The sequence below is a fragment of the Octopus sinensis genome, linkage group LG3 (assembly GCF_006345805.1).
Source record: "Octopus sinensis linkage group LG3, ASM634580v1, whole genome shotgun sequence".
In the NCBI taxonomy this organism is placed as follows: Eukaryota; Metazoa; Mollusca; class Cephalopoda; order Octopoda; family Octopodidae; genus Octopus; species Octopus sinensis.
Window position 1 is genome coordinate 77,492,314 of NC_042999.1, and position 60,948 is coordinate 77,553,261.

At 36.7% G+C, this 60,948-nt stretch overlaps 2 protein-coding genes across 2 annotated transcripts in view; one reads left to right on the top strand and one right to left on the bottom strand.

Moving 5' to 3' along the window:
* LOC115209809 overlaps nt 1–9,959 on the top strand; it is an 11,337-nt gene extending 1,378 nt beyond the window's left edge. Inside the window, exons 2-5 of the mRNA XM_029778362.2 lie at nt 6,023–6,136; nt 7,215–7,366; nt 8,486–8,562; nt 9,784–9,959. Of these exons, the coding sequence (XP_029634222.1) occupies nt 6,043–6,136; nt 7,215–7,366; nt 8,486–8,562; nt 9,784–9,886 (426 nt within the window). The 5' untranslated portion in view covers nt 6,023–6,042 and the 3' untranslated portion in view covers nt 9,887–9,959. The remainder of the gene's footprint in view (nt 1–6,022; nt 6,137–7,214; nt 7,367–8,485; nt 8,563–9,783) is intronic.
* A 15,513-nt stretch (nt 9,960–25,472) lies between these two features.
* Nucleotides 25,473–47,378, bottom strand: LOC115209201. Its single transcript, XM_029777451.2, has 7 exons — nt 47,163–47,378; nt 42,636–42,890; nt 32,773–32,876; nt 30,674–30,730; nt 27,694–27,804; nt 26,749–26,925; nt 25,473–25,559 (listed from the first exon to the last, which is right to left on the bottom strand). The coding sequence occupies exons 2-7, from the start codon at nt 42,850–42,852 to the stop codon at nt 25,491–25,493; spliced, it is 735 nt and encodes a 244-aa protein (XP_029633311.1). The 5' UTR covers nt 42,853–42,890; nt 47,163–47,378; the 3' UTR covers nt 25,473–25,490.
* Nucleotides 47,379–60,948: the final 13,570 nt, after the last annotated feature.

The following is a 60,948-nucleotide window of genomic DNA, read 5'->3' on the forward strand; positions in this document are numbered from 1 at the left end:
ACGTAGGACATGGACACGGAGCGCAGAATCAAGGTATTCTGTTATCTTGTGCACAAGGCATAAAACAGATTTGCTGACAAGAACAGCTTGCTACAGCGAAGCCTGTTACTGACATGTATCTTGCCATGACAGCCTTCCAACAACATTAAGGACCAAATAAGTCTCAACACTGCAACCTTTCTGTGTGTGATGGAGGACAGGTATCAGTGGTACAAGGCCAGAATTATGAGGGGAGGGCATTGTCAATTACGTAGGTCACAATACTTGACTGGTGCTTTTGTTTCGTCAACCTTGAAAGGTTAAGTTGGCCTCAGCAGGATTTAAACCCAGAATATAATGCCTGTTTGCAAACAGTCGTGCTATATGGTAGTGAAACATGGACTGTGACAGAAAGGACATGTGAAGGCTTGAAAGAAATGAAGCTAGAATACTTTACTGGGTGTGCAATGTCAGTGTGCATGTACAACAGAGTGTAAGTGTCTTGAGAGAAAAGTTGGGCATAAGAGACATCAGATGTGTGCAAGTGAGATGACTGCACTGGATGTGTATGGATGTGGATATAAAGAAGTGCTGATCTCTTACTGTGGAGGGAACCTGTGGAAGAGGTAGACCTAGGAAGACATGGGATGAGGTAACGAAGTATGATCTTCGAATATTAGGTCTCGTGGAGGTAATGACAAGTGATTGTGACCCTTGGCAATATACCTTGCTTGAGAAAACTTGTCAGGCCAAGTGCAATCATAGTTGTGGCCAGTGTTGGTAACACATGAAAGCATCTGTGCCAGTAACACATAAAAGGCACCCGCTACAATCTCAGAGTGGTTAGCATTAGGAAGAGCATCCAGCTGTAGAAGCCAAGCCAAAATCAGACTGGAACCTGGTGTAGCTCTCCAGCTTACAAGTTCCAGTCAAACCACCTAACCCATGCTAAAATGGAAAGCGGATGCTAAATTATAATGATGATGATGATATATGTATATATAAGGTCTGGTCAATAAATATCCGGACTGTTGCCAAAGTAACGAAGCTAAAGCATGCAGAGTTAAGCTGCTTGGCACAGATTGACCTTGAACTCTGTTCTACATGCACAGTAAGTTTTAACATTCCAGCTCACTTCCACTGTTTACAGTAGTGCTTGGAAGGAAGGTGTGTAGCATGTGGTTGTTGCATTGACTATGACAGAGTAAGTTATGGTAATACCTGTTCAGAGGCCTATGCAAAGTTGCAGAAAGTGTATGGAGAGGAGTGTATGAGCCACACACAAGTGTACAAGAGATTCAGATATTTCCAAGATGGCTGAAGAAATGTCGATATTGACAAACATTCTGGGAGAGCTGCAACCAGCAGAACTGAGAAAAACATTGCAGATGTGCATGCAGCTGTGAGGGGAAATTGTCGAATCACTATCCATAAGTTATGAGAGGATGTGCAGATTAGTTACGGTTCAGTTCAGTCCATTATCACTGAAGATTTGGGTATGAGACACGTGTCTGCCAAGTTTGTGCCAAAACTGCTTTCAGCTGATCAAAATGACACTCTGGTTTCAGTTGCCCAAGATCTCCTTGATTGTGTCAAGAATGATGAAAACTTTGCATAGGTCTCTGAACAGGTATTGCCAAGCTTTTGGCAAAATTTGATGCAGATTCTCTGCTCAACTTTATCATGGTCAATGCAACAATTACACACTACACACATTCCTTCCAAGCACTGCTGTAAACAATGGAAGTGAGCTAGAACGTTAAAACTTAGTGCCTTTGCACAGCAGAGTTCAAGGTCAATCCAAGCCAAGTGGCTTCACTCTCTGTGCTTTAGCTTCCTTAATATAGCAACAGTCTAGATACATATTGATTAGACCATGTGTGTGTGTATATACATATATACGCACACACGCATGCATACATACATACATACATACATACATATCTCAGGTCATCCCATAAGTTCTGTCTGAATTTTGAATAAAGAAAATAAGTGATCAAATGTTATATTTAATTGAAATTTAATCATCAATGTACTTTCCCTGATTATCTATGACTTCCTTCCATCTATTTATAAGCTTTTTAATCCCATCAATGTAAAACTCTTTTGGTTTAAAAGCGAAGAACTCTGAAATGTCAGTTTCGACCTCCTCCTGGCTTGCGAAAGTTATGTCCCGCAAATGATTCTGTAAACTATGAAACAAATGGTAGTCTGAAGGAGCAAGGTCGGAAGAATAAGGTGGATGAGGAATTTTTTCTCAACCAAGCTCTTCGATCTTCTGTGATGTAATCTTTGCAGTGTGGGGTCGTGCATTATCCTGATGAAACATCACTCCTTTTCGATTCACTAAAGTGGGTCTTTTTTTCTTCAAAGCTTGGTTCAAACGCTTTAATTGCTGGCAGTAGACTTGAGCATTGATTGTTGCATTAGGTGGTAACAATTCAAAGTGAATTACTCCTTTGCAATCCCACCTGATAGAAAGAAGAACCTTTTTTCCATGAAGTTCCCTTCTCAGTTGTGGTTGAGCTTTTTCCCTTTATCCAAGCCACTGTTTACGACATTTAACATTTCGATAGAAGATCCATTTTCTGTCACCAGTCACAAGTCTATTCAAAAAGGGTGAAATGAGTTCATGAGAATAGAGAGAAGAGCAGATGTCAACTTGGAATTTGCGGTTGCTTTCGGACAATTCACGAGGACCCCATTTTCCAAGTTTAGGAAACTTTCCAAGTTGTTGAAGATGACGATGAACAGTTGTGTAGTTTTAACTAAGCTTTATTGCCAATTCTTCAACTGATAATGGATTTTCTTCAAGTAATGCCTCAAGGAACTTATCATCAAACTCAACTGGACGTCCTGTTCAATCTTCATCTTCAAGGCTAAATTCTCCACTTCTGAATTGTGAAAACCATCTTCTGCAAGTTCTTCCATTTCACCATTTCTTTCCTATAAACTGAATGTATGTTTCAAGTTGCTTTGGCTGCAGAGTTTCTTTTTTTGTACTCAAAAAGCATTATGTGCCGCAAATGCTCTTTGGATACTTCCATGTTAGAAAGGGTTTTAATCAAAGAAATTTTAATTCTATTATTCTGTAAAATAATATTTAATTAGTTTAAATGTACACAAATGCAGAAAAATAATTTTTAATTCCATTAGACATTCTAAAATACTATTAAATTTCATTCAATTTTAAAAAAGGTAAAATTGGACAGAACTTATGGGATGACCAGATATGTGTGTGTGCGTGTGTTTGGAATAAATCATAAAAAACATTGGTTTTCTTAATCTTTCATTGTTCGACTTACAACAAATCACCAAGTACACTAAATATAGGTCCATACACTCTATATCATGTAGAATAAAGACTGATATGGTGTTATGTAACTGCGATAAGATTAAAGGAGAAGGTCACACATACACACCAATGCAGATGAAAGCATGCAGTTCCATGTGGTTGGTACACTACTTTAAATATGTCGTTTCTTTCTGAATTGACCGTATGCAATGGCAAATATAGTAATAAAGCAAAGGTGGTGAGCTGGCAGAAACGTTAGCACTCCGGGTGAAATACTTAGTGGTATTTTGTCTGTCATTACATTTTGAGTTCAAATTCCATCGAGGTTTACTCTGCCTTTCATCCTTTCGGGCTTGATAAATTAAATACCAGTTGCATACTGGAGTCAATCTAATCAACTGCACCCTCCCCCATTCCCCAGAAATTTCAGGCCTTGTGCCTAGAGTAGAAAAGAATATAGTGATAATGCAATAACTACAATGATATAGCTGGAAAATACTCATATAATGATAAGTAATAATTACAATTAAAAAAAAGAAATTGTAAAACATAATTAACTTATGGCTTAAAATAATGTTCATACCTGTAAAATAGTGATGAGGAGGGAAAAATGCCTCTGAATCTGGTTATATTGGCTTTGATTGTAGTGTTTCTAGATGCCTTTAAAAATGAACAACTGGCTAACATGGTTACTATTTGGACTGATACTAATTGCCCTCTTAAGGCAGGAAGCTGACAGAATTGTTAGCATGTTGGATGGAAGCTTGGCAGTATTTTGCCCATTGCTATATTCTGAGTTCAAATTCCACTGAGGTTGACTTTGCCTTTTGTCCTTTTGGGGTTGATAAATTAAGTACCAGTTGAGTACTGGGGTTGATATAATTGACTTAACCCCTTCCTCCAAATTTTAGGCCTTGTGCCTATAGTAGAAAAGATATTAATTGCCCTTTTCAAACATTGACACCATTAGGTCTACATAAACAGGAGTGGCATGCTAATGATATTTTTTGAGCACTTTTCAATTCTTGCTGAATCTCTATGTGGTTACTTGATCTGCTAGAAATTGGAGCCAAATTGCCTTAAAATTATGCTTTACCATCTTTAAAAAAAGGCATATTTGATAATGTCAGTACACTAGGACTGGAAAAAAAGTGAATAAAATGATCAAAGCTTAAAGTTTTTATCAGAGGTCTGCTCAATCAAGGTTCAACTGGGGTTAAATGACAACAATGAACACAGAAATAAGTGTTATCAATCTGAAGATGGCTGAAGAATCAACATGGCCTCATGAATATGCATTGATGTGAAAAATCAGCTTAATTATCAAATTTCTGTGAAGATCTCTGGCACCTGTAAAACATGATGTTCATATAAGACTGACTCTGCTTGTACAGCATTATACCTTGTAATAACATAGCAATAAATTATATATATAAACAGACAACAAGTCTTTTGTCATAACCTTGTTACAGTTCCTTCTGAATAGTTGCAAGTTGATGGACAGGAAAGGAATTTCAGAGAGATAATGATCTGGAGTGAAGCAATAAGTTTAGTAATTAGTATGAGCCTGAGCTATGTGGTGGTAGTGTTGGTAGTGGAGAAGAACACTAATGGGGGATAAAAGTAAGGGAGGGTTACAGAGGTATCTTGAAAAGCCTTGTGTTCTTGATATCTAGGGTAGGTCAGCATGGTGGAATTCATCCCTCTACAAGCTATACTGACAGAAGGATTTGAAATTAATAAGCTAATGTAACAATTTTTTTCTGTGCTCATATTAGTAAATTATGCAAATGGATGAGGATAGTTGTGTGAAAAAGTACCATACCCTAGCAGTTGAGGGAACCCGTGGAAGAGGTAGACCCAGGAAGACCTGGGATGAGGTGGTGAAGTACGACCTTCGAACATTAGGCATCACCGAGGCAATGACTAGTGACCAGGACCTTTGGAAATATGCTGTGCTTGAGAAGACTTGGCAAGCCCAAGTGAGACCATAACCTCGTGGCCTATGCCAGGGGTGTAACCAGCCCACTTATGCATACCTTTCCTTCATTGGACACTAAACTCTGCTTGCGAAGACCTGTTGAGGCAAGTGAAATCGAAATCAAATTTGATGACTGGCATCCATGCTAGTGGAGTGCTAAGAGCACCATACGAGTGTGATCGTTGCCAGAGCGGGTAACTGGCTTCTGTGCTGGTGGCACGTAAAAAGCACCATTTGAGCGTGATTGTTACTAGCATTGCCTTACTGGCACTTGTGCCAGTGACATGTGAAAAAACATTCGAGTGAGGTCATTGCCAGTGCCGCTGAACTGTCTCCTGTGCAGGTGGCTCTTAAAAAACACCATTTGAGCGTGGCTGTTGCCAGTACCGCCTGACTGGCCCTCGTGCCAGTGGCACATAAAAGTACCCACTACACTCTCGGAGTGGTTGGTGTTAGGAAGAGCATCCAGCTGTAGAAACTCTGCCAGATCAAGATTGGAGCCTGGTGCAGCCATCTGGTTCGCCAGTCCTCAGTCAAATCATCCAACCCATGCTAGCATGGAAAGCGGACATTAAATGATGATGATGATGCCATCATAATGAGTCCATTGATAACTAAGTTGAGCTGTTTAGAGTTATGTCCTGGCCATAAATATAATATAGCATTGTTGTTGTTGTTAGCATATTCATCAACATTTTGATTCTGAGGGTTCCTTGACCATCACAAGCATAACATAATTTGTAAAACACTTGTTTGTATGTTTTCAGCTTTGACTAAAAAAAGAGCCATGCCTATCCCATTCCATGTTCTACGGAACATTGCTATTGTTGGAGGGTTCATTTCCATTGGAGGTGCTGGAATTTTTACGACGAAGTTAAAATGTAAGTTCATTTTGATAGAAATATTTCTCCTAAACTATTTATTATGCAATGTTGTAATCATAAATTAAGTATTTTCATAATCCTCTTGTCTTTCTTTCTTTCTTTCTTTCTTTCCTTCATTACCTATCTCTTTTCTTATGCTGTGTTCGCTGATTTCCCCGACCCTTCTTTGTAGTGAGAATATCTGACAACATGTCTCTTCTCTCATGATACTGTTTATTTATTAATCAGTTCAAAAATAACAATTAAAAGCTCTCTACATCATTACCTCCATCAGTCTCTTCTTTTTCTTGTTCAATCCCTCTTGTAAATTTGCAAGGTAATTTTGTTGTAACATAGTAATGGTAGAAATTACATACAAAATAAAGCACCTCCAAAAAACTAAGAACTTTATTAAATGCACTGAAAATAGGTTCCATTCTTTAGTTACAGATATTGTGGTGCCTTGACTCTGCTATTCTTTTATTCTTTTACTTGTTTCAGTCATATGACTGTGGTCATGCTGGAGCACCTCCTTGAAGGGTTTTAGTCAAATAAATTGATCCCAGAACTTTTTGATAGCCTAGTACTTATTCTATCGATCTCTTTTGCTGAACTGCTTAGTTACAGAGACATAAACACACCAACACCAGATGTCAAGCAGTGATGGAGAGATAAACACAGATGTAAAGACACACACACATAGATGCTCCACTAATGAGTACATCCTTTATTAGATAAATGTCTGCTACAGCCTCAAGCCTAATCCTCTTTCAAGGGCTAGAAATTAGCTCTCATTTCAAAACAAAACAGATAAATGATACCTTTTTTTCTGGATATGATACCAGTCTATTGTTGGGAGTAACGTTTCTGGATAATCTGTTACCTGACAACTAGGTGGATGCAGGTGATGTAGAATAAAGTGTTCTGCTCAAAAACAATGAAATACTTGCAACAGGTTTGATTTAAACTTGATCAATTATCAATATTGACTCAAACAGCACTACACAAATAGGTGATTTTTAAAAGTCAAAATCAAATATAATCTTATTTGCTTGATTTTGTTTCTTCTATTAAGCTAATTATTTATTAATTGTAGATAAATTCAAACAAGCAGACTATTTCATTGAATCAGTGTCTCTTCTACGCAACTATACTCCAATTGAAAAATATCTTGGTCAACCAATTGTAGTGAAAAGCATTGATCTTGGTGACACTGAGAACAATGTTGTTGGTGCCCTGGGTGCAAAGGTTTGTAAATAATATTAATGATAAACTTTTTTTTTTGTTTTCTTTTTTAACAATAGTTATAGCCAAAAGAGTTACTTTCTGGTCTGATCCCACTGTGTGACATGTTGAACTCTTTAACTATATTCCCAGGTTGAGCCAAAGCATTGCAAGTAAAATTAGGTGTTCAGAAACTGCATGAAATCCCATGCCATATGTATATGTGTATATACACACACACACACACATACATCTACATCAACATATTTGTAGTGGCTGGTATTAGTAAGAGTATCAAGCCATAGAAACCAAGCGAAAAATGAAACTGTCTTCCAAGCTGTCCGGGTGAGCAGCACTCCAGAATGCTGACTTTAATGATGGTAACCCATCCAACCCATGATAGTATGGAAAGTGGACATAAAATAGTGATGATGATGTTGATGATAGCTTGGATAAACAAAAATCAATGTCGCAATTTATATCCTCTTATGCTCGGCCACAGTTGCCTTTCTCCCATAATGAGATTGATAAAGTATTAGACCAGTGGTTCTGAAAGTGGGTGGCATTGTGCCCCCCCCCCCCCCGGGCAGTGGAAAGTTCCAAGGGGATGTTGAAGAAAAGTGGGGGTGATAATGGGGTAGCCATTCATGCAAAAAACAACAAAATAATGGGTTCATTAGGTTGAGTTTTATTTGTTAAATTCAGTTGCTTTGAATTTGCTTCAGAAAGAGGTTTATGTTTGTGATGATTAGTTGGGGTGGGGGTGCTAGGAATGTGACCTGGGTGTCAAAGGGGTGGCAGCCCAAAAAAGTTTTGGAACTACTGTATTAGACAAGATACTGAGGTTGGTGCCTTTCCTTCCCATGAGTCCTGAGTTGTAGGGGGTGTATCATGTGGCATTGTAAGAGTGTATCGTGTGAACTAAGGCATTTAGATTTACATGTACTACCAATATAATATATATAATGAAATGCCAACTGTAGATTTGCACACAAGAGCTATGGGTTTGACGATGATAAGGCTAACATGAAAAATGAAAGTAAAATACCAATGATAATATATGTAAACAAATGTGTTAAAAAAACTTTTAAAGAAATGTGTTGGCAAAACATTTTATCCTTTTTTTTTCATCTACTGAATTAGATTGCAATTCCTGTATGTGGTCCTAAAGACAAAGGAATTCTTTATTGCTGGGCTACTCGTGAAAATACAGATGAAAGGTAAATTAGAAATAAGAAACTTTTTAATTTATGTATAATATGGATAACTTTACAGCTATTTATTTGAAAACCTTTAGCTGTGGAGATTTAAATGATGTGAAAACATCCTATTGTATTCTAAGTAAATAGAAAAATAATTGAGTCTTTTCAGATTTGTGCCACTTTTCAGATAAATAATTGTTAGAGTTATCCACATTAAAAACATTTCAGGTATTCTGAATTATGCTATGTTCCATAGAAATGTGTATTATTTAATTTATTATATGGCCAACTAATGTTTGAAATGCAAATCTGAACTGTTGTTAATGCTAAGCCCTGATAAGCTACTGCTATATATTACAATTCAGATTCAATGTTCTCTGGCTGGGTGAGGATTAGTGTTACATCTTTCCTAAAGATGATAACTATCTTGAAACAGATCTGTAAGAATATTTGCAATTATATTCCTGTTTATTTAGAGAACAATAGAACATTTTCATGTCATCTTAATCTCCAGCTAAAAGTTAGCAAATAACTGTAGTTATCTACATATATATTTCAGGTATTACTTTGTGTTATATATAAATATATATATTATCTTTTAATTTGATTTGTTTTATTTTAAAATTACTGTATTTCTTCAGTTATTTTACTTTCTTGTATAAAGTATTGAATTCTAAATTTCACAGAAGGCGTTAACTTTGTAAGGGAAGTGGTATAGTCAATTGAATCATTCTCAGTAAATTTAAGTGGAACCTATTCTTATCAATCTTAGAAGGAGGAAAATGAAGGTCAACTCTAGTGGGATTTGAAATCAGGATGCCAATAGATTTCACTAGATATTGTAAGGCATTTACTGTAGCACTCTGCCATTTCTGCTTCTCTACGTCACCTTCCTGTAGAATGATGTTTGTATGAGGGAGGTTTGTGTAAATGTTTGGTGCAATAAATATAGATGGTTTAACCTTTCAAAAACACAAAAACCAGAAATATTCCTAATTACTGCCTCTATTATAAGCATTTTTAATATTGATCAGAAGTTCATCCTTTCAGGTATTTAAAATTCACAACTAAATTAAAAAAGTGCTGGCCATGTTACTTTGAGACTTAGTACAGTGCACCATGTCCAAAAACAACATAGGTGGGCTGCAGTTCAGTGTAGTTTAGGGAAAGAAAATAGTTGGTGTGAAATATATGGTGTTTGATTCTGATTTTTATTTGTTTTATTTGTCTATTTTTTAGATGGCTGGTTGACAAACTTGAAATTGAAATAAAGAAAACAAAGCAGCGATGGACATTTTATGAACGACCAATAACAAAAGAAAATGAAGAGAAAAAGTTATGACAATAGGAGACTGTTAATTATTTTAAACCAAATTTTCAAAATTAAAGAAAGAATATTGTTGATATATTGTTAACAGTTTATTGTGATTGTCTTTCTTATGGTTTTAAAAACTAAAAACTGCTTTTTTTAACTGGGACAGAAAGATCAAAATAATGAATACAACAAAAAAAGGAAAAAGCAAGAAATAATATTTCTCATTTAGACTTTTGAATTAACTAAACATTAGTGACAAGTGACTGAGGCCTTTGGCAATATACTGTGCTTGAGAAGACCTATCAAGCTAAGTGAGATTGTAGTCATGGCCGGTGGCACATAAAAAGCAACCACTACACTCTTGGAGTGGTTGGCATTAGGAAGGGCATCCAGCTGTAAAAACCATGCCAAATCTGATTGAAACCTGGTGCAACTCCCCAGCTTACCAGTTTTCAGTCAAACTGTCCAACCCATGCTAGCTTGGAAAACAAACTTTAAATGATGATGATGATAAGAAATATAGAAACTTGTCATCTATACTTCACCAATGGTGTGTTTATTTATACCATTCTATAAATATTTCGTTTATGGATTTGGTTTGCTAAATTCTTTATGTGAGTTCTGACTCTCCCCAGAGTCAACAGAACATTCTATAAATATGTTTCTTGGAATTTACTTATTATTTTTCTAGATTTGTAAATTAATTAACTTTTACAAGTTAATTCAATTATGTAAATAAAATTGCCTCTCAACATACCCTAAAAGGTTTTTGATCTTTGAAATTCTCAACACCTTTTCAGGTATACAAATGATAAATTAATCATCAGTTTCCTTGCATTACAAAATATGGCTCTTTTTTTTAAAGAAATAGCTAACTTGTTGCAGAATCTCAGAAGGTAAGTGAAGTAATGAATGAACAATTCAAAAGTATTTTCATTACCTTGATAAGATACATGCAAAGAAAGCTTGAATAATTCTCCAACACAACTCTTATTAAGGAGGTGATAACCTTCAATATATATAAGAAGATGTAACATCACACACATAAAACATAAATAAAACAAACCTTAAACTAAGCAATCAAATGTCAAATATTTTTGCAGTCAAAGTATACTTTGACTGCAAAAATATTTGGCAAACTTGATCCTGTCACAAGCTATCTGGCCTCATCTTTATTGGAGAAACTAAAAGAGCAGCAGTATGACTTTTCTAGAATTAGCAATGGTCTTCTTTAAAAAGAAATCAATGAGTCTCTCAGGTATACAAACAGCTACCCTCACTAGCTAGCTATGCTGACAATAAGATCACTTAGAAGTCCTAATTATGCTAAATATCTCCAAAATCACTTAAATATGTACTGTCAGACTGCAAATCATGAATGTAATTTAATGCAACTAGGATACACAGAAGCAGCGGGGATTGCAGTCCCATAGCCACAATCATTGTTATCTACAACTTAGAATAAATTACTGAGCTGGCAACAAAGGAATTCTGAAACCATATTGAACAAGAGAAAAAGTCTTGAGCCAAAGTCACATAATTTGTGGTATATTATCCTACAATTAAATTTTGTAAGGTCATGGTGTACTGCAATTATTTTATCTCTAGCAGCTATTACCGTAAATCCTTGAGTATAATATGCAGGGGATTTTTAGGGGGCTGTACCTCTGAAAAACCTAAACCTTGAGTCAAGGAGGTCTATATAACGTCCTTGGTTTGTAAAAATGTATACAGTAACGTCTTTTATTATTATTGTATACTAGCAGTATCGCCCGGCGTTGCTCAGCTTTGTAAGGGAAATAACTATAAAGCATTTTTAGAGAGTTATAGCCAAAAAATAGCAAAAAAAATGGGAAAAAAATTATGGTAATTTTTTTTTTGAGAGTTAAAAAGGTCGAGTTGTGTCCCCTAGACAGTCTGTGGTTTGTGTTTCTGATTCTCGACCCCATGTCGAATTTATCGATTTTTTTCAGAACTGAGGAAACTTTTTAAAATTTTCGCTGCGTTAGTTTTGAATTATGACATTGGGCTATGTGTGTGTCAAGTTTCATCAGAATCGGTTGAAAGCAGTGGTCAGGGTGAGGGTACGAGAAAACAGACACACAGAAACACATACAGACAAACTGCCGTTTATATATAGAGAGATATAACATAATGCAAACGTGTAGCTTTTTTGTGCATTTTACTCTTTTACTTGTTTCAGTCATTTGACTGTGGCCATGCTGGAGCACCGCCTTTAGTCGAGTAAATTGACCCCAGGACTTGTTCTTTGTAAGCCTAGTCTGTTTTGCTGATCCGCTAAGTGACGGGGACGTAAACACACCAGCATCGGTTGTCAAGCGATGTTGGGAGGACAAACACAGACACACAAACTTATACGTGCACACACACACACATATCATCATCATCATCATCATCATCATCAATTAACGTCCGCTTTCCATGCTAGCATGGGTTGGACGGTTCAACTGGGGTCTGGGGAGCCCGAAAGCTGCACCAGTCCAGTCAGATCTGGCAGTGTTTCTACAGCTGGATGCCCTTCCTAACGCCAACCACTCCGAGAGTGTAGTGGGTGATTTTATGTGCCACCGACACAGGTGCCAGACGAGGCTGGCAGACGGCCACGCTCGGATGGTGTTTTTTATGTGCCACCGACACAGGTGCCAGACGAGGCTGGCAGACGGCCACGCTCGGATGGTGTTTTTATGTGCCACCGACACAGGTGCCAGACGAGGCTGGCAGACGGCCACGCTCGGATGGTGTTTTTATGAGGCTGGCAAACGGCCACGATCGGATGGTGCTTGTTACGTGCCCACAGCACGGAGGCCAGTCGATGCGGTACTGGCTACGGCCACGTTCGGATGGTTTTCTTGTGTGCCACAGGCACTGGTACCACAAAGGTACAAATTCCATTGATGTTCATCTATTTTGATTGATTTTCACTTGCCTCAGCAGGTCTTCACAAGTGTCACAAGAAGGAAGGTATGCACAGGTGGATCGACTACGTCCCAGGTAGGGGCCACGGGATATGGCCTGACTAGTCCTGCCGGGTCCTCTCATGCACAGCACACTTCCATAGGACTCGGTCTTCAGTCATTTCCTTGGTGAGACCTAAAGTTCGAAGGTCGTGCTTCACCACCTCGTCCCAGGTTTTCCTGGGTCTACCTCTTCCACAGGTTCCCTCAACTGCTAGGGTGTAGCACTTTTGCACACAACTATCTTCAGCCATTCTCGTCACATGACCATACCAGCGCAGCCGTCTCTCTTGCACACCACAACTGGCACTTCTTAGGTTCAACTTTTCTCTCAAAGTACTTACACTCTGACGATTATGAACACTGACATTACACATCCATCGGAGCATACTGGCTTCATTTCTTGCAAGCTTACGCATATCCTCAGCTGTCACGGCCCATGTTTCACTACCATGTAGCATGGCTGTACGTACACACGCATCATATAGTCTGCCTTTTACTCTTAGCGAGAGACCTTTTGTCACCAGCAGGGGTAAGAGCTCTCTAAACTTTGCCCAGGCTATTCTTACTCTAGCAGTTACGCTTTCAGCACACCCACCCCCGCTACTGACTTGGTCTCCTAGGTAGCGGAAGCTATCAACTACTTCTAGTTTGTCTCCCTGGAACGTGGTAGAAGTTGGACTCTGCACATTTCCAGTGTTTATTTCTCCTGAGCATCTGCCACAGACAAAAACTATTTTCTTAGTTAGCCTTCCCTTGACATTGCTGCACCTCTTATGTGTCCATAGCTTACACTTGGTGCACCTTATAGAGTTTCTACCTACACCTTTTTTACAGATCGAGCAGGGCCATCTACCTGAAGTCGTTTGTGGTTGGTCCACCTTCCTACTTATTAGGACTTTGGTTTTGGCTAGGTTGATTCTAAGGCCCTTCGATTCTAATCCTTGTTTCCACACCTGAAACTTCTCCTCCAGTTCTGATAGTGACTCAGCAATTAGAGCAAGGTCATCAGCATAGAGGAGCTCCCAGGGGCATCCTGTCTTAAATTCTTCCGTTATTGCCTGGAGGACTATGATAAATAGGAGGGGGCTGAGGACTGAACCTTGGTGGACCCCAACCTCTACCCGGAATTCTTCACTGTACTTGTTGCCAACCCTCACCTTACTAGCTGCGTCTCTGTACATGGCTCGCACAGCTCTCACTAACCATTCATCTATCCCTAGTTTCCTCATTGACCACCAGATAAGGGATCGGGGGACCCTGTCAAAGGCTTTCTCTAAGTCAACAAAAGCCAGGTACAAGGGCTTACCTTTGGCTAGGTATTTCTCCTGCAGCTGTCTTACCAGGAATATAGCATCAGTAGTACTTTTCCCTGGCACGAACCCAAACTGCATATCATCTAAGCTAACTCTCTCTCTAATTAACTGGGCTATAACCCTCTCCGTAACCTTCATTACCTGATCCAACAGCTTGATGCCTCTGTAGTTATTTGTATCTAGGGCATCGCCTTTACCTTTGTAGCAGTTGACTATTATGCTGCTACACCAGTCCTTGGGTATGACTCCTTCGTGTATCACCTGGTTAACTATACGGGAGACTATGCTATAGCCGACACTACCAGATATTTTGAGCATCTCTGCAGTAATTCCTGATGGGCCTGGGGCTTTCCCTGTCTTCATGCTTCTAATTGCCTTAGCTACCACGGAACTATCAACTCGGATAGCTGGTCCCTCTGTTGGGTCAACATTCGGCAGACTCTCTTTATCCCATTCATTTTCCTCATTCAGCAACCTTTCATAGTGGCGTCTCCAAGCTTCTCTCTTTGCATCCTCATTTAACGCAAGTGAACCATCCTCCATGCGAACACATTTCTCTCCTACCACATCTCGATTTTCTCTCACACACTGTCTTGCAACACGAAATACCTCAAGTCTTTCATCCTCACGGCGCAGGACATTGGCAAATTTTCTTTTATCTGCTTCCCCTCTGGCTAGATAGACCTGTCTCCTAGCTTCCCTTCTGGCAGTCTGATACATTTCCCTGCTACCACCGTTCTTCCAGGCCTTCCAAGCCTGTTTCTTTTGTCTAATAGCCCTATCAACAATATTGTTCCACCACCATGTTATTTTGGGTCTTAAGGGGACTTTGCACCAGCCACAGATCTGGTCAGCGGCTTTCAGCAGGTTGTCCCTCAGAAACGTCCAGTTGTCTTCTACCCCATGTGTAGCTATACCCCCTTCCACTTCGTCAAAGGCTTCAAGTAACATATCTCTAAATCTCTGTCCATTCGCAGGGTCTTTAAGCTTCCAGACCCTTCTTCTCCATGTTGGTCGTCTTCTAGTCGACCTCTTAGTCCTGATCCTAAAGTCACTAACTACCAGTCTATGTTGTGGGGTGCATTCTTCGCCCGGGAAGGTTTTGGCATTTATAAGCAGCCATCTTCCCTTTTTCTGGCGAGGATGTAGTCGATTTGGCTAGCATGCCGGCCCGATCGGTAGGTGACCAGGTGGCTTGTTGGTTTCCTGAAGTTAGTGTTGCAGATCATAAGACTATTCGCATCGCAGAACTCCAGCAGCCTGGTTCCCTCCTCGTTGCGGGAACCATAACCGTAGCCTCCATGCACGCCATGGAAGCCCCCAGCATGTCGTCCAACATGCCCATTGAAATCACCAGCCACAAAGAGAAGGTCCCTGTCGTTCGTCAATGAGGTGGTCTGCAGTAGGGTGTCATAGAAACTGTCTTTCTGTCCATCGGGTAACCCTGGCTGAGGGGCATAGGCCGATATAATGGTTGCTAATCTATGATGAAGCACTATTCTAATCTTAAGTATTCTGTCACTTACTCTGATTACCTCAATTACTCTATCTATCCATTTCTCAGCGATAAGTATACCCACGCCACCAACCCCGTCAGTGTTCCCTGCCCAGAAAATCTTGTACCTGTGTTCCTTGCCTGTGAGGAACCTAGCAGATCCTCCTCTCCACCTTATTTCTTGCATACAACATACGTCAACACGTCTCCGTTCAAGCATCTCGACTATCTCGCCAGACCTACCTTTCAGTGTGCCAGCGTTGAGGGTGCCCACCCTGAGGGGGTGGAAGGAATTGACCCGAGAGGCCCAGGGACGGGGAGCAGTGCCGTCATGTACCTGAAAAGAAGAAGAAAACTCGCATTTGGCAGAATTCATAAGCAAAGCAATGAACTTAAGTTCAACCTGTTACACTGCACTAACATGTTTTTGCGCCGTATGGTCACCACCATATATAGAAGGGGTGGTATTGGTTTAAGGCCTTTAGGTGTTCATGGAAGAAAAGCAAAGGAAGGCAAGGTGAGATAAGGACTTCCGGTACTGGTGGTGGGGGCGGGAGGGCGGGCGCACTGCGCACTGGGAGAAGACGAGATTTAGGCGGCAGTAAGAAAGGCAAGATTTGAGATGGAAAGGTTTGCGGTCGTGTGCATAATTTTCTATGAGTGTAAGTTGGGAAAGATGGGTTAGAGAATTAAGCGACAGAGAGACCAGATTTGAGACGAGATGTTTTTTTGCGGTCGTGTGAATAAGTTTTTGTGAGCGAAAGTTTATATGCTTCAGCTAGCATTTGAGACGAAGGATAACGTTAATATATGGGGGACACAATAATAAGGCTTGATGGTGATAATAATACTTGCAAAAACAATGAAAGAGGGACAGGTCGTGAACTTAAATATGACTTAGCTGATATTATTCATCGTCCTGCGGTTCGAAGTTCGTGTGTTTATAGCCAGGAGGAAAGCAGTATAAGGGCGGTCAAGCCTCGTGCGTAGGGTTTTATAGGGGAGGGGGAGCGGAGGTGTGGGTAGAAGCCTGTGGCAGCGAGTGAAAGTGAATATATATATATATATAGAGAGAGAGAGACAGCGATGTGCGTAGGGTTCTCTCTCTCTCTATATATTATATATTTCACTTTCACTCGCTGCCACAGGCTTCTACCCACACCTCCGCTCCCCCTCCCCCATATATATATGTATATATATATACATATATATGACAGGCTTCTTTCAGTTTCTGTCTACCAAATCCACTCGCAAGGCTTTGGTTGGCCCGAGGCTATAGTAGAAGACACTTGCCCAAGGTGCCACTGAACCCAGAACCATGTGGTTAGTAAGCAAGCTACTTACCACACAGCCACTCCTACGCCTAATGTTTGCAGAAAATAAAGAAATAACAGTAATAACACTAATAACGTTTAATAAATGTTGCTTACTGCAAGTTATGGAGGACTCTTTTATGACTTCATTGCTTTCAGGTTTAGCTTAAGGTATTTTCGCGCCCAACATCACAAAATGCGTCTGAATAAACATTGCGGACAGCAAATAGAGACTCGGACATTGTTTAGAATATATTTTTCATTTTTAACCTCGTATATAGTACGCAGTAGGGATTTTGACCTTTAAATTTTTGGAAAAAAATGCAGATTATACTCGAGGATTTATGGTATGTCAGTTTATTTTGTTTTGATGTAATTGATGGTTGCCACTTTTCTATATAAAATTATAGAATCCTGTTGGTTCAGCTTATTTCCATATGCACTAAATTAAAATACAATTAAATTGTTTGTTAATCTATTTTACTTACCTTGTGAGAGTCTGCAGTGAGTGATCCACTTCATTCAATGTTTGTGTTGTCATGCATGGAGTCTTTCTTTTACAAATCTTGTCAAAAGTTTGTTGGTTTTTGTTTCCATTTCTCTATAATTCTGGTAGGAGTATTTTGTTTTTAGTGTTACAGAGTAACATCTTTAATTGCTTACTTTCTTTTTCAATTGTTTATTTAACTGATTTAAGAACTTTGTTCTTTGGCTCAAGAAATTTTCAGTTACTGAGCATATTTCATTGAACATCATTGGCCTTCATTATTGGGAGATGTTTAATGCACATAACTTACATTATGCCATTGTTCCCTGCACACAGAGGGTTTCAGGCCAGTTTATCTCTTTCTCACTTAATATCCATTGAGTTTTGTAGAAATTCAGGTACCTATGCTTTATTATTGGGTACTGGGCTATGTGTTCTGGATTATTCATTTATAATTCTAAAATGTAAGAAAGTTTCTTGAAATCACATTTACATTGTGGATGATTGACCCATAGTGTAACAGAGATCTAGTAAATTGCTATTGTTTAGCCCCAGCTTATCTGATAAAAAAAATTCATCTGAAAATGAAACATTTTCACTAAAAAAGTCATTAGGGTAGGGGATAAGCCCTTCAAGGTAATGTCTTTGCATGGCTGTTATCCAATGACTGAAACAAGTAAAAGATAAAATTCACTAATATTTATGTCAATTATGCTGTGATATGTCTCTGAGCAAATATTTTACTTTCCCACAAGTTGAACCAATAAAAAAACGAAAAAAAAACTAATGTACTTATCTCTGAGTGTGTGATCTTGAGATTAAGTTGTTACAACAACTATGCTGTGAATGTTCCTAGGTTTGGAGTCCAAATTCATTCCTTTCTTTTGTAACTTGAATCTAACAATTTTTTTTTCTAACTCATTCTATTTGTTTGGTTTGAAACAGTGAAGTTTCTAAATCTATTGGTTTGAAATTATAAGTCTTTCACAATCACATTTTCAAATTAAACTGTTATAACATATAATCTATGTATCTATGTATATAATATATTTTCTTACATGTGGTATATCTGTGTATTTAATTTAGGTTTGTATTTTACTATTAGTATTTAGAATTCTATATTAAACTGTAGTGTTTTTCTATCCAGTTATATTCTGTGTACTGTATTATGAGTTGCAATGGCTCTTCATGGTAAATGTATGGTCAAATTATGAATGTTGTGCCTATTTGTGTGAGCATGTTTACATTTATATGTATGAAATACATGTATTTGAATATTTATATGATTTAAAGCAAAAAGGAAAAACGTTACAATTATGCAGAAATTCAATAAAATTTATTTATTATCATTGTATATACATATGTAAAAATCAAAAACAACAACAAAACAATTATCAACTAAAAGATTTGTTGTTTGAAACCAACCTGTCTTCAGTTGATCATTTTCACTGCTAAGCGATGTTCAAAGATATTCAAGTGCTCTATGAATGAAGACTGCTTGCTTTGTATTTTGAAATTTTAGAATCAAGTCTTAGACTTCATATTTTTACTTTTTCTTTCTTTAAGAATTAACTTGAAATGCCAACTGATGGATTAATATAACCCTTTTTTTAAATCAATAAATAAATTTATTATTTTATAAATAGCAAATATATATTTTATTGTACTGTCTTTCCAACACAACATTTCATTCACAGTTGTGTGGTCTTCTCTACCTAATCTATTGCTACAACTTCTATTCTTTGAACTGGTTAGTTGCATACCACCTCTACGCACCCATCCAACACCTGCCTTTTTGTTTCTTATCAGCCCTATTATGTTTCATCTCCTAGAACCTGCACTTATTGCTATACTTTCACTGAGCATCAGACTTCTGGAATTCACTACCCAACTACATTTTTTGTTCTTGCTTCCATATCTGGAACTGCTGTAGCTGTACACACAAATATCCTAGACCATATCCAAACTCACTCATAGACACACTCCACCCTCTGCCTCATATGTGAGCTGTCTCTTTTCATAGTCTTGTCTACTGTTAGAATAATGGCCCCTGCACCTAGTTGGGCCCCTCCACTCGGATTTCTAGCCCATCAATTTTCTTCCTATCAACACCCTCATTGTGTCCAACTCCACACAGACCTCACACTAACCACTATGTCCATAGTCCTTCCTTCCCAGAATGTTATCTCTCTGGAATTCTTCCTACACATGTCATTCCCACAAGTGTTGATTTGCAATGGTTCAAGAGAAACATTAATAGCATCAGTCTCACCGGTCTTAAAGGCCATAGGCATTGTGCCCACTCCAGACTCAACAAATGTAATTAAAAAAAAAACAAATTAACTTACAGATGTTCAAGCTAAATATCATCTGTAGTGATAGTCAAGGTCATGGACATTTCCCCTTGCTACAGAATTAACCCACAAAATATGAATAAAAAGAAATTAAGCATTATAGAAACAAAAAGCTGTCTGTTAAAGATGCTCACTTGCTAGTAAACTGATGTCTGGCTCTAAGTTTAGTTTTGAAGACAAAACTACAAAGTGAAGAGTTGTAAGAATTTTCTCAATGCAGTATTCACGTGTTCAAAAATCATCAAGCATTCAGTAAGCAGTGGCCACTTAAAAGTATCATATAACCTTATTACCTGGTTATCCAAGTTGAATAAATTACAGTTTGAGTGGAAAGTATTGTTGTCATCATCACTTTTAATGTCCACTTTTCCATGTTTACATGAGTCAATCAGAGTTTGTTGAGGCAGATTTTCTATAGTTGGATGACCTTCCTGTCACCAACACTCAACTCACCTGTTTCCAAGCAAGGTAATATTTCGCCATGGTCTCAGACATGTTCTCGCAGCATATTGGAAATGAATGATACTGCTTATATGAGAGTGACTCTCATTTACAATTATGTGATATCAAGACAAGAAGACACAAACATACATATATGATGAGCTTCTTTCTATCTACCAAATCCATTCATAAGGCTTTGGTTGACCTAAGGCTATTGTAGAAGATACTTGCTCAAGGTGTGATACAGTAGAACTGAGTCCAAAACCATGTGACTGAGAAGCAAACTTCTTAATCACATAGTCACATGACAGTTGAAAGACATTTGAAATGAAACTGGGAGTTGATCTCTTGAGGGGAAAAGGAAAATTAATCCTTTAGATAAACCATTTGTAAGTATCTGGTTTGATATGCTTAGGAAATCACACCTAGCATAATGTTTCACTTATTGCAGAGAATTTAGTTAAACAGAGGTACTGTCTTCACTAATAAAATACCATACCATTCCCAATGTATATAAAAACAGCATGAATGAATAACTGAAACTGCATCTGCCTTAAGCCAGCTGAAAGATATTCTAGCCTATCAAGGAATGTGGCCCTGAATAATGATTGTGAACTATCAAAAGAGAGCTAAGTTAATAAAAGAATTTAGAACTAACAATAGGAATTGTGTATTTACTTCAGGAATCATCAAACCAAAGTGTAGCTCCAAACCTATGTATACTATGATGTGAGAGTGGCTGTTGGTTAAGTATCAAGTACTCTTAGTTTTTCTGGTGATTCTTCATTATTACCCCTCATTGCAATTAACTTTCTTCATTAGCCCTATAGACAAGACAAAATGTAGAATGAAACATCATTCCAATTTATACTAAACAGAGAATTCATAGAAAATTTATGGATAATGACCTTATATTAGAATTTTCAGAGAAAATCAAATTGTTGTTTTGCCATTGAGAATGTGATGCACATGATCATGAAATGTGTGAATCAAGGCAAAATCATGGAGGGGATGAGTAAACATTAATAAGGTCATTGCAAAGATTGTTGAGAAAAAAAATTATTAGAACGAATATATTGTTTGAGAACTGTAAATTAAATTAGAAGAAATAACTGAGATTGTGTAGTCATTCAAATTCATGATTTTTTCCCCAACACAATTTGGAATGAGAGGTCATAATGAAAAGGCACTGTTCTTTTTAGATATTATATAAGTCATCTCTGCTACGGATATGAATTACTTCCAGCATTGAATTTCCCTGTTACTAGTGCATTCTTACTGTATATCTGATATTCTTATTTGGCCATATATAGTCAGAAAAAGATTACAAAATCTCCTCTTCTATTGGCTTAAACCCTTAGCAAATAGTTGGAGGAGTACATCAAGCTGTACCTTCAGTATTTCAATGGGAGAGAATTTGTTATATTCCTCTGCTATTTTAAAATACAATTAAGTAGTTATGAATTGTTGTATGTTATACTTTCGCAAAACCTAAAATGAATTACAAGTGAAATTTCGGAATCATCATCATCATTGTTTAACATCCGCTTTCCATGCTGGCATGGGTTGGACGGTTTGACTGAGGATTGGCAAGCCAGATGGCTGCACCAGGCTCCAATCTGATCTGGCAGAGTTTCTGGATGCTCTTCCTAACGCCAATTTCAGTAAATAGTTTAATCTTGTAATTTTTTTCAGACTAAACTAACAATGTACATGAGGTAAGGAATAGTAGGTTTGAGAGGAAATTACATGATTAAAGGAAAAGGCAGTTTAAAGTTAGAGAATGTTATGGTACATATAATATTATTGCTCCAAATTCATGGGAATCTCATACTTTTTTATTAAGATCAATTGCCTCAAAGCTTACAGGAGATATCAACTGAAAGCTTTCAGAGTTTATTCTATTTACATATAGTAAACATGCACAAATGAACTCATCCCAAAATATTCGATTGGTCAATTGTGCCTGCAAATGATGACATCTGAGGAAGCAAATGGACTATAGGATTATTATAATTACATACTTCCATATATTACGGTATATATTACATAACATTGTATGAAATGTATAACATGTACGAGATATGGAATAAAAATATAGTGTTTATGGAAACAAATTGTAATGTCAATTTGACTTCTCCTTTCCTCATTTAAATTATTACTTTTATTATTCACTCTGTGGGGCTTATGTTAAGCCTACTGGCTCTTAACTTGGAGCTGTGTAGTGATTCCCTTTATATCAATTAAAATTCAACACATCTTTTGATTTTGGAACACTAAGATAGCCAGGATAATGCATGATGTACTAATGAGGCAATAGCTAGGGTTATAAGTACCCCCTTAATCTGTGTGTATGTATCACCATCATCATTTAACATCTTCCATGCTAGCATGGGCTGCCCAGTTTGACAGGATCCATCAAGTTGTAGGACTATGTTGAGTTCCAATGCCTGTTTTGACATAGTTTCAACTGCTTGAATGCCCTACCTGAGGCCAACCACTTTATGGAGTATACTGGCTGCTTTTTACATGGCACACACACATACATGCACAGACACACACATACAAGCACAAACACACACACATATATAGTCTGTGCTGTAAATGCATGTGTGTGTATTTTGATAGCTGGAAAGAAAGATAAAAATACTATAAGTAGAAATGTTTTGGAGGAAAATTACCCTTTTTAAAAGGACTATTTTTGTTAATTTTTTTACAGTTATTTTCTTTTCTAGCAAAATTTATAACAAACATTAGAAGTAATAAAATAAAAGTTTATGGAAATTATAATTCAGAAATTCTACAGAAAATATATTTTTTTCAAAGATCTAAAAAGTATTCCATAATGGAGAGAACATGGCTTGGGTAACAATTTCTGCAAGAGAGGACACATGACTTCTTTGTTTTATTTTTTCTGGGGTAAGATTTTCAGAAAGTGCGTCAACTATACGCAACAAATAACAGATGGATGTAAAATGCACAATCAAAAGCTTGCAGTAGATTTATGCTTAAAAACGTAATAACTGTCACAGTTCAGTGAGATACCTAATTCTCCATTTCATTTCAAATAAAAATTAGATTTGCTGCAAACTACAAAATGTTTACAATTAAAGGTTTAAAAAACAGAAGAGGCAAAAGAAAAAGAAAGAAAATGAAAGAAAAGAAAAGAAAAGGAAAAATTGCAAAATCTGTTTATAATTGCATCAAAACTACAAAAAGATCTAAAATATTCATATTTTAATTGAGCGATGTAATATAGGAAAGCTGAAAGACATAATATGTACAGAAATATAGGATTTAGTGACAAATCAATACACATGTCAACTATAATTGATAGTTACTAAAATAGTTTTCATTATATTTTTTACATGGAAAAGGCTTTTTGCCTTTAGTAGAAAGTATAGTTTGTACATCGAAATACAATAAAATTTTCAATAAAAGAATGTAACAGTAATACATAAAATTATATATGTATATGCACATTCAGACACAAAAAAGAATGCATATACACACACACACACATGAACATTTATATACACAAAAACACAAGCGCAAGCTTGGCTATGTAATCACAAAGTTCAATTTGCAACTACACAGCTTCAGGCTCGGTCCTATTGTATTGCACCTTCTACTATAGCCCTGGGTTAGCCTTGTGGTAGAGAGAAACTGAACCGAAGCTCATCATATGTGCATGTGTGTATATGTGGATATATGTGTGTGTGTATGTATATATATATGTATGTATGTATGTATGTATGTATGTACACACACACACAAGAAGTCCATAAGCAAGCACTGAAATATTCAGGCTGAGTACTCCCAATGCCAGTATATCCTGCTGGCAGTATAGACTGCAAGCATTCAATGAACGATATAATATACATGCACAAATGACAAATGAACACACATACCCACACATATTAATATACATGCACACACAATTTTTAGTACAAGCTGTATTTTCATAAGTTGCTACTCTGAGTTTTGTGATGCTAATTTTGTAAGGTAATGAAGCAAGTTGCTAGAACAAAATGTCATATTCATGATATAGTGATAATTACACAAAAGAATGAATATATCAATTAATACTCTCTCTCTCTTTTACTTGTTTCAGTGATTTGACTGCGGCCATGCTGGAGCACAACCTTTAGTCGAGCAAATCGACCCTAGGATTTATTCTTTGTAAGCCTAGTACTTATTCTAACGGCCTCTTTTGTCGAACTGCTAAGTTATAAGGACATAAACACACCAGCATCGGTTGTCAAGCAATGTTGGGGGGGACGAACACAAACACACAGAGACATATATATATATATATATATATATATATATATATATATATATAATATATATATATATATATATATATATATATATATACATATATACATATATTTGACAGGCTTCTTTTAGTTTCTGTCTACCAAATCTACTCACAAGGCTTTGGTTGGCCTGAGGCTATAGTAGAAGACACTTGCCCAAAGTGCCACGCAGTGGGACTGAACCCGGAACCATGTGGCTGGTAAGCAAGCTATTTACCACACAGCCACTCCTGCGCCATTAATGAATATTTGAATGATAATTATCAGCTGTGTAAAGAGGAAACTATTGGGTGACAATGGCTATCGTTTTTGATTGGTTGATTATCTTTGATGGTGTGACATAGAGAAGTAGATGTTAAAGCAATCAGATAGCAAAAGGATAAGGGTGGGGTTTGTGGTGTATGAGGTTAGGAAGCAGTGGGCGTTGGAGGTGCTTACATGTATGGAGTGGATGATACTGTTTATGAAATCAATAATTGCCATTTATTTATTGACTTATGCAAGTAGTGCATAACTTGTGACATGAATTTAACTCAAATTTATAGATGATAGTGGCTATGTGATACTTGGAGTAGCAACATGTGAAGTTACAGCTTTGACTAACAATTATTCCACTTCACAAACTGTACTGATCACTCTTCCACTTAATTGTATGCATTAACATATAATTTATAATAATTATAATTTGCTGTAGCCATGTTAGTAAATTGCTATTACTGCTGCCACTACTTCTACAGCCTTTCTATCATACATACATACATACACATCACACACACACACACCACACACACACACACTACAACAAATTATAGATATATACTCTCTCTCTCTCTCTCTCTCTCTCTCTCTCTCTCTCTCTCTCTCACACACACACACACACACACATTTATGCAAAATAAAATGACAGGAAAAAAACCATTATCTTTAATCACAGATGTTTTAATTCTGGATCATTTGCATCTTCCGGATTCAGTTTCAGATCGAAATACTTGAAATTCTGCAAGGTGAAAACAAAATATAAATGAAACAAGAATCTCATAGAGGTCAGGATAGGTACTAGGACATGATAGGATAGCAAGAAGGATACACCATAGTAAGAGAGAGTGAGTGAGTGAATGAGGAATAGTAACAGAGATAGGTGATAGTGAAAGTAGTAGTTAACTTGGAACATGGATGAAAGAGAATGCTAATAGTAAAGTGTGATAGAAGGTATTGAATGTGGAGAAATTTGATGCCACAGCTCATTAGACAGGCATTGTTAACTCAAAAATTCATATGTGATAGACTCTCCTGGAAAAAGATCTAAATACTTAAAATTCATCCCATTTATTATTTCATTTACTGAGGCTAATATAGCTCTTTCTTTAATTCATTCATGATTATTGATGCAGATATAGACATTTGGGTATAATTTTACTACCAGTTCATTTACATACTGAGTTTGATTTTTGCACTTAGGTAGGTGTTTGTATTAGTCAAGCTATTACCTAGAATTTGACCATTACCAGTTTAAAGTCACAGATCGACTGTTAAAAGAAGTGATTTGTTAATGTGCCTCATGAGAGATGAAAGCTTTAAGGCAAGCAGAAATTACCAGCAAGGAACAGTGGTATTTCTTTCCATAATGTAATTTGTTTCTTATGTTTGTCAGTGTCTGAAGCAATATTTCAAGAGCAAGTTTATGGACCATTGTATTTTCATTTCAGGCAATCAACTGACAACTGCATTGTTTCAATCTCTGCATGTAAAGATGTTAGGCTTAACCCTTTAGCATTTAAACCAGCCATATCCTGCCCAAATATTTTACTTGCTTTATGTTCAAACCAGCCAGGTCTGGGTTCTCACACCTACCTTACAATGTCATTCTAAAAGTATACAATCACGTCATCAGAATTTCAAAACTTGAGATAATGCATGATTAATTCAAAACAATGTGAATAAATAAGCATTACATTTGACAGAGTAATCTGAATGCTAAAGGGTTAAAGGAAGCTTAAACAAGGTTTTAACACCTGTTAAAAGTGTAACAGTTATTACCAAAGGAAACTGCAGTAAGGGTTACTTGTTTGTTGTCTAAGATCAAGATGATATGAAATGCTTTGCCAATTCATGGAGATGCATTTAAAAACTAATTCCAGGTTTCTTTTCAAATAGAAACAGTAAAATGAAAAACTATAAAACCTTACCTTATCCAATAACTGAAGACAACAAGGACAAAACATGTGCATCCAGCGTTGAAATAACTGCAGCTCTCCAAAAAAAATCTGGTTTGCATATTGTATGAAGGCAGCAAGAGTGAAGAGAAGACCCAAAATACAGCTTACAGTTAGAAAAATGTGTGTTCCATACATGGAACTTTTTTCCTTAAAAGAAAGAACAATTAAATAGATAAAACAGTTAAAAAATTTGAAAATTAGATGATAGAGTCAAAGTTTTTAAGACTAAAGTTTTAATCATGAATGAGATCTTGCAAGTTTAAACAAATCAGATAAGTGGGTAAGTTCAGTGTGCTAAAATACAAAATAGTTTTATCATCTTCAGATAGTTGGTTGAGTTTAGTAACGAGAGTTTCATTTTGATTTATAGTTGTTGTGTAACCCCAGAGGTTATCTTCTTAATATATAAAACAGAGTGTGTGTGTGCGCATGTGCATTTATGTTGCTTATGGATTCAAAAACTGAGTTGCCGATTTTGACAAATGAGGTATCAAAAGATTCAGTAATCTTTCGGCTACCAAATAAAGTATATTTTTTGCACAACTCTTTATTTACTACAAAAATAACCTCAAAAAACGAGGTTGGAGTGTGTGTGCGTGCACACACACACACACAAATGTACCTGTATCAGTGAGAATGTTTACATTCTGAAATTGCATGAACTACAATAGATGTTTGAAAAGAGCACCTGACTGTAAAATAATGCATCAACAAATATATTTGTATATCATAAAATTTCTTCTGACTGGGACTTTAGTTGAAACTTAATCTCAGTCAAAGAACGAATGTTATAAATTTGACTCTACTTTCAGTATTGAGCCTCTCCATCAGTAAATATTCTGTTCTCATTTTTAAATTTGCTTTAAAATAATAACCTTAATTTAACATTTACAATATATCAATCTAAATACTTACAGGGTAACTCGACCTGGTAGTCCATTTAAGATTATAGCCAACAATCAAGAGGACTGTGAAAAATGCATACAGGATCAATGTAAGTATGGTGAGATTCAAAAACCGTGACACCTAGGAGGTTGGAAAAATACAATAGAAAATAAATAAAAATATTTGTTTCATTCTTAGATGCAAGGCAGTTTTTTAAGAAGAATTATAGTAGGCAGATGCAATTTCAGTATATTATCATTGTCAGATAACTGGTGGAATTCTGTTTTATGCATGGCATATAACCCCTTATAACTTTTGTATTTTTTGCAATTTTCAGAAAAACTTTTGTGAACCCGTGCGCTCTACATATAGTGATTCATATGAATATACAAAAAAAAAAAAAAAAAAAAAAAAACTTTTAATTTTTCAAAATTTTTCTTTTAATTTTTTTTTTTTAAACACAGTTTAAAATAAGGGCAGCCTAAATTTTTTGCTTAAATCCCAACAATAGACCATGTGTTTATGGGGAGAAATAGTGAAAAACTTCAATATGTCAAAGTGACAAACAAGGACAGTATGAGGTAGTCATGATATGTGCTAAAAATAACAGCTAAATACTCCTTAAATCACACAATTTTTTTTTTTTTGCATAGTTATATGATTTCCCATGTGTATAACACAAATTTTCAAACATTTTCTGAAAATTCCAAACAGTCAAAAAGTTATGCGGGATTACATGCTGTTTGTAAAGCAGAATTTCGCTAGACATTCAACTGCAGAAAGAATGGTAAAAGGATGAAACCTGATACAATAAAAGCATTCAGTCAGACTCTTTTATTACTATCCCCTCTTCATCTAAGATACATTATAACAATAAATGCTACAAGTAAGTGGCTTATGAAGATTTCATAGTTATATTACGACTTAATCAGAGATTGTGAGTATTGAAATCATAACACATCTTGGAAGCATTAAGATAGTCATTTAAAACACACACACACATGCAATCGTTGTCATCATCATCATCAAACATCTGTTTTCCATGCTGGCATGGACTGGATGGTTTGACAGGAGCTGGTTAGGCTGGGGGCTGCACCAGACTCCAGTGTCTGTTCTGACATGGTTTCTATGGCTGGATACCCTTCCTAATGCCAACCACTTAACAAAGTGTATTGGGTGCTTTTTACATGTCATCAGAACCAGTGCATTTTACATGACACCAGCACCAGTACATATATACAATTATATATTTGTTTCATGATTTTGTATTATACAACTACTATCATTATCAACAACATACTTTTACAGCCATATTTTAATGTTAGAATAAGCTGGACATATCTAGCACAGAGTTTCACTACTTGTTGTGATTCTTTGTCATCTCCTTTGTGATGTTTAAACCTCTTGGGATCAGCTTTCACCAATTCTTTCTGCATTTACTATGGCTTTCCTCTCCCCAGGTTCCTTTGACTTCAATGTTTGGCACTTCTTTACCCAACTGTTATCCTCCATACACATCACATATCTGTACTAGCTGTCTTCTCTCTTGCATGCTACATCTGATACTTCTTATGCCCAGCTTTTTTTTTTTTTTACCTCACAGCTTATTTATGCTTTATTCTTGATATTAACTAACATTATGCATCTAGTGGGTCATGCTCACCACATTTCTTTGAAGCTTTTGCACACACGTATTATGAAGTTCTCAAGAAGACCAGCCCATTTCAGTGAAACTGAAATTCTGGAAGCACAGTGTTTATAAATATGCACAACTGTGTCCCCACACCCAATATCTTGCTCAAGGCATTCACTACACATCATTGCTCTAACTGAACCATTCACCTACCTTCTTTCTTTCATCCCAGTCTGCTGTATCATTACTACAAATATTATTAATATTCCACTGCTTTTCATCACCTTACACTCTTTTCTACATGATTGCTAATTTCCTTTCCCCTACTTCCCTCAACTCATGTATCATAGGTCAATGAATGAGGGGTATTCCTAAATGGGCTGGTTACACCCACTGGCATAGGCCATGGGCTATGGTCTCACTCGGCTTGTCAGGTCTTCTCAAGCACAGCATATCTCCAAAGGTCCAGGTCACTAGTCATTGCCTGGTGAGGCCCAATGTTCGAAGGTCGTGCTTCACCACCTCATCCTAGATTTTCCTGTGTCTACCTCTTCCACAGGTTCCCTCAACTGCTAATAATAATAATAATAACTGCCCTGATGCAGTACCAGGCAGTAGCTCTCATGGCTTTTGATCTTAACTGATTGGAAGTGTCCCACCTGCAAGGTCATCTGCTGTATATCTTGATATGAGATTACTATGTCGCGCATATATGGTTGTGATGCATGTGCCTGATGCACCCTTATCAGACAGGTAATCACAATGGGTTTACTGGGCTTAGTATATTTGTACCCCAATGTTACTTTGATGGCATGCACTGCTCTTTCATTCAATAATAATAATGAAGCATGGCAAGCTCATTATGCAAAAGCACCCAGTACACTTTGTACAATACTTGGCATTAGGAATGGTACCCAGCCATAAAAACCATGCTAAAGTAGACATTGGCTTTATTCATTGGATCCTATCAAACTGTCCAACCCAGACCAGCATGGAACATGGATGTTAAATGATGATGATGATGTAAGGCTTCACTATGAGGTAAATCTGCAAACATTATAAGAATAAATTTATTCCATGATAATCTTTAAAGAAAATTTTTCAAGACTCATGGTTTTTGTTAAATACTTTATCTATTACACTTGTGATAAAATCCAACTGCAGAAATTTGTGGAAATCAGTCATTAATTCCAAATACAAAAACACTTAGTCTGAGTTTTAGTTACTAGATTTATAAATTCATTATTACATCTACATTTAAGGATTCAGTAAAAAAAGAGCATAGTTGAAAAAAAAACAACCTAAAAAACAAAATTAGTTATTGACTGCAAAAGAACAACACTGTTAATAAAGTGCATTATTATTGATAACACTTACTGTCGTCAAGCGTTGACTTATAGATGCTCGGATTGCTGTACTTCCAGTAATGACAAGCTAGATAGGGAAAGAAAATTCAAATGAAATGTTAAGCCAGTCAAACAATATTTAAATTAGTGTTAAATGTAGTGAGTGGCATTTACTGAGTAGTACAAAAATGAAGCATGTTTGCAGTTGTCTACCTACTTACAGAAATGATTAAAATCATATCAGTTATTCATAGAGTTAATGTTGCCTTTTCTTTACTGCACAATTATTTCTAATAAGAATTTTGATGCTCACAACATTAAATATGTTAACTGATTTAATTGTTGCTTCCCCATGTAGACAATTCTTCCTAGATTACATTTCTTTAGAAATTTTGAATTCTGATGCCAAAATTTAATAAGAGTTCCTGAAGAATACCCATGAAAGAATTTCCTGTGCTATACCTATGACATAACTTCAGTTCAGAGTTGCAAACTATCAAAATACTTATCTGTCATACAACAGCAGCTGCTTACAATCATAAAATAAATCTTCAAGGCATATGTTGATATCTTGAGTCAATGAAAATGCCTCTACACAGTCATGCGACCTGTGTGATACGAGAAAGATTTAGCTGCTATAAATAGCTGCCAAATCACTCTTAAATTACATCCTTCTATAGTAAAAATGGATGAAATGTTGTATAACATTGTCTTAGGTATACAAAATACAGGCTGGCCTGTAATTTTGATAAGTCTGCTCAATCAGGGCTAACTTAGGGCTAAACAATGTCATCATCATCTCTCTTTCCTCTTCTCTCATGTCTACTCTGCCCCTATATACATATATATTAGTCACACTTCTGCTAAGGCAGTTATTTGGTAGAGTTTGTTAAGTGTCAGGTAGAATACTTTGCAGCATTTATTGCAGGTTTCTGTACTCTGACTTGAAAATCATGCCTTTTGTCCTTTCTGGCTTGATAAATAAAGTACCAGAATTGTTAGAATATCAAACAAGATGCCTTGCAGTATTTGTTTCAGCTTCATGTGTTCTGAATTCAGTATCTGAGAAGGGAGCCAATGGCCCATGAGGGGAGGTATGCTTACAACCAATATGAATAAGTCCACAACAGCATGGTGAGCTTTCAATCCAGAATAAATAAAAAGTTTCATATACAAATATTGGTTTTAAGTTTTGGCACAGGGCCAGCAATTTCGTGGAATGGGTAAGTCGATTATACTAACCCCAGTATTCAACTGGTACTTATTTTATCGATTCTGAAAAGATGAAAGGCAAAGTTGATCCCTGGCCACATCTGAACTCAGAAGATAAAGTCAAATGAAATGCTGCTAAGCATTTTGCGTAGTGCTCAAACGATTCTGCCAGCTTGCTGCCTTGTTTAAAACATAGTATTACTTTCAATAACATTTTAGCATAAGCAGAAAAAAAAAACAGCCTGCTTTTTCATTTTCTTTCTGTTTAGCTTTCTCAATAAGTAAGGAATACATTAAATGTTAATTATTGAAGTTAACATATCAAGAAATACAGTGGCTAAACAAGTAAAAACAAATTTATAGGTATGGCTGTGTGGTTAAGAAGCTCACTTTGCACGGTTAACCAATGCCTTGTGGTCAAATTTGGTATATGGAAACTCTGAATCCTGACACATACACACACACATGTATGTATGTACACACAAAAGGGTGCCGTAAAGGTCCATGTCCTTAAGGGTATTGCAAAAGGCCTGGTTGGAAGCCCAACTTTCTGAGTACTTTTATATGGCTTAGAAAAACTGATGGTCTACTGCACTAAGTGTGTGAATTTGAGAGGAGAGTATGTTGAATAAAATCATAATTAATTGATCCTTCTGTGTTTTCCTTTACCCAAAGCGAGGAACTTTTCACTAACACTTCATATGAGTAAATATGTGTGTATCTTTATGTTTGTGCTTGTAACCTCTCCACCTGCACTTAACAACTGGAGTTACTTTGTTTACATCCCCCTAAATTAGTGGTTCAATGAAAAAACCCTTCAAGGCAGTGCCCCAACAAGGCTGCAGTCCAAGAAGTGAAATCAAGTAAAAGATATTCAGACAATAAAAAACAAACACAAATCATAAGACTATAACTTACCAGCAAACCTGCAATAATACCAATTCCATAACAATTTAATTTACCAAAATATATAGCACCATCACCAAACTCTTTGAGTGGGATAACAACCACTTCAGCAATGCCTAAAAAGGAAAACAATATGAACACTACTTGAAATTTCTATGTTCAATGGAAATTAAACAGAATTTTTATTTATCTTTCAAGTAATAATCATGGTCCCTTAAATAGTTGTTGCAAGAAAGGTTAAAATTTTTGACACCAACCCACTTGAGGCTACCTCTAGTTACTATATAAAAAAAAATTTAGTTATGTTTTACAAAATCTTTCCAAATTTTTGAAGACTTATAAAATTAAAAATAACATGAGACATATTTCATTAGAAATATAATCACAAAAAGCTTCAATTTCTTTCAACTAATTAGAAAACCTAAATATTGTAAGGAAGGTTAAGAATTGAGTTCAATTTCTTACAAGCACTTATATGTCGATTTTGTCAGTTAACACTAGCATTCAGATTACTTTGTCAAATGTAAAGCTTATTTATTTCACATTGTTTTGAATTAATCACACATTATCTCATAGCTTTGAGACTTCAATTATGTGATTGTATATTTTTAGAATGACATTGTAGGGTGGGTATGAAAGGCCAGATCCAACCAGTTTGAACATAAAACAGAAAGAATACAAGGGCTGGATATAGTTGGTTTGAATGCTAAAGAGTTAAACATAATGCAACAGCAGCACCATAACCATTTTTTTTTGCATGCTATCATTGTTGAACAGATCTCCAGTATAGCACTTTACCAGTTGTTATTCTTTGATATTACTTTAATAAAGTTCAGCATCCTGAGATCACACTTCATTTCTTGCCATGATTTCCTCTTCTACTTGTATTGCTTGGTATTTCTTTATCCAACTGTACCTTCCATATGCAACACATGTTCCTCACAGCCAGTCTTCTGTTCTTGTATACCACAGCTGATACTTCTTATGCCCAGTTTTTCTCTCAGCTCATCTATACCACATCATTTATGCATGCTAACATTACACATCCATTGGAGCATGCTCACATCGTCTTTATCCAACATTTGTACATCAGCATTCAATGCCTATGTTTCTCTACTCTGCACTATCACATTTTATATACAAGCATCATAGAACTTGCACTTCACTTGAGAAAGAAAGTCCTTTGTTATTAACAGAGGAAATTTGTGCCCTGACCCCTTTTCACTCAGTATTTTCTTTGGTAATTATGCTTTCAGAGAACTCACCTTCACTGTTGATTAGGTCTCTAGTTAAGAAAAATTATCAACTACTTTTAACAAATTTCCTAAGAAATTCCTTTCACATAAGTAGTCCTGTGTATCTGCTGCTGAGGAACTCCTCTTCCTCTTGCCTTTAATCCAATGCACCTCTTGTGTGTCCAAAGCTACACAATGTATACACTGTATAGAATCCCATTCTACTACATTTCTGCATATAAAGCGTGGTCACCCCTAAGATGACAGTAGCATTTTGTATTCCTCCTTGCTAAGTCTTTGTTAGGTTTCAGGCTCCTGTTTGGAAGTTTTTCTTTCATTCTCAACTAATTTGATTATGAGAAATAGGTCACTGGCATACAAATGTCCCCACAACATGATTGATCAGCCCAAGTGATACAAGCTGAAAGAACTTTGAGGCCGATCCATTGGCCTGATGGAACAAATGTTGTGAATGGTTGGTTTTGAAGTGTAATAGCTAATCAGATATTGTCTTTCAGTAGATATATCTCAATAGAAAAATATTTTGTCTTTTTGGCTACACATACCAAAACAGTGTCTCAAAGGGGTTAATGGATATATACCTGCACACTACTCAGAGTTTCAGACCCTTTCAGGGTTAAACACACATAACCACAATCACTCTCATTTATATAATTTGTGTGTGTGTGTGCATGCATATGTGTACACTCCTCTTGACATTATGTTGTGCTTTTAAAGAATAGTAGGGAAAATATTTCTTTCTTTGAAAAACATATAAGGGTTGGTAATAAGAAAGGTACCCAACCAGGAAATGCTGTCTCAAATAAACAAATATTTATTTATGAGGGTGGGCTGAAAAGTTCATAGGCTGACCACAATGCAATGGTTGAACTTGACTAAATGTGTTTTATTTTTTAACACAGTTTTCCCTGTGGTCCATACACTTCTTCCATTAGTGTTGCAGCACTTGGATTCCCATGGTATAGAAGCTCTCACCCTAACTCAAAAAAAAAAAGTCCTCAACAGCAGATATGACCTCATCATTGGTCCGATACTGCTTCCCAGCCAAGTGCTTTTTCATGTTGGGGAACAAAAAAATAGTCAATTGGTGCCAAATCAGGAGAATATGGAGGGTGCTCAACCAGTTCAAAAGCCAGTCATGCACAGCAGCCATTGCAACCATAGACTTGTGTGTGGGAGCATTGTCTTGGTGAAGCAGGACCTCCTTTATCAGATTTCCATGCCATTTTGACTTGATTGCCTTTCGCAGCTGTCTCAGCAAGTTGGAATAGTTTCCTCCATTGATAGTGTGACATTTCTGAAGGTAGTCAATGAACACAATGCCCTTTGCATCCCAGATGATGGAGGCCATCACCTTCCCTACTGATGACACCACCTTGGCCTTCTTTGGTGGGGGAGAAGAGGGATGTTTTCACTGAATGGACTGCCATTTGGTCTCTGGCTCAAAGTGGTGAACCTAACATTCATTTTGGGTGACGAAATGTTTAAGAAAATCAGCTGGATTTGTTTCAAAAAGTTCCAAGTTCACCTGCAACATAACCAGTCTGGTGTGCTTTTGATCAGGTGTCAAAAGTCATGGTGCCCACCAAGCAGAAACTTTCGAGCTGAGTATCTTGTTGTTACTGGGCAATTTTCACAATTGAATGCTTTGGCGGACTTTTGGACTAGCACACACGCAAGTTGGATTTTCTGTTTTGACAAGAGTTTTTCAAATTTTTTTTTCCCCCATCATAATCATCATCATCATCATCGTTTAATGTCCGTTTTCCATGCTAGCAAGGGTTGGACGTGACTGAGGGCTGGCGAACCAGATGGCTGCACCAGGCTTCAATCTTGATTTGGCAGAGTTTCTACAGCTGGATGCCCTTTCTAACACCAACCACTCCGAGAGTGTAGTGGGTGCTTTTACGTGCCAGTCAGGTGGCACTGGCAACGACCTCGCTCGAATCTTTTACACATGCCACCGGCGCGGGTGCCAGTAAGGCGATGCTGGTAACAATCACACTCGAATGGTGTTTTTTACATGCCACCGGCAAATGATGGGGAGGAGATTTTCATGTAAAGATATTTTTAGAGAAGTTATGAACCCCACCACCACCACCACCACTTACAGATTGATTTTGACCAATTCTTTTTTGCGCTACATACTTAAAAACAATTGGAGAATCTTGTTGGTTAAAAAAAATTCTTGAAATTGGCAATCACCACTACAATCCCCATTGCCTTTATTTTCAAACCAAAAATGAAACATAATTTAAAAACAATAGCGAAACTTTTTTCAATTTCCTTCATTAATCCCCTCCCCACACCAAATTATTTTTTAACAATAGTTTTAAAATACAGAGAGTCCAAATGTACAATTTGTTTCTGATTATAATTTCAAAATAGTTTTCAGACAAAAAGGTGTGTGATTTAAGGGAGATTTAGCTTTTGTTTCTAGCACATCCAACAACTACCTGATATCTTCCTTGTTTCTTTGTCACTCTGACATGTATTGATGCTTTTCAATACTTTTCTCCCCATAAACACATTTTATGGAATGACAATGTGGAACTAACAGGCTTGTTTAGATCAAGGTCAATCCATTGCTGGGTTTTAAGCAACATTAAAAAAAAATTTGTAATTCAAATTTTTAACCCCCACTCCACACCAAGCAAGTCCGTGTGTGTGTGTGGTGTGTGTGTGTGTGTGTGTGTGTAAGAAAAAACATTTTCTAACAGAAAAGAATGCTATTAAAATAAATCATCTTTTACATACCTTTTTTAAAATCCCTCAGTTACCCTAATGAAATTCCTTATAAACATGCATACACATACAATCAGCATGAGCCAGATATATATCATCATCATCATCATCATCGTTTAACGTCTGCTTTCCATGCTAGCATGGGTTGGACGATTTGACTGAGGTCTGGCGAACCAGATGGCTGCACCAGACTCTAATCTGATCTGGCAGAGTTTCTACAGCTGGATGCCCTTCCTCACGACAACCACTCCGAGAGTGTAGTGGGTGCTTTTATGTGCCACCGGCATGAGGGCCAGTCAGGCGGTACTGGCAGCAACCACGCTCAAATGGTGCTTTTTATGTGCCACCTGCACAAGAGCCAGTCCAGCGGCACTAGCATCGACCTCGCTCGAATGTTTTTTCATGTGCCACCAGCACAAGTGCCAGTAAGGCAACACAGGTAACGATCACACTTGAATGGTGCTTTTTACGTGTGATCGGCATGGAGGCAAGCTTGTTGCTCTGGCAACGATCACACTCATATGGTACTCTTAGTGCTCCTCTAGCACGGATGCCAGTCATCGAATTTGATTTTGATTTCACTTGCCTCAACAGGTCTTTGCAAATATATATATATATACACATACACACAGAGTGAGAGTAAGGTAGATATATAGAGAGGTGGAAAGTTTACAATGAGAAAAGCAAAAAATGAAAGAGATAGACAAATAGAGAGAGAGAGGTCTTTTCTGTTGCTGTCACAGATATCGGAATTTTAAAATTAAATGAAAATTGTAAAATTTGGTATATTGGTGTGCTTTTTCAAACTGAATCTGATTTTGTGATTCATTTATTCCAGAATATTCAAGAAAAATGTCACAGAGGTTTAAAGTTTGATCATTTTTACCCAATCAGAAAACACGATTTAAAAGCTAGCATTTTGTGCATAATAGTTGTGCATCAAAATTAAAGTAAACATTACAAGATCAAGTTTTAAGCAAAATGACAGCAACCATGTTATATGAAGAGAGAGACAGAGAGGGAGCAGCATGCTTGTGAGATAATATACATACAGAAAATGATAAAGTGTAGTAAATATATATAGAGAGGGTAAGGTGTAAAAGAGAGAGCCTGATGATGACAAATAGAGTGGAGATTTGTTGATCCAAAAGTTGAGTTATTTCTCATAGATAATCATATTTTTTAAAATTATTTAGCAACAACTTTTTCTTTGGGTCACAAATTTCAAAAACCAAATTCTTTTTTTTCTTGGGAATGCACTGATTCAGACCCAAAATTCACAAGCTATAAAGATGTGGTTGGTATGGCAAAAAGAGTGATTTTTTATCGATTCAAGGGGGCCCAGAACCCCTCTAGGTTTGTGCAATTGGCTTTTAATACCCAGCGGCATGCACTGCAGGCTGTTATGCTTAATAAATATACATTTTGTCATGAAATTCCAGCTACTAGGAAACGATTTTTCGTTGTGAAAAAATGAGTGCTTTTTGCCCTCATTTTCTTTTTAATCTACTATAATTATACTCTTGTGTTTATGAATGAGAAAGGAAGGAGTGATAGATAAATAAGGAAGGAAGGGGGTGATGTCATTTATTTTCATAGCTCCCATGGTTACCGAGATAATCTTTATATATAAAAGGCAGGATGTGTGTGTGTGTGCGTGTGTGTGTACGTAAATGTAATTTACGCATGTCCACAAATTAGCATGCATGTCGCTCCAATTTTAGGAGGATATTCGTTATGACCCTGGCTGTATTTTCATCAACTTATTTTTCCCAGAGGCACCAGCGAATAGCAGTAAAAATAAATTTTCAACCAAAACTTTTAACAATTTTCAAGTCGGAGAAATCACCATTGTTTGCAAACAGGAGTTAAATCCCTTTCTAGCGATGAGTAAGTTTTTAAGACTTTTGTTTTGTTTTTTTTACATCGAGGGAAAAAGTGTTTTTTGATATACGGGCAACACACAAACAAACATGTATGTGTACAAAAAACATGTATGCAATAGGTGTACATATGTACACCTGTGTGTGTTGCCCATGTATGTATGTATGTATATAAACCAATCTCAATGGATTTCACCCAAATTTGATGTTGATGTTATTTAGTTTGGTTTGAAATAAAGAACTTGATTAGCTTAATAATCCTAACTTAATTCCGGACAAAGCCGGGTTATACTGCTAGTATATATATATATATATAGTGCATCACCATCATCCAAGCAATATTGTTAATTTCTAGTCTTCCATGAAAAACATGTCTGACTATGGGGAAATATTGTCTTGCTTCAAAACAAGTAAGGATTGGTGCACCCAGCCATTGTAAATCTGCCTAACCCATGCAAACATGGAAAAGTGGACATTAAATGATGATGAGGATGGCTTTTTTTTGTAGCTCTTACAAGACACACTCTATATCAAAGTGTAGCCAAATGGATGTAAAAGATTGCCAATACAAAATGAATTCAATGATCAGCTACTCTCACTAACATATATAATCATAATTTTAAAACGACATTTTTATGTGGTATAACCTAGTGTGCCTGTGTATGTGGCTGCAATGTACATTTGAAGAATGGTTAGATATCACCACCTCCTCCAAAACAAGTTACAAGTTGTCAAATTCTACTAAAACATACAACAGATATGATGTATTTGATTTTAAACTAGATTGTGCTAGTTCCAGTAATTTAAGATACTATCAACAAAACTGAAACTAAGTACAATGTTATATAAATGTTTTCTGGAGAAATCCTAGTGATAGTCAACTGTGATAGCATAGTTTTTAGTTTAGACTCTATTCAAGCTGTAACAGTCCACTAGACTTTGGTACTAGCTTGCATGACATCAGCAATATAATTGTTTAGTAATTAAAGCAACCAAATTTAGCTGCTAAAAACCAGCTTTGAATGTTAAAAAAAATGTTCATATTTAACCCTTTTAAAATAATATAAGATATAAGAGATTCTCTATCCTCTCTAGTGTCATGACAAAATGAACCCAGTTTTTGCTGTAAAATGATTGGTGTTAGGAAGGGCACTCAGTGGTAAAACCCATGTGAAAACTGAAGTAGGAATGAAGGTGATGTAGATTTTGTAAACTAGGCATTAGGAAGGGCATCCAGCTGTAGAATCCATGTCAAGTAGACAGCAGAGTTTGGTGCTATCTTCTGACTTGCTGGTTTTTGTCAAACCATCCAACCCAAACCAGTATGGAAAACAGACATCATGATGCTGACAGATATAACAACTGTTACAGTAGAAGGAACTCTTTAGATCTGTCAGTAAGTCTTTCTACAGAGATGGTATGATAAAAATATTCAGTCTATGCTATAATGTGGTTGGTATTAGGAAGGATATTCAGCTAACAAAAACTGTGCAAAAATAAACTAAAAAAAAAAATGAAGGCAACTTAGGTCCTTTGAGCCACAATACCAAAGACAACCCATCTGGAAGAGCAATTGATTAGGTAACCTGTTTACTGCTAGTCACATCATTTAACATCTCTTCCCATGCTAGCATGGGTTACACAATCTAACAGGAGCTGGCCAGCTGTCCAGGCTCCAGTTGTTTTGGCATGGTTTCTATGAATAGATACCCTTCCTTAAGCCAAACATTTTACATAGTGTACTAGTTGCTTTTACATTGCACTGGCATGGGTGCTTTCTACGTGATGCCAGCACAAGTACTTCTCACATGGTGCTGGCATGGGTTCTAAAGGACCTGTCTGTGTGTACGGATGACCACAGTTTTACTTAGCTTGATGCGTCTTCTCAAGGACAGAATATTGTCAGAAGTCTGTCTCTTGTCATCTCCTCAGTGAGGCCCAACACCTGAAGATCCCTTCTCAGCACCTTATCCCATGTCTTCCGGTTTCTACCTCTTACACAGGTTCCCTCCTCAATTAGAGATCAGCAATTTTTTATGCAGCTGTCCTCATCCATATGCATCACATGACCATACCAGCACAATCTTCTCTCTTGCACACAACATCTGATGTCTCTTAGACCCAGTTTTTCTCTTAAATCATTTACACTCTCTTATACATACACACAGATATTACCCATCTGGTGGAGCATGCTGGCTTCATTTCTTTCAAGCCTTCACAAGTCCTCTTGAGTCATAACCCATGTTTCACTGCCACGCAGCATAGCTATATGTACATAGGCATCATACAATCTGCCTTTCACTTTAAGGGTGAGGCCCTTTGTCAACAACAGAGGAATAGCTCTTGGCTACTGGGCAACCAGTCTTGAATTCCACTGTTATTGCCTGAAAGATTATGATAAACAAGAGTGGGATGAGGACTCATCTTTGGTGAACTCCTACTTGTACACTAAATTCATTGCTATACTCATTGCTAACCTTCACTTTACTGACAACATCCCTGAACATGGCTTGTACAGTTCTCACTAACCACTCATCTATCACAAGTTTCCACATTGATCACCAGATAAAAGAGCAGGTGAACCTGTCAAAGGCTTATACTAGTGACTAAATAAAATGCACCTGGTCCTTGCTATAAAGTGATTGAAGGGTTTCCAACTGTAAAAACAATGCCAAAAATCAAAACTAAACATACCATATATAACAACAAAGATTTGCAGAGTTCTTTGTTATTGCACACATTAGATGAGGAAGGGCCATGCACCAGAGATCAGGATTTTCTTAATTTTGTACTTTTCTTGTATATATATATATATATCATCAACATTACTTTTGTGTCTGCATTCCATGCTGGCATGAACTGGATGGATTGTCATTGTTGGAGTCAGAATTTACTCGGGAGTACTGCTAGCATAGATGTGTTGGAAGAACTCATTTAGCTCAAGTTTCTTTTTTGACTTGGTTTCTATGGTTGGATGTCCATCCTAACATTGACCACTTTACAGAGCATAATGAGTGTCCTTTTCATGGCACCAGCATTAGAGAGGTGTAAAGTTCTTAGTAAGACTAAAGGGTCTTCATGACCTCACACTTTACAGAATGTCTGGATTGGTACTTGTTTACTGAACCCCAAAAGGATGAAAGGCAAAGTTCACCTTAATGAGAGTTGAACTCATAGCACAGGGAGTCAGAACAAATATGGTGTGGTTTTTGTCAGGTGCTTTAACAACTGAGAATTTGACACCATCATGAATGGCAATGTTGACTTAAGTAGGATTTGAATTCAGAATTGCTACCTACCATCTTCAACAATGACAACAATAATAATCAGAAAGAAAATAATTTTGAGAGACGTATCATAACAAGGATGAAGGGATGAGGAAAGGCAGGAAGTGGTGCAACAAGTGGCCCTAACTGGGTCGTATGGGACTGTTTTAATAGTAGAAGAGGTAGAAACAGGACACAGCTTGATGCTGAATCACTGAAGATTGATCTTTTCCAGTGACTGAGTTTGTCTTAAATGTGCCTGTGTTCCACTGTTCTAGAATGTGATAAGTGTTCAAGAGTAGGGTGGCTCTGAAGAGGACACCCAGCTTTTGTGAAACAGGATTGGTTATATGAAGAATGATTATTAGAATGTGAGAAAAATGATCAGAGGAATAAAGCAAAGTAAAAAGGGAAATTAAGAGAAACACTAATGATATAATTATATTGAATTGTTCTGAGTGTTTCTACTATACAAACATTTAATCCTATACAAGTCCTAAAATCAACAAAATCTAATTATAAGGTTTATGTATTAAAATTAAGCTTCAATGAACATGTAAATAACTTATACAACCTATACATTAGAGAAATATAAATGATCTCTAAAACATATAAAGCAAATACTCATTTTTCTGTTTCTGTGTCATATCAGTAATTTTCTTTTGTAGCCACATTTAAGGATAAAAGCACGTATACATAAAATATAAAAAACAAAATCAACATACCAATTAAAGAGGTAATAACACCCAATGTTATCTGGGTAATTCCTATTAGTTTGGGCCATGGTTGCTGCCAAATTTTAGTTTCATCTGAAACCATGTTAGGATGGATCTGTTTGTCATATTGGATGTAGTTGTTTGGCTGGAAATTCACGACAGTTATTCGAGAGCTGCTTTCTGTAGAGATGTCATCATTTTGCAGCTGGTATTGAAATGATTCCATGGTGGGATTGAAAAGGTAGCTATTTGGTGCTTCTTGAACTGTAAGCAAAAACAATATTTAAACAAACAAAGAAATGGGAATTGGAAATAAAATTTAGTATCAAATCCAAAATAGTGAGTCCCATAGTCCATTATAGGGGCATCACTGGAACCTTAATCTTTATGCAGACAAACTACACTTAACAAAGCTTACCTATTTCTAATAAATATTTACAAGAATAAGACTTAAAATAAGACAACACTTCAAGCAAACCAAAACATTTTCTAAGTTTATAGTTTCCAGTGCTTACTGAAGCAAGCTGTACTTCTATGTGGTACCTACTTACAGCTAAGTAGACTAAGCCATTGAAAGTGAAGTGCTTTGACAACTGGTGATATTGTATGAACCACTCATTCCTTTGTTGATAGACTGGCACCTTCTGATCTGCACATTTACAATTGTCAAAAACAAAATGCCAATATTTAAAACAATAGACCAATCTTCAGAACTAGCTGTTTGCATATCACTTCTGTCTAACCTGGGTAACACAACCCCCTTTTCCCCTCCCCTCAGCCCCACACTAACTATTTTGAGCAGTTCCTCCTTGCAAAGTAACAATTCTCTGGAATTTTCTTCCTTCCCTTGTTTTTTTCCATCAAACATCAACTTACAGATGTTTAAACCGAACATTAACCAAATCAATCTTGTGAGACTTAAGTGATCTTGCAACAATCATGAACATTTCTCCCTCCCCTTTGACTGAACTAAAAATTGAAATAAACATATCAACTCTCTATATCTCTGTATTAAATCCCTTACTTTGGCCATGTCCATTTGGCCACTTTGACTGCAATCATCACCTCACTGGCTTAGCTGCTAATTGGATGAAACATCCTATACAACTAAATGTTGCATACACAAGTAACCATGCATCTGATCTCTCCACAAAACATCAAGGAATTTTTTACATGGTCACCCAACCTGCTAGAAGTAAGTTAAATTCCTTTAAAAAAAAGGCCTCATTAGATAATGCAATCTTAGATCACTGGCTGAAAATAAGTTAGGTTGGTCATAAGTGGAGTGTATAGGCATATTTGATCAAAGCTGACCTGGAGCTAAACAACAGGAATAAAAAAAAACAACATGTTAAATCTAGAGTGCTGGATTTGAAGTTAAATTACCAAGACTTCAGTTAGCAACTTTTTTGCTACAGGCCTGCTTCAACATAGCAGAGCTGACAGGAGATATTCAACAAAAATAGTGACAAGTCAATGAAGCGGCCTATACATGATCACTTGAATTACTAGGATCAGCAGCTAAATCTCCGTCATAATTCACCTTACTGTCTTAAAAAAAAATGAAGAACATGCTGGATAATATAGTTCTAGATACACTATATCTCAGAAAAAAGAAAAGATGACCAGAGCTGGAATAACTTTGATCAAAAGTCTAGTCGATCAGGATCCAACAATAATCAGATACTCAGTCTCAAAGCATGAACTCTATAACAACTCAACTGTCAATTAAAACAAGTAGCTTAAAGTTTTTTGAATGTTGCAAATGGATGACATCTACTTTGCAAAGCAATGTTAGGTAGGGACAGTGGAAATTATGCACTGCAGAAAAATACCAAGGAAGGGATGAAGTCAGAATTGAGGATGGTGGTCCCTAGAGATGAGACGGCATATATTGTAGTGTAGAGGCAAGAGACAATGTTATGCAAACCTAAGCCAGCATGGAAAAGTAGATAAAAAAAACAAAAAAAATTTTAAATGATGATGAGGAAGAGGATACAGTTTTCTAAAACTTGTTCTCACAAAATTATTTCTCATACATCAATAAGGGCAGGGGAGCTGAGGAGGAAATTAAGTAATCAAAAAGGGAAGAAAAAAAAAGAAAAATGTTAAGGTTTTTCAGTTCTTAATATTTGTTTTAAGAGTCCACGATTTTAATCAATAAACAAGCCCATGAGGTTACTGGGGGAAAAAAAAGTTAGTTTGTTAATAAAGCCTGTCCCAGAGTACAGAACAACTACAACCACTTTATTTTTGCCACAAGAGGCAACTCAAGGGCCAAATAGTATTGTTACTCAATAAATCTGGTGGAAGCAAACCAGGCATGAGGTACAAAGTAATGTAATGTTTAATGGAGGTTTAATGTGTCATAAGATCCATAGCTGCTCTTGGAGGAATTCCCTGTTACAATCATTCAGACCACTCACGACTACATCTCCACGTTTTTCCTACAGCTGTTTAAGTTGGGCATCAACAGCCTCAACCTCAGCTCTTTGGTGGACTTGCAAAGACCGTGGGGATTTCAGCCTCTTTCTTTGACTAACTTATAAATAAGGTTCCTGAACAGGATACCGTTCTAATTCGGTTAGCATTCCTATTTAGCATTCGTCTATTTATCAGATTTTTTTATGATATGTTGAGCTGGTTGAAATACTTTCACGAGGCAAAATTAACATAGGCGCAGGAGTGGCTGTGTAGTAAGAAGCCTGCTTCCCAACCACATGGTTCCCGGTTCAGTCTACTATAGCCTCGGGCTGACCAAAGCCTTGTAAGTGGATTTGGTAGACGGAAACTGAAAGAAGCCCCTCATATATATGTGTGTCTGTGTTTGTCCCCACCATCGCTTGACAACCAATGTTGGCGTGTTTACGTCCCTCGACAAAGAAGACCGATAAAATAAGTACTAGTCTTATAGAGAATAAGTCCTGGGGTCGATTTGTTCGACTAAAGGCGGTGCTCCAGCATGGCCGCAGTCAAATGACTGAAACAAGTAAAAAAATATTGCCTGAAATATGGGACAAACAAACCCAAACAAATCTTCAGTGATACGACAGTGCTAAACACATCGGTTCAACAGTAACAACAACGAAGTCGATATAGTAATTGTAAACACCTTCTTTAAAAAAATTTAAAGATAAACATCTATACAGAGGTTTAGGAAGTAAATTAAATTCAATCCCGAACCAACGTGGTCGTTCGACAGTAACTAAATTTCCCTCAAATTACAAGCTACCGTTAAGGAAAGAGAGACACATTTCATCATGTAGTTCTTGACAGACAATGTCTCTGAGAAGGCTGTGATGTAACATGGCTGGAATACCTCTGATCATACGTTTGCTCAGAAAGAGTTGACTTGTAGCTACCCAACAACAACAATCAAATATGCTTCAGGCGGTGTAGATTCTGATTATATGGGAATGTATAGGTTAAAAATATTTCCGAAGGTGGGGGGTGAGGAATTTCGGAAAAATTAGCAAGAGACAGCTTTCTTTATTCATAACTTTCAGAAAAATTGGTAATTTTTAATGAAATTTTCTATAAATACCTTTCAGAGGTGTAAATAACGATTATATCGGAATTTAATATGAAAAAAAAAAAAAAAAAAAAAAGCTTCTGTGGCTCGTACAGATACATACTGACACACGTCACATATAATCTACAAAATAACATTTGAAATTTTGAAAAATTGTGATGTGTGTCAGTATGTATTTGCGTGTTCTAAACCACCATCAAATTCCAATATAATCGTAATTTACACACTCTGAAAAGTATTTGTAGAAAATATCATTAAAAAATATCCATTTCACTAAAAGAGTATATTTAAGCTACTGTCGCAATGTTTTGCAGTTCCGTACTTTTTAAGTGGGAATATTTAAAACCCTTCTCCAACTTTTTTACTAAGCCGTTTGAAAAAAGAAAAAACGTCTTCAAACGTTTCAAACATCAGAGTTGTAGAATCTTTTATACTTTAAAAAATTAATTAAAAATTGATCAAGTAGGGTATATAGGTTATATACAGCTTCAGTATTATTTATATATAAAGATATTTTGTTTGCGTTTGTAGAGTTTAAATATAGTTAGTTTGCATTTGTAATTACATTTTCATCCTTAATAAATACAAACTGAAACAGCATTCCATTAGAAATCTTGAGAGAGAGAGAGAAAAACTAATTCTTTTAAATACAAACAAAATAATTATTATACTAACAGTATACAGATTCTAGTTTTAAAAAAAAAAATGAGACATCCAAGACTAGCTCTCATCGAGCAGACCGATGATCACAGGATCCAAACCCCATGCCCATTTCTTTTGAAGACAGCAGAGCATGCGGGGGTTTTGGTTACTCCTCGTTGATCGAATGTTCACGAAGAGGTTGGTTCGTTCTTCGCAATAAGTATTAGGCATAGATATACAAGAATAATGAATGCCTTTTACTTGCTTCTTGAAATTCATAACCCAAACCCAACGTTGTGAAATATAAAATTAAACACCAATTTGTTCTAGAAAAATAATCACAGATTAATAGATCCACTTACCTATAGAAAAAGAGGCATTCAGTTAGAATTGTGATGATAATCAAAAGACATATTTATATATGTTGGCTTAAAGACAGACGGGTGAAGCATGAAAATTACGACCCTTCTGATAAATATTCCGCCCTAACGCAATGATTTGACTCGAGCTTCACTCCCACCCACAGTTGTGCACATCTCGTGATTGTGTGTTGGTATCGAGATTCTACGAAAAAAAACAAAAAAACTTGGACAAATTAATAATTTTATGTGTGTGTGTGTGCGTGCGCGTCTGTGTGTGTATGTATGTGCAATTTTATTAACTTTTACTGGGCTGTAAAAATTACAATAAAATATTTTGAACAATTTTACTACGGCGGCTCGCTTCGCTGAGGTATCAGGTGATGCCCTTAGGGTGCTTGGCTGTTCCAACGCCTTAGCCTTTCCACTGCCCGTGGGAATGCTGTGATCGTATTGGCTTCCTTCAGTAGGCTCCGTTTACTTTGTGGTGTGGGACCATTAGAGGCACTTGCCGTTGAGCTGATGTGTTTTTCACTCCTTTTTTCTTTCTTTTTTCACTTCTTTTCCTTTCATTGTTCCTCTTTTTCCATTTTTCCTGTCCCAGTTTTGGATTTGTATTTTTAATGTGGCGTTGTATTATATATTATGTATCATATACATACGTGTTATATTCCAATAAAAGTTTATACATATAAAAATAAAATTACGCAAAGAAATACGTATGTATGTATGTCTCTTCTATTTTTTAATTATTATAAATCTTCCACTGAGGAGGGAGCCAGTTTCCAACAAAGATACAAGGCTCCATCTTTAGAATGTAGTTAAGACAGACAAATTCACATTCGGAACTTGAGAAAAATCTTGTATATTTTTACTGTTCCACTCACAGACTGGACTTGTAATATATGAATGAGCCGGTCAATTTCTCTTTCTGAAAATCCCTGTTTATTCAGATTCTCCTTTAAGCATTTACTAACAAAACCTAGAGCTCCAATTATTGGTATGAATATGAATTCATAGTCTGGATGTTGAAGCTGGAGGTTTCGAAGCAGTTGTCCATAGATATCCTCTTTTTCTTTGATTTTCAAAGAGATATTTATATCTGAAGAGCATCTAACCTCTATGATGGTACATACTTTTGCCCCTCTATCCCAAACAACAATTCCACCAGACCCAAACATGTAGCCATTATTTTTTGTAGCAGGAATGATAATAGATTTAATGCCAAAATGAACAGAAGTACAAAAACACTATCTCTCTGGAGACACATCAGTAGCCATGAGTGGAAAAGAGTCAAATGCCTTCCTATAATCAAGCCATACTATTGTAAGGCTCCTACAATGTTTTTATTTATTTTTATTTTTTTATCTCAAACAGTACAGCTTTGTTTATCAAAAGTTGTTTGGCATATCCCCTCACTCCCTTCTTTCCACAAGCCTGCTCATCAATCACTATGTTGTTGGACTCACAATGATCCCTAAGTAATTGGTTGAGGCAGTTTGTGTACATCATCATCATCATCAATTAATGTCCTCCTTCCATGCTGGCATGGGTTGGATGGTTTGACAGGGGCTGACCAGACAGAAGCCTACACCATACTTTTGTATCTGTTTTGGCACAGTCTTTACAGCTGGATGCTCTTCCTTACATCAACTACCTCACAGAGTGGACTGAGTGCTTTTTATGTGGCACTAGCATGGGCGAGATTAGTTTTGACATGGTTTTTATAGCCGGATGCCTTTCCAAGTGCCAACTACTTTGCAGTGTGGACTGGATGCTTTTTACATGGCACTAGCACTGGCAGGGTTACTAAGTAACATTGCAAGACAAGGAATATTGGAGGGGAGGGGGCATTGGAGGAGGTGATTTTGTATCAGTCAGATGATGAATGGTTAGAGTGTGACTGAGAGACAGAAACAGGTGTGCTGCTGTAGAGGAGGTACATGAAGAGAGAGGGAAAAGGAAAGAGAGGGAGAGATAGAGTTAACAAGAAAGGGGGCAGGAACAGGTGTGCAGCTGTAAAGGTGATAGATGGTTACATAGCCAGAGGGAAGTGCAAGAGAAGGGGAGAGAGAGAGAATGATCAAGAATGAGGGCAGAAAGTTGTGTGCTACTGAAGAGGAGATACACAGTTACCCAGAGGGAGAGAGAGAGTGAACAAGAGAGAGGACAGAAGCAGATATGCTGTTGTAGAGGAGATACATGGTTACCCAGTCAGAGGAAAGAGCAAGGGGAAAGAATGAGGGTGGGAAACAGCAAGAGTGCAAGAGAAAGCAGGAGAGAGGTGCCAGGGTATACTTGCAAGGAATGGGGATCAGAGCATAGATGGAATGGTGGAGTAAGGAAGAGAGAAGTAAATGGTGGAAGGTGCCAAGGCATGCCCTCAAGGTATAGAGGTCGTAATACACATGACCAGGTATTGCCAAGAGATGTAAGTAGGAGTGGTGGTGGAGAATGCTGTGACTAGTGAGGACCTGGGTATGTAGAGGAGGAAGAGTGGGGGAAGCAATGATACCATGAGCAAACTAGTGAGGACAGGATTAGAGAGTGGGAGATAATCATAGTGTATGAAGAGGAAATATGAGGAAAAGAAGAAATATAGTTTGGTTTCTTGGGGCAGGGTGTGTGAAAATCTTATTGTAACAACACTTCTACAACTCAGTTTCACTAGCATGGTGTTCTTTAGAACCTCATATCACCAGATATCTTGGTACATTGTCATCTCCTCCACGAGCCCCAACATCCTGAGATCAGTCCCCACCTTTTCATCCCATGTCTTCCTGGGTCTCCCTCTTCCACAGGTACCATCCACTTTCAGTGACTGGCACTTTTTTATACAGCTGCCTTCATTCATATGCATCGCATGTCCAAACCAACATAGTCTCATTTCCTGCATTTGATTTCTCTTATGCCCAATTTTTCTCTCAACACATTTGCGCTTTGTCATTCATACACTTTGATGCTACACATCCAGAGGAGCACACCCTCTCTAGTGTACCCATATCCTCTGCATTCAGAGCCCATGTCTCACTACCATAAAGTATAACTGTTCATACACAAGCATCATACAATCTACCTTTCACTCTGAGAGAGATTCCTTTTGTTGCCAACTGAGGTAGTAGTTCTCTGAACTTCCTCCACCCTATTCTTATTCTAGAAACTATACTTTCAGAGCATCCACACCCATTGCTAATTTGATCACCTAGGTAACAGAAACTAACTACTACCTCAAGAGAACCTCCTGGGCATTTGAGAGAGTCTAAGTCCCATGTGCTCTTAGCACTTATTATTCTTGCACATCCGCCACACATGAAGGTGACCTTATCTGTTAATCTACCTATGATTCCACAGCATCTCTTATGTGTCCATAGCTTACACTGGATGCAGCAAATGGAATTACTTCCCACTCCTTTCCTGCATATTGGGTAGGGCCATTTACCTGACAGAAAGAGAGTCTTATCTGCTTTCTTACTAACAACAACTTTGGTCTTAACTAGGTTAACTTTAAGGTCCTTTGATTCCAGGTTTTGTTTCCATACCTGGAATTTCTTCTCCAGTTCTGCTACAGATTCTGCAATAAGAGCAAGGTCATCAGCATATAGTAGTTCACATGGGCATCTAGTGTTGAATTCCTCTGATATGGCCTGGAAAACTATGATGAATAGGAATGGGCTAAGAACTGAGCCCTGGTGAACTCCTACCTGTATGCTAAATTCACCACTGTATTCATGGCCAATTCATCGCTGTATTCATGGCTGACTCTCACCTTACTGACAGCACTTTTGTACATGGGTTGTATGGTGCTAACAAGCCACTTCTCTACTTCTAGCTTCCTTAGAGACCACTAGATAATAGAGCAGGGAACTCTGTTGAAAGCTTTCTCCTGGGCAACAAAAACTAAGTGTAATGGCTTACTTTTGGTCAAATACTTTTTCTGCAGCTGTCTCACTAGGAAGATAGCATCTGTGGTACTCCTTCCAGTTACAAAACCCAGGTACAGTTTGTACATAATGTTTAGGCAAGTTTTCAGGCAACTTGGTGGTTTCATTTTTGGCCACAAGATGCATCCATGCTATAGCAACCAATTTGGTATGTCAATCTGACCTTCCATAGTACTCTTGAATATACTTATTAGTGGTTTCCTGTAAAATGTAAACCTCTTATACCAGTATCCTACTAGTAGGCCCCTTTCAAATGCCTTCCCATTATGTAGTTTGCCTACAACTATGGTGGAAATTTTCTGGTCAATTGCATATGTTTTACTGTTGATGCTGGTACAATAGTCTCTCTTTACAGCATTTAGCCATAAAATGCAATGTGTTTCACAACTTAATCATGCTGTAGGAGGAAACTAAAACAAGTATAATGAAAGTGAATGACAGTCAGAGGATGTTAATTTTAGAGAGATATTTTGCTTGACTGTAATTGGTATTTTTATTCAAATTGTCACTGCAAATAATATCCATACTAGTATAACTGTACCATAAAAAATGACTGTGGTTGTTATACTAAACTTTGTAATAGTTACAACATTTTAACCTTATATATATAAATATTCAACTTTTCCAATTGGAAATATTGTTGAAAACTGTACGTGATGAAAGTTGCTAATGAGAGTATGAAAAGCAACAGGAAAATAATAGAAAAAAATTTTTTTTATCTCTTCTCAAATATTATATAGGTTTGGTTATTTTTAATATGTACTATATGTTGTAGGTGGAGGTGCATGGCTTAGTAGTTAGGGTGTTGAACTCATGGTCGTAAGGTTGTGGTTTCGATTTTTGGACCGGGCGATGTGTTGTGTTCTTGAGCAAAACACTTCATTTTCACGTGCTCCAGTCCACTCAGCTGGCAAAAATGAGTAATCCTGCAATGGACCGGCATCCCGTCTAGGTGGGGAATTTCTATGCCACTGAAACCGGGAAATTGGCCCTTATGAGCCTGGCATGACTCGAGAAGGAACATTTATTTTTTTATATGTTGTAGTCATTGATTCTCTCATTATTCTACATTATGTCATTTTCTACAATAAATGCTCTACCTAATTTCACAAGTGTTCTACATGTATATATATTCAAAATTACCAAGATATATGCAGATTTAAGCATAGGTACATGATTTTACAAACAGGTTGCACACATTTTCAGAAGTCTTTCAAGGGAGTGTAGGTTTAGGTTATGCAGAAGCTGTGCATATAACTTTGATAACAAGTATAGGCCCAGGCCATGTCTAACTTAATAGCACCACCTGGAATATGCCACATAATTGACACATTCTGTGCAAAAGCTACAAATATACATAATAGGCTTTATTATTTACATTCACTGCAAAAGTTCCTGAAGTACAATATTTCTTGTATAGGTATGAGGACAAACAACAGACATATCAAGCATATATTTCCATCATCAGCTGCCAAATCAATATCACTATGGTTTCAATGTCTCAGCAGTACCATTCAGTCTAGTGGTGAAAACAGTATTGTAAACATAAACACTGCCTAGGAATCAATAGACAAGTAGCAGGATCAAAACATCAGTGATACGTCCATTACATTAACATGTGCTTATTATTAAATTACCAACATTAAATATAAACAAAATCATATTAAACCTATAGCTTCAAAGCTAGAAATTAAAGAGTAGTATCTATAAAACAAAGAAATATCTCCCTCAAAAGGATATTGCCAGCTCAAAAACTATAGATCAAAATTAAATATACTGAGCAAAATTTACTGAACCACCAGTACATGACATGGAAAATAATAAGCCAAGGAATAACCAACCAAGTTTTTTTCAAACATATAGATTAATTCACAAACATAGGCCAATAGATATGCTGCTTTACACTCTATAATACATTCCATACATAAAAAAACAAACAAGAAAACAAATGTAAATGAGCAGAGCAATATACCTTTAAACCAACATCTTCAAATCGTGTGACATAGGAATAGACTAGTGTTGATCAATATCTATTAAATATATATCTAATTATAGAAAATAAATTAATTGAATAAATTCTTTATTAAAATAAAATAAAATAAAATAAAATAAAATAACTAGATAAAAAGTATAAAATATAAAATAAAATAAAATAAAATACTAGATAAATAGTATAAAATATAAAATAAAATAAAATAACTAGATAAATAATATAAAATATAAAATAACATAAGCATGACAAAAACTTCCACATTCTAAGAAATTACTAACCTAAAACGAGCTTATTGCAAACACACTGAATAACTTCCCATTTAATCATAAGGAAACAAAAGAAAAGCCTATGGTGGTACATAAAATGCATCATCCGATTGTGGCCGTTGCCAGCCTCATCTGGCCCCCGTGCTGGTGGCATGTAAAAAGCACCATCCGATCGTGGTCGTTTGCCAGCCTTGTCTGGTACCTGTGCAGGTGGCACATAAAAAGCACCCACTACACTCACGGAGTGGTTGGCGTTAGGAAGGGCATCCAGCCATAGAAACACTGCCAGATCAGACTGGGCCTGGCACAGCCTTTCTTGATTCCCAGACCCCAGTTGAACTGTCCAACCCATGCTAGCATGGAAAACGGACGTTAAACGATGATGATGATGATGATGATGATGACAAAAGCCGCCACTCCCAATTCCTTCTTCCTCAACCTTAACACTACTAGCCCTACAACACGCATTGATTAACAGCCACAACCACACACACACACACACGCACACACACACACACGTGTCATCATTGCACACATACACACACATGCACACGCAGACCTCTGCGCACGCACATATCCACACTTACACACACATTCCTCCTCCTCTACCACTCTCCCGTCTTTGAAAGAACCACTCTCCTGTCTTTGAAAAAACCTTTCTTCACCCATTTCCTTTCGGTCTATCAAAATGTGACCGCGTGTGTACCGTTGGCGATTTTTTTTCCTCTGTCTTCCCTTCTCTTATGTTTCCGACGAAGAGCTCCACTCGAAACGTTAAACCCTTCTTCTTTCCTTCTTTCCTGAGCGTCCTATAATACTATGTTTGTTCCACATCCTCGCGTTGTTGTGTTTTTTTGTGCTTTCTTGTTTGGATTAACTATATATATATATATATATATATTCAAGGACGCCCAGTACTACCTTTACAGATCACCAGGGATCCGCAGATTCCAGGTTGGGAACCACTGACATAAGGAAACAATGTAATTATTTTGGCTTTTATTATTGATGTAAATTTGTTAAAAATGGTTTATCTCCTATGTTTGAAATCTATATGATCATTTGCATCTGAGGAGACCAGTTTCTTTCAAATTGATGTAATGTTTTCATTGATCAATTAAATGGACCCACTTGACATGGCCGTAATGTATTGATACCTGTACATCCTTGATGCTTATTTACATTCTTTCACCTAACTTGGATCTGTGCGGACTATACCAAACTGGCAAGGTGCCTCAATTTAAGTACCTAATTCAACTAAACCTTAATTACATATATATATAATTTAATGTACACTATATTACAATAAGAGCTAATAGTTTCATGCCTTTGAGATATGTGGTTAGGCAGATTTTTATAACATGCCTTGTATCTCCAAGCAATTTCTGGGTACATGGTTTGTTCTATTCGAAAACCAGGATGTTGGTATATGAGAAACCACAAGAAAAAACAAGAATGTTGATGCAAAAAGTGGAATGAGAAGACAAATGGTGAACAAAACTGGAAAAAGAAAGAAAATTAGAGTTACATACCCTTTGAGCATAGAAATCATAATTAATCTAACTGGTGTAGTATAATTTAACAGAGAGGAGTCCATTTGATAAACCTTTAATCATTCCAAAAGTCAGTCAGTATCCAAAGAAGTTGATGCTCAGTATCTGGTAGGATTGAAAGTGTGTTGTGCATTATAAGCTTGTTCTGGAAAATTAGATGTTGAAGTCAGACAGTTATTTTTCTCAATTAGACTGATTAAAGGAGTCAATTGATGAAAATCATCCAGAATTGGCCAAGCAGAAGGGTGTCATCTTTCTTCAGGACAATGCTAAATGTCATGTTTCCTTGCAAACCCCACAGAAATTGGCACTGCTTGACTGTGATGTCCTACCACACTTACCTGGCCTTGCACCTTTGGATTACCATTTATTTCAATCCCCACAAAATTCTCTTAATGGGAAGAACTTCAATTCTTCCAAAGACTGTAAAAACCACTTAGCTCAGTTCATGATCAAAAAAGATACCAAGTTCTGAGAGGATGGGATCATGAAGCTGCCTCAAAGATGACAAAAGGTAGTGGAACAAAATGGGACATATTTAATTGAATAAAGATATGTACATATTTTATTTACTCTTAAGTTTCCTTTAAAAATGGTACAGACTTTTGTTCCAATCCAACCATTAGGTCAATAATAATGAACTTATATATTAAAAGCAAGTTGTCTGTCTGTGTGTTGTGTTGTGTGAACCACTTCTACTCCTACAATTTTCAACCGAATTTCACCAAATTTGAAATGTGTGCTCTCTTTGACTTATAAACTCAACTACTGCTGGCTTTTTACAGATTCACCTACTGTCCCAATGGAAAACAATGACAATGGTGTGGGTGTATGACTCTGCATGTTCATTATTGTGCTAAATAAATCAAACAATGCAGGGAACATCTGCCATTATGATTTCTTTCATTCAGTTTAGAGGTGCATCCATGAATGGTGTAATAACCAAACAGGCATACTTAACAAACAGCCCTGGCAACGCTACTCTATATAATAAACATGAACGGCTGTGTGTGTGTCTGTTTGTCGATTTATAGGAAGAAAGGCTACAGCATCTAAATAAAAACTAAAAGTTAATCCTTGTGCAAAATATTTTGAGGAAGACAATGGAAGTAGTCCCAAGCCTCTAGGTGCCCCACTAAGGGAGCTATGGGTTCTTTTCCAAAATGTTGCACATAGTGCAGTCCTTACCAAAAAGTACCCTAAGGGAGATAACATACATACAAACATGAATATGTACACACATGCATACATACATTTATGGACACACATACACACACACACGCATGCATGCATGCATGCATGCATACATACATACATACATACATACATACATACATACATACATACATACATACATACATGCATGCATGCATGCATGCATGCATGCATGCCAAACAGCAGTATCAAAATAAATATATAAATGCAGTGTTGAAAAGTGAAGTGTGAAACATTGTACAAGTTGGCAGTGAACTCCTCAAGAAACACTCTCTTCCTGATGATCTCCTATAGAGCCCCAAAACAGCTGGGCTCTCTTACCTCAGAGAAGACCTGGATGGAAAGCACTCAGGCCCGGAAGCTTGAAGAAGACAGTAGAATTGACATGAAGTGCAGCCTCTCTTGGACACAAGACCACTACATCACATCACACTTTAAATGTGAATTTGTCTGTCTTAACTACATTCTAAAGATGGAGCCTTGTATTTTTGTTGGAAGACCGGTTCCCTTCTCAGTGGAAGATTTATAATAATTAGAAAATAGAAGAGATGTACATACATACATACATACATACATATGTGTATATACTTGCATGCTGATGCATACACAAGCACAAACAAACAAACAAGCAAAAAGAAACATAATTCTGATACTGGACAGAGTCAACAACTATTTGCAGGTAGTTTATTCCAAGCTTCATGAAAATGTGTTCCTGAAAGTCATGGATGCTGTGTTGTTCTTTGATTTTGTAAGCATGTCCATGAGTATTAAACATATGGAATTCAAAAGGTATCCAAAGGTAATGTTGTAAATGTAGTGTCTACTAATCAGTTGCCAGATGTCGGAGCTTTAATGTATCTATGCCCAGGAAAGCAAGACTTTCTGAGTATAGTAGATACCTGATGGCAGGTATTCACTTGGTTGCACATTTCTGAACAGTTTCCGGGTGATTGATACATCAAGCAAGATAGGGGTTCTAGACTGGTGATGCAAACTCTAAGTGCAATTGTACCATAGCCATATACAGCTTTAAGTACATAGCTGGAGAGTGGTTGACAAAGGTCTTATTCAGTGATGCTAAGACACCCTCAGCCTTCTTGACAATCTTAATAATGTTGTTTGTCTATCACAGATCACCGTTGATAATAATACCTAGGTCATATTCACTAACAGACTTCTTAAGATTGGAGTTATTGAGGCTGGGATTTTCTCCCCAAAATGCATGGTGGTACACTTGTTCACAACTAGCTTGAGTTGCACGTTAATAATTCATTGCTACATTGTGTCCAGGTCTGACTGCAGGAAAGATCTATAGCACATAGAATTTGTTCTTTTTATCTCAAGGTACAATATGATGTCATCTGCATTTCCATCAGCTTTTTGCTGAATCAATCCAAAGGAAAACAAATATAATGGAGAAGCATAATTTGTGACAGTAAATATCAAGGGTTTATCTAAATACCACTGCTGGTATATTATTGCTACCCGTCAACTACAGATTTCGTCAACTATTCCCACATAAAATTTGATTTTTCCTATTTAAAGAAAGAAATCTTGGAGAATAATGCTCTGAGTATTCTGCTATTTTCTGTTTTACATTCTTCTTTGTGATGTCAACTTTAGAACATTATACTTACTTGTGATCTGTTAGATTTGGTTGAAAGTTGATAATGGACATCAAACTAAGTTTATATATTAACACTATATTGGTTTCAAATTTTGGCACAGGGCTACAAGTTCGAGGGATGGGTAAGTCGATTACATTGACCCCAGTGCTAAAGGGATGAAAGGCAAAGTCAACTTCAGCAGAATTTGAACACAGAATATCAAGACAGACGAAATGCTGCTAAGCATTTCTCCAGTATGTTAATGGTTTGGCCAGCTTGTTGATATTGATAATAGTATAATAGTGCGAAAAGAATAAAAATAAAAAATGAAAATAATAAACTGCATGATTTTTATTTTCATCTGCCAAAGGTCAGCATTTTATTAGAAAATCAAGGTTTCCTCAAGTAAAAACTGGTCTAAACTGGATGGTGTTAATTTTATTTTCCTTTGCCACTGATTAAATCATTATCAAATGTAAGACTTTAATGAAAACCAAAGAGCAAATTACAGGATCAAGAACAGCTGTTCCTGATCCTGTAATATTCATCCACATCCCAAATTTATAGCATTGAAAATACCAGCTAAGAAATTAAAGTTAAATTTATGCAGAACTGATGGTCTGACTGAATCAGGTGGTTCTAAAATACGATGATTAAAGGTTTCACTGGAGACTAATTATGTGGTGAAATATGTAAGTAAATCATTCTGTTTTCAAATAGAAGAGAAATTCCAATACCTAGGCACATAGAATTGGTTTAAATTATGGTAGTGAATCTTATAATCCACTGAGTTATTGGAGCAGTTATAGAGAAATTGTCATCATGTAATTAGTATTGTTTAAACCAATGGGAAGATTTCAGCTCAGCACGACAAACTTATGAAAGAAACATATATTGATTATAATTTCTCTTTGATATTTACTGTTGTGAATTATGCTTCTTCATTATACTTACTTGTGATCTCTTAGACTTAGTTGAAAGTTGATAATGGACATCAAACTAAGTTTATATATTAACACTATATTGGTTTCAAATTTTGGCACATGGCTAGCAAGTTTGAGAGAGAGGTAAGTCGATTACATTGACCCTGGTGCTAAAGGGATGAAAGGCAAAGTCAACTTCAGCAGAATTTGAACACAGAATATCAAGACAGACGAAATGCTGCTAAGCATTTCTCCAGTATGTTAATGGTTTGGCCAGCTTGTTGATATTGATAATAGTATAATAGTGCGAAAAGAATAAAAATAAAAAATGGAAATAATAAACTGCATGATTTTTATTTTCATCTGCCAAAGGTCAGCATTTTATTAGAAAATCAAGGTTGCTTCAAGTAAAAACTGGTCTAAACTGGATGGTGTTAATGATTAAATCATTATCAAATATAAGACTTTAATGAAAACCAAAGACCAAATTACATGGTGTTGATACTCATTTTGCAAAAACTTACAATATTATTCATAGAACTGTTTATCTAAGATAAAGTTTAGCTAAAATCAAGTCTTCATTAAGAAAGCAGCACAATGGCAAAATAGCACTACACTAAACTGAATGAGTCGGGTGACAGTTAAAAGTTGTACTTTGCTAGCTTCTCTTGTGTCAATAAAATAAATACTAGCATGTGATTAGGTTGATTCCAAAAATTACATATTTCCTGTACATATGCTTGACCTTTTAATCAACGTAAAACATGAATACTGTTGTATTAGCTGTAGTTGCCAATAAACAGTGCAGAAAATGGAAATCAGGCAAGCATAAAGTAGATATACGTTAGTACCAGACTCTAACTATCTATTTCTAAATAAACCAGCATAAAATGGAACTTCATTTTATGCACTACTTCTTCAACCTTGTCAGTTGATACATTTCTGGAGCTGGAGTGAATACTGAAGAGAGTGAGCAATGTTAGTGGGCACTGAAATCCATTTGGAAAGTGAGTTCATTTATTTGCTACCATGATTTAGTTATAATGAGTGTGATCTTACACACTCACACTGCATCTAAATCATTTTGTAAAATTATAACTGACCCACCTGCTGTTGTCTTTTATGTATCCCTATATCTCCCTCTCCACTGCACCTACACTTTGCACATTGTCCTCTTACTTCCTGTTCTATTCTCCTTCCTGATCCACTCTTATTTCTCCCACCTTACCTCTCTACATACTGGAGTCACCCTTCAGCTGTGTCCCCACCCTAGTTCATCATTCAGTACATTAATCTATACCTCCACCACACCCTTAGAAAAAGCATTCACTCTTTCATCCCTTCCCTTGACCCACCATATGTCCTCACTTATGCTTACCTTTTTGTACCTTGCAGGTTTTCTCAAGCACCCTTCAGCTATGTGTCTCCTCTATCACAAGACACCTGTGATTGTCCCTCTATCATACTTTAGCCTTTCAACACCTGGTATAAAGACACCCACTTCCTCCTTCTCCCAAATACTTCCTCTTATAGTAGAAGCAATTTCTCTTTCCTTTTTCACTGTTCTTTTCTGTTTTGTAAGTTACATGGAAACATCACTAGTGGTGGTGACACAAAATTAGCTCCTAGCACACTGTAAAGAGGCATTAAAAATGGCATAGAAACCATGCCAAAGATGACACTGGAGCTTGACACAACCCTACAGCTCACCAGTTCCTTGTCAAACAGTCTAACTCATGCCATCATAGAAAGTATATGTGAAATGATGATGATGATGATGATGATCACTTATTTTTGTGGTTGCTGAAGGATTTTCTCTTTCAACAGCTTCTTTATCAGTAAGGATATTTTCAGTGCAATTAAGAATTTGTTTTGTCTTATTGTCATCTCAAACAACAATATCCTCAATAGGAACAACACGATCCTATACAATCTCATCTCCTCATCTTAAACAACAACATAAAATGGGCAGTGATAACAAGAAGAAAAATTCTTAATTGCATAAAGAAAAATATCCCACATAATAGACAAGTTAGCTACAACACAGTGATAAAAGGATTTTTCTGCAGTGACTATAGTCTGACATAGTCAAAGTGACATTCTATCAAAAAATAATATAGTAAATTTTTACTAGAATTAATTAAAACTACTTAACATTTTAAAGATTAAAATTTTATTGCCAAGTATTTTATGACTAAAATAATTGACCAGTGACTATTTTATAATAGCATGTATAAATTGTATTGTAATCCCATAATTAAGAATCAGCTCTTAGAAAGTGAAAGAATTTT

Bases quoted from the DNA above. Each gene is read 5' to 3' on its own strand.
- LOC115209201 (XM_029777451.2), bottom strand. From the start codon at position 42,852: ATGGAATCATTTCAATACCAGCTGCAAAATGATGACATCTCTACAGAA. The intron at 32,877-42,635 runs GTATGTTGATTT...TTTCCTTTTTAG, and splicing joins TGTTATTACCTCTTTAATTG to GCATTGCTGAAGTGGTTGTT. The intron at 30,731-32,772 runs GTAAGTTATAGT...TTCCCTATCTAG, and splicing joins GTATTATTGCAGGTTTGCTG to CTTGTCATTACTGGAAGTAC.